Source organism: Ranitomeya imitator, chromosome 4 (genome assembly GCF_032444005.1).
Source record: "Ranitomeya imitator isolate aRanImi1 chromosome 4, aRanImi1.pri, whole genome shotgun sequence".
Lineage (NCBI taxonomy): Eukaryota > Metazoa > Chordata > Amphibia > Anura > Dendrobatidae > Ranitomeya > Ranitomeya imitator.
Window position 1 is genome coordinate 721,601,877 of NC_091285.1, and position 72,089 is coordinate 721,673,965.

Consider the following 72,089-nt stretch of genomic DNA (forward strand, 5'->3'; position numbering starts at 1 on the left):
ACTCCTCCCGGCACTCTCACTCTCCCTGGACTCTCACCCTGAGCTCTCTCACTCCTCCCGGCACTCTCACTCTCCCTGGACTCTCACCCTGAGCACTCTCACTCCTCCCGGCACTCTCACTCTCCCTGGGCTCTCTCCCCAGCACTCTCACTCCCCCCCGTCACTCTCACTCCCCCTCAGCTCTCTCACTCTCCCTGGACTCTCACCCTGAGCTCTCTCACTCCTCCCGGCACTCTCACTCTCCCTGGGCTCTCTCCCCAGCACTCTCACTCCTCCGGTCACTCTCACTCCCCCTCAGCTCTCTCACTCTCCCTGAGCTCTCTCACTCCTCCCTGGACTCTCACCCTGAGCTCTCTCACTCCTCCCGGCACTCTCACTCTCCCTGGACTCTCACCCTGAGCTCTCTCACTCCTCCCGGCACTCTCACTCTCCCTGGACTCTCACCCTGAGCTCTCTCACTCCTCCCGGCACTCTCACTCTCCCTGGGCTCTCTCCCCAGCACTCTCACTCCCCCCCGTCACTCTCACTCCCCCTCAGCTCTCTCACTCTCCCTGAGCTCTCTCACTCTCCCTGGACTCTCACCCTGAGCTCTCTCACTCCTCCCGGCACTCTCACTCTCCCTGGGCTCTCTCCCCAGCACTCTCACTCCCCTGGTCACTCTCACTCTCCCCAGCACTCTCACTCCTCCGGTCACTCTCACTCCCCCTCAGCTCTCTCACTCTCCCTGAGCTCTCTCACTCCTCCCTGGACTCTCACCCTGAGCTCTCTCACTCCTCCCGGCACTCTCACTCTCCCTGGACTCTCACCCTGAGCTCTCTCACTCCTCCCGGCACTCTCACTCTCCCTGGACTCTCACCCTGAGCTCTCTCACTCCTCCCGGCACTCTCACTCTCCCTGGACTCTCACCCTGAGCTCTCTCACTCCTCCCGGCACTCTCACTCTCCCTGGGCTCTCTCCCCAGCACTCTCACTCCCCTGGTCACTCTCACTCTCCCCAGCACTCTCACTCCTCCGGTCACTCTCACTCCCCCTCAGCTCTCTCACTCTCCCTGAGCTCTCTCACTCCTCCCTGGACTCTCACCCTGAGCTCTCTCACTCCTCCCGGCACTCTCACTCTCCCTGGACTCTCACCCTGAGCTCTCTCACTCCTCCCGGCACTCTCACTCTCCCTGGACTCTCACCCTGAGCTCTCTCACTCCTCCCGGCACTCTCACTCTCCCTGGGCTCTCTCCCCAGCACTCTCACTCCCCTGGTCACTCTCACTCTCCCGAGCACTCTCACTCCTCCGGTCACTCTCACTCCCCCTCAGCTCTCTCACTCTCCCTGAGCTCTCTCACTCCTCCCTGGACTCTCACCCTGAGCTCTCTCACTCCTCCCGGCACTCTCACTCTCCCTGGACTCTCTCCCCGGTACTCTCACTGTCCCTGGACTCTCTCTCCGGCACTGTCACTCTCCCTGGACTCTCTCCCCGGCACTCTCACTCTCCCCAGCACTCTCACTCCTCCCGGCACTCTCACTCTCCCTGGACTCTCTCCCCGGTACTCTCACTGTCCCTGGACTCTCTCTCCGGCACTCTCACTCCTCCCGGCACTCTCACTCTCCCTGGACTCTCTCCCCGGCACTCTCACTCTCCCTGGACTCTCTCCCCGGTACTCTCACTGTCCCTGGACTCTCTCTCCGGCACTGTCACTCTCCCTGGACTCTCTCCCCGGCACTCTCACTCTCCCCAGCACTCTCACTCCTCCCGGTACTCTCACTGTCCCTGGACTCTCTCTCCGGCACTCTCACTCTCCCTGGACTCTCTCCCCAGCACTCTCACTCCTCCCGGCACTCTCACTCTCCCTGGACTCTCTCCCCGGCACTCTCACTCCTCCCGGCACTCTCACTCTCCCTGGACTCTCTCCCCGGCACTCTCACTCTCCCTGGACTCTCTCCCCGGCACTCTCACTCTCCCTGGACTCTCTCCCCGGCACTCTCACTCCTCCCGGCACTCTCACTCTCCCTGGACTCTCTCCCCGGCACTCTCACTCTCCCTGGACTCTCTCCCCGGCACTCTCACTCTCCCTGGACTCTCTCCCCGGCACTCTCACTCTCCCTGCGCTCCCTCCTCCCTCCCCGCTCTCGTGTCAGAGCTGGTGGCTCAGTGATTGGCTGCAGCGCTATTGATAACACCACTGCAGCCTGTCATCAAGTACCAGAGGTGAAGAGCTCCCGCTGGACCCGGGGAGGGTGAGGAAACTTCCCCGTGTACCGGTCACCAGTGGGCGTCTATGAAGTAATGAATTCCTCCTGCAGTAGCCAGCAGTGGCCACTGGGGGGAGCGCTGGTATAAGAGATCAGTGCGCTCCCTGCGGACCCCACACCCTGCTGCGGTCTCTTCCCCTCCCTCCATTATGTCTCCGTGGCCGCCGCCTCCTTGCAGCCGTCTCTTCCCCTCCCTCCATGTGTCAGCTGTCTGCTCCTACCTGCTGTCTCGCTCCGTCAGGGGCCTCGCCCTGCGCTCTCTCCGACACCTCCCCCAACAAGGCAAAAATAGAGACGCCGGGGGAGACCGTCAGTGAGAAAGAGACCGTCAGTGAGAAAGAGACCGTCAGTGAGAAAGAGACCGTCAGCAGGGGAGACCGTCAGTGAGAAAGAGACCGTCAGTGAGAGAGACCGTCAGCAGGGGAGACCGTCAGTGAGAAAGACCGTCAGGAAGAGAGAGACCGTCAGGAAGAGAGACCGTCAGTGAGAAAGAGACCGTCAGGAAGAGAGAGACCATCAGCGGGGAAGACCGTCAGCGAGAAAGAGACCGGCAGCAAGAGACACCGTCAGTGACAGAGACCATCAGCGAGAGAGACCCCAAGAGCTGCAGCCTGGGGGAGGCCCACAAGGTAGGAACCTGAGGCTACTTTCACACTTCCGTCTTTTGTCCTCCGTCGCAATCCGTCGGTTTGGGCAAAAAACGGATCCAGCAAATGTGCCCGCAGGAAGCGTTTTTTGTCCATAAACTTGTATTAGCGATGGCTGGGCACATGTCGCGTCCGTCGTGCAACGGATCCGTCGTGTTTTGGCAGACGCGACGCACAAAAAAAAGTTCAACGTAACGTTTTTTGTGCGTCGCGTCCACCATTTTCGACCGCGCATGTGCGGCCGAAACTCCGCCCCCTCCTCCCCGGACTGCAGAATGGGCAGCGAATGCGCTGAAAAACTGCATCCGCTGCCCACGTCGTGCAGTAAGGCTACATTCACATTAGCGTTGTGCGGTGCTGCGTCGGGCGCAGCCGCGGCGACGCATGAGTCATGCGCCCCTATATTTAACATGGGGGGCGCATGGACATGCGTTGTATTGCGTTTTGTGACACATGCGTCATTTTGGCGCAAGCGGGGCGCGCCAAACATCATGCAAAAATTAACGCATGCGTCACAAAAAGCTGCGTTTTCCGTGCGTTGCGTCGCCGACGCTGCCCCGCACAACGCAAATGTAAACTTAGCCTAATTTCACAACGTGCGTTGGTACGTCGGCCCGACACATAGCAATGGACCTGTTCCGACAAGTGTGAAAGTAGCCTAACTCTGTGCTTACATCCCAACTTTACTCAAGTTTTATCCCATAACTATCCCCCACATTCTGTAATGTACGAGACCCCCTATAATTTACGCGGCCCGTGTTGCTCCCCGTCTAGCGTCCGCAGCCCCCGTGTTACTCCCCTATATTCTGTAATGTACGCGGCCCCCGTGTTACTCCCCTATATTCTTTAATGTACGCGGCCCCCATGTTGCTCCCTGTCTAGCGTCCGCCGCCCCCGTGTTGCTCCCCGTCTAGCGTCCGCCGCCCCCGTGTTGCTCCCCGTCTAGCGTCCGCCGCCCCCGTGTTGCTCCCCGTCTAGCGTCCGCCGCCCCCGTGTTGCTCCCCGTCTAGTGTCCGCCGGCCCCGTGTTGCTCTCTGTCTAGTGTCCGCGGCCCCCGTGTTGCTCTCTGTCTAGTGTCCGCGGCCCCCGTTGTTAGGACCCAGTTGCCTCCTAATTTACCCTGCCCAATTCTCTCAGGTATCATTTCTCCTGCTCTGTCCTCTGTGTTCTCTCTCGCTCGCCCCAGTGACCCCACTTCTCCTCAGTCATTGTGCGTTTCCTCCCGTCATCTCTTATTTCCTGATAACCTCATCTCATTGTTATCAGACAGCTGACGCTCACCCTCTCCATGTTGTTGATAGCCCTTTTCGCTGTCTCGATTTTCACGGGGTTACCGCGACAGTGTGGAGCCAGAAGACCACAGAGTTTGATTGCTCCTACTCCAGCGCTGAGAAGAAGCACTTCACCTTCTTTTTAAATGTTTATTTCTTCTGGCAGAACAGGGGTTAATCAGCCATGTTGGAAATCCCTGTGCTCACTGCTGTGCTCGGTTAGAAACTCCTTTCCCCTTTCTAATCTGGGCTCTGGTACTAATCCTTGTCAGAGCTAGCATTTGCTGCATGGCTAAGGGAGGGAGAGGAGCACATAGGAGGAGAGTTCAAGGAGTTCTCAGTGACTGTTGCTTGGTTTGTATGTGTGGTATTTGCCTATCCTTCCCTGTTTTGCTTTCTTCCCCTACCTTCACACCCTGCTGCATTCCTCTGTTACATGTGAGTGAATATTTTGTATACCTGGAGTTTTCTGTTAACCCTTGTGTTGCTCTGTTTGTCGGGTTGGTGCACTACGGTGTGGAGAGAACAGACAGAGGGCTAACTTAGGAGGTAAGGCAAGGGAGGAGGCCCCAGCATCTTCACCTTTTGGAAGTATCCCGGGGAGTCGGACGAGCTAGGGTGCCCCCTAGTGTTAGGGACAGGGAAGGAGCCCCAGGTCACTCGACAGTTGTCGTCGTGACATCGATGTTGTTGATGGCTCCCTCTCCCTTTTAAATGTTGTCAATGGCTCCCGCTAACTCTCACTATGTTGTCGACCGCTCAAGATCTTTCCGTCACTGACTGTTACCGCTCTCTCAATGTCATCGTCCGTTCCCTCTCTCAATGTCGTCGTCCGTTCCCGCTCTCAATGTTGTTGACAGCTCCTGCTCTTCTCAGTGTCATCAATAGCTCTCACTTTCTGTTGTCGATGGCTCCTGCTTCCTCTCTAAATCTTGCTGACAACTCAAGCTTTCTCACTCAATGCCATCGTCAAATCCCATGCCCCCTCTCGATGCCTTCTGCAGCTCGCGCTCCCTCTCTTGATGTCGCCAACAGCTCCAGCTATCTCTCTCAATTTCATCGATGGATCTTGCTTCCTCTCTCAATGTCATTGACCATTCCTGCTCCTTGTCTCGATGTCGTCAACTTCTCCCACTCGCTCTCCCAATGTCGACAATGGCAATCGCTCACTCTCAATGTTGTCTACAGCTCCCACTGTCTTCATGGCATGGACGACTCCAGCTCCTGCTCCCTCTCTCGATGATTTCGATAGCTCTCTCTCATAATTTCATTAACTGCTTCCACTCTCTGTTGATGTCATTGACTGTTCCTGCTCCATCTCTCAATGAAGTTGATGGCTCTTGCTCCTTTCCTCAATGTCATCAACGGCTCCCACTCCCTTCTCGATATCATTGACAGCTCCCTCTCCATCTTTCAAATGACATCAACAGCTCCCGTTCTCTTGATGTCGTTGACAGCTCCCGCTACCTCTCTCAATGTCATTAACAGCTCCCATTGTCTTGATGGCATCGGAAACTCCTGCTCCCTCTCTACATGGCATCGACATTTCTCTCCCTCTCTTGATATTTTCGTTAGCTCCCACTCCCTCTCTCTTGATGGCATCAACAGCTTCCGTTCTTTCTCAATGTTGTTGCTGGCTCCAACTTGTTCTCACTCGATGTTGTCAATGGCACCTGACCCCTCTCTCGTTGTTGACGGCTCCCACTCCGTCTCGTTGTTGACAGCTCAAGCTCTCGATGTTGTCGGTAGCTCCTGTTCCCTCACTCAATGTTGTCAACAGAACTTGCTTGCTTTCTCAGTCATTTATGGCTTCTGCTCCTTCTCTCAATATCACCATCTGCTCCCTTAATGTCATCGATGCCTCCTGCTCCCCCTCGTGCTGGCTCCCGCTCCTTTTTTTTTTCCTCTCACATTTCAGTACCTCTGGGACAGTCTCCATGTCTCCTTTGTGTGGGCCGCCACGTTACCCTCCCACTCGCGTCATTCTGCTCTTTACGTGTAATGAACCATACCTGAGTGGGATGACAGCCCACAGCCGGACAGTGTCATGGCGGCAGTGGATCCAGCGCTTCTGGAGATCAGCGGTGTCAGGCTACTGATCATCTCAGGCGAGCGGCTGACTGAACAGGCTGCACCCAGAGAAACCTCGCTGAACTGGTTGGGCATGAGCTTGGAAAGAGAACGGATGATGGGTGACCACTCGAATGGAAGGACAGGACATGGCCCTTGTTGCTCCTGACCTGGCCAGGGGTGGGTTAAGTGAGGTCCATTCTGCTCCCAGATAATTTATGTTCAGGACAATGTCCGGCGCCTGGGGTCTACTGGAAAACTACAACTCCCAACATGCCTTAACCACCGAGAGCCACAGCTGGATCAGAGGCCTGGTGTGACAATCATGGCCGCCTCTTGCCCCAGGGTCATCACCTCTTTTCTCTTCATCCTGCAGGTCACCGGATGCATCACAGACACCAGGACTAACCATGGCGGCTCCAGGTAACGCACCGTTGCTGACCGAGGGTCTCGTCATCAGGAGGTCAGTGACTCAGGGTCTGTCTCTTCTCACCCAGGTTACCCTTCACCCGCTGCCGGATACCCGAGCCCTCCATATCCATCCGCTCCATATCCCACCAGCCCCTCAGCTCCACCACCACCTCCAACTCCTGGTTTCCATGACTACCCCGGACCGGGCTGCAGCATCCCCCCTCAGCACCACATGCACCCCGCTCCACACCCGCAGCCGGACCCTCCCCCGGGGGGCTCTCCGTATATGCCAGTGAGCAGCGGCAGCACCCCCGCTGCACTGGAGTACCTCAGCCAGGTACCACCACCCACCTCCTGCTCCGGCCACTTACTGTTAGAGACCACCGCAGCCTTCCTCCTGGAGGGAGAGCTCTGTCACTGTTATTATGGGGGCACTGTGGATGTCGCTGTTATGGGGGGCACTGTGGATGTCACTGTTATTATGGGGGCACTGTGGATGTCACTGTTATTATGGGGGCACTGTGGATGTCACTGTTATTATGGGGGCACTGTGGATGTCACTGTTATTATGGGGGGCACTGTGGATGTCGCTGTTATTATGGGGGCACTGTGGATATCACTGTTATTATGGGGGCACTGTGGATATCACTGTTATTATGGGGGGCACTGTGGATGTCACTGTTATTATGGGGGCACTGTGGATGTCACTGTTATTATGGGGGGCACTGTGGATGTCGCTGTTATTATGGGGGCACTGTGGATATCACTGTTATTATGGGGGCACTGTGGATATCACTGTTATTATGGGGGGCACTGTGGATATCGCTGTTATTATGGGGAGCACTGTGGATATCACTGTTATTATGGGGACACTGTGGATATCACTGTTATTATGGGGGCACTGTGGATATCACTGTTATTATGGGGACACTGTGGATGTCGCTGTTATTATGGGGACACTGTGGATATCACTGTTATTATGGGGACACTGTGGATATCACTGTTATTATGGGGACACTGTGGATATCGCTGTTATTATGGGGACACTGTGGATATCGCTGTTATTATGGGGGGCACTGTGGATATCGCTGTTATTATGGGGGCACTGTGGATGTCGCTGCCGCGCGCCGTGTCGCTCTCCGCCGTGCTGAGTGTTTTCATCCCCGTGATGTTTGTGGTTTTCTCTTCCTTTTCGCTCTCAGATTTCACTGTTTCTCTGTTTATTATGCTGCGGGGGAGGGGAGCGCTCTACACTGAGGGTTGAGCGTCTGTGAACGGATGGAACAATCACTTCCCATCCTCCAGGCCACTGGATGATGAGAGTTGTCATGATCAGAGACAAACTCTGCCATACTGAAAACTGCTAGAACTATTCTATGATGTCCCAATCAGAGTTGTCATAGGGACTCGTCCTAGCACCGGCGGACGCTGAAGACACGTTCTGGTCACTGACCCGTCTGTCGTATGATCTGTATGTATATTATCTGCTGATCATTCTCCAATCTTCTCTGTCTGCAGATAGACCAAATATTAATCCACCAGAAGACAGAACTACTGGAAGGTACGTGACGGGGCGGGGGAGAGAGGAATGGAGGCGAGGGAGAGCAGGGACAAAGAAAGCAAGAGTGGAGGCGGGGAGAAAGAACAGCCGGGACGGAGAGAAAGTGGGAGTCGAGGCGGGGAGAAAGGTGGGAGAAAGAGGAGTTGGGAGTGGTGGCGGGGAGAAAAAAAGCAGGGGCAGAGGCGGGGAGAGGAGAAAGACGAGACCTGGGGTGAGGAACTAGAGGAAAGCAGGGGCAGAGACCGGAGGCGGGGAGAGGAGACCTGGGGTGAGGAACTAGAGGAAAGCAGGGGCAGAGACCAGAGGTGGGGAGAGGAGAAAGAAGAGACCTGGGGTGAGGAACTAGAGGAAAGTAGGGGCAGAGACCGGAGGCGGGGAGAGGAGACCTGGGGTGAGGAACTAGAGGAAAGCAGGGGCAGAGACCGGAGGTGGGGAGAGGAGAAAGAGGAGACCTGGGGTGAGGAACTAGAGGAAAGCAGGGGCAGAGACCGGAGGTGGGGAGAGGAGAAAGAGGAGACCTGGAGTGAGGAACTAGAGGAAAGCAGGGGCAGAGACCGGAGGTGGGGAGAGGAGAAAGAGGAGACCTGGAGTGAGGAACTAGAGGAAAGCAGGGGCAGAGACCAGAGGTGGGGAGAGGAGAAAGAAGAGACCTGGGGTGAGGAACTAGAGGAAAGTAGGGGCAGAGACCGGAGGCGGGGAGAGGAGACCTGGGGTGAGGAACTAGAGGAAAGCAGGGGCAGAGACCGGAGGTGGGGAGAGGAGAAAGAGGAGACCTGGAGTGAGGAACTAGAGGAAAGCAGGGGCAGAGACCGGAGGTGGGGAGAGGAGAAAGAGGAGACCTGGGGTGAGGAACTAGAGGAAAGCAGGGGCAGAGACCAGAGGCGGGGAGAGGAGAAAGAGGAGACCTGGGGTGAGGAACTAGAGGAAAGCAGGGGCAGAGACCAGAGGCGGGGAGAGGAGAAAGAGGAGACCTGGGGTGAGGAACTAGAGGAAAGCAGGGGCAGAGACCGGAGGTGGGGAGAGGAGAAAGAGGAGACCTGGAGTGAGGAACTAGAGGAAAGCAGGGGCAGAGACCGGAGGTGGGGAGAGGAGAAAGATGAGACCTGGGGTGAGGAGCTAGAGGAAAGCAGGGGCAGAGACCAGAGGCGGGGAGAGGAGAAAGAGGAGACCTGGGGTGAGGAACTAGAGGAAAGCAGGGGCAGCGAGGAAGAGCAGGGACGGAGACTTAAGAGAAAATGGGATGTGACGGCGTGGAGAAAAAGGGGAGCGGCAAAAAGACTGAGTGGGGTACAGGGAGCATACACCTCAATCCTCCGATCTAGGGCACTATATGGAGAAAAGTCTTGTGCCACATGTATTCAGCACCAAATTCTGGCTTCTCCTTCATGACCCCACCCCCAGTTTATAATATTCAACCTCACCCCCAGTGTATGATATCCTGCCCCAACCCCTAGTGTATAACATGGAGCCACATTGCCACCCCGCTCCTAGTGTAAGATATCCGGTCCCAACGCCCCACCCCTAGTGTATAATATCCTGCCCCATCCTCATTGTATAATATCCAGCCCACGACGCTCCACCCCTAGTGTATAAAATCTGGTCCCAAGGCCCCACCTTCAGCGTGTCGTAGAGAAAAATGTTAAAATCCATAAAGACTGTCAGACTAATGATACCTGGGCTAGTGAGAGCTGACACTTCAACCTCCATTGATGCCCTGCAGTGACCAGGTAATTACAACACAAGATCTGCTCTGAAAACCAGACACCAAGGCTAGGATTTGTATATTCAGAGGGAGAGCAGTACACTTTCACTTGTAAGTTTTCAGAGTTTATAGAAGTGCTACAAATTCTGCAACCTTACAAGGGCAGGTCATAGGTTATTTGCAATGTGTTTCCAACCCGAGTACCAAGGACTGAGTGCCAACTGGAATTGATGTTTATAGAAAGGAAAATCATGACTGGAAACATGACAATATCTACCGCCTCGGACCTCCAGGGGCCAAGATATCCTGACAGTTGGGAAACCTAGCACATCCCTTTACCAGCTCCCCATATGAGCTCGCCAAGGGAAGGTTCATAGCGTAACCTTGAACTAATCAAAACCAGAGTTTGGGTAACTGTCATTGTTCGTATTTGGAAAACCCAGTTCTCTATGAGAGAGAGCGTCCATTTTCCTAATCGGGTCGCTGCCCTCCATAAAGATAGGAGCCATTCCTGCAACATCCGTTTTAGTATTTCTCTTTAGTTATTCCTTTTTACTGCATGTAATTGTATATATCGTATTGTTTTATTCCCATTTTCTAAGATCTTTGTATAATTTTATAAACACTGTCTACTTTTCCGATTTAAATTTATGAAATGTAATGGCTCTGCTCCTCTTGCTCTGTAAACCGCACTCCTGAAGCCATACGCGGCCTGTATAATCGATTGGTGGTGGCAGCTAGTAGTTCCTTTCGTTATTGCAGAGCTGGCAGTGACCGTACTGGGGTATATACATATATTTCATGTGTCGGGATTGTATATACCATACGCTCACTGGGAGTTCCCCAATAACCAGCGGCCTAACCCATCACTCGTTAGTCAATTGCGTAAGTGCCTTGACAACAAGGGGACAGTGGTGGGATCTGCGTGATTTCCCCCCCCCCCCTGATATTCTCCATGACACAATGTATAATATGGCCCCACCCCCAGTGTATAACATCCGGCCTCATTGTCCCATCCCCCGGTGTATAACATTCGGCCTATAACATCCGGCCTCATTGTCCCACCCCCAGTGTATAACATCCGGCCTCATTGTCCCACCCCCAGTGTATAACATCCGGCCTCATTGTCCCACCCCCAGTGTATAACATCCGGCCTCATCGTCCCACCCCCAGTGTATAACATCCGGCCTCATTGTCCCACCCCCAGTGTATAACATCCGGCCTCATTGTTGGTAAAATATTTGAAGGGTTTCTGAGGGATGTTATTCTGGATTATCTCAATGAGAATAACTGTTTAACTCCATATCAGCATGGGTTTATGAGAAATCGCTCCTGTCAAACCAATCTAATCAGTTTTTATGAAGAGGTAAGCTATAGACTGGACCACGGTGAGTCATTGGACGTGGTATATCTCGATTTTTCCAAAGCGTTTGATACCGTGCCGCACAAGAGGTTGGTACACAAAATGAGAATGCTTGGTCTGGGGGAAAATGTGTGTAAATGGGTTAGTAACTGGCTTAGTGATAGAAAGCAGAGGGTGGTTATAAATGGTATAGTCTCTAACTGGGTCGCTGTGACCAGTGGGGTACCGCAGGGGTCAGTATTGGGACCTGTTCTCTTCAACATATTCATTAATGATCTGGTAGAAGGTTTACACAGTAAAATATCGATATTTGCAGATGATACAAAACTATGTAAAGCAGTTAATACAAGAGAAGATAGTATTCTGCTACAGATGGATCTGGATAAGTTGGAAACTTGGGCTGAAAGGTGGCAGATGAGGTTTAACAATGATAAATGTAAGGTTATACACATGGGAAGAAGGAATCAATATCACCATTACACACTGAACGGGAAACCACTGGGTAAATCTGACAGGGAGAAGGACTTGGGGATCCTAGTTAATGATAAACTTACCTGGAGCAGCCAGTGCCAGGCAGCAGCTGCCAAGGCAAACAGGATCATGGGGTGCATTAAAAGAGGTCTGGATACACATGATGAGAGCATTATACTGCCTCTGTACAAATCCCTAGTTAGACCGCACATGGAGTACTGTGTCCAGTTTTGGGCACCGGTGCTCAGGAAGGATATAATGGAACTAGAGAGAGTACAAAGGAGGGCAACAAAATTAATAAAGGGGATGGGAGAACTACAATACCCAGATAGATTAGCGAAATTAGGATTATTTAGTCTAGAAAAAAGACGACTGAGGGGCGATCTAATAACCATGTATAAGTATATAAGGGGACAATACAAATATCTCGCTGAGGATCTGTTTATACCAAGGAAGGTGACGGGCACAAGGGGGCATTCTTTGCGTCTGGAGGAGAGAAGGTTATTCCACCAACATAGAAGAGGATTCTTTACTGTTAGGGCAGTGAGAATCTGGAATTGCTTGCCTGAGGAGGTGGTGATGGCGAACTCAGTCGAGGGGTTCAAGAGAGGCCTGGATGTCTTCCTGGAGCAGAACAATATTGTATCATACAATTATTAGGTTCTGTAGAAGGACGTAGATCTGGGTATTTATTATGATGGAATATAGGCTGAACTGGATGGACAAATGTCTTTTTTCGGCCTTACTAACTATGTTACTATGTTACTATGTTACTATTGTCCCACCCCCAGTGTATAACATCCGGCCTCATTGTCCCACCCCCTGGTGTATAACATCCGGCCTCATTGTCCCATCCTCAGTGTATAAAGTCCGGCCTCATTGTCCCACCCCCTGGTGTATAACATCCGGCCTCATTGTCCCACCCCCTGGTGTATAACATCCGGCCTCATTGTCCCACCCCCAGTGTATAACATCCGGCCTCATTGTCCCACCCCCCTGGTGTATAACATCCGGCCTCATTGTCCCATCCTCCCCGTGCATAACATCCGGCCTCATTGTCCCACCCCCAGTGTATAACATCCGGCCTCATTGTCCCATCCTCAGTGTATAACATCCGGCCTCATTGTCCCACCCCCTGGTGTATAACATCCGGCCTCATTGTCCCACCCCCCTGGTGTATAACATCCGGCCTCATTGTCTCATCCTCCCCGTGCATAACATCCGGCCTCATTGTCCCACCCCCAGTGTATAACATCCGGCCTCATTGTCTCATCCTCAGTGTATAACATCCGGCCTCATTGTCCCATCCTCAGTGTATAACATCCAGCCTCATTGTCCCACCCCCCTGGTGTATAACATCCGGCCTCATTGTCCCACCCCCCTGGTGTATAACATCCGGCCTCATTGTCCCACCCCCTGGTGTATAACATCCGGCCTCATTGTCCCACCCCCAGTGTATAACATCCGGCCTCATTGTCCCACTCCCAGTGTATAACATCCGGCCTCATTGTCCCATCCTCCCCGTGTATAACATCCGGCCTCATTGTCCCACCCCCCTGGTGTATAACATCCGGCCTCATTGTCCCACACCCAGTGTATAACATCCGGCCTCATTGTCCCATCCTCAGTGTATAACATCCGGCCTCATTGTCCCACCCCCTGGTGTATAACATCCGGCCTCATTGTCCCACCCCCCTGGTGTATAACATCCGGCCTCATTGTCTCATCCTCCCCGTGCATAACATCCGGCCTCATTGTCCCACCCCCAGTGTATAACATCCGGCCTCATTGTCCCACCCCCAGTGTATAACATCCGGCCTCATTGTCCCACCCCCTGGTGTATAACATCCGGCCTCATTGTCCCACCCCCTGGTGTATAACATCCGGCCTCATTGTCTCATCCTCCCCGTGCATAACATCCGGCCTCATTGTCCCACCCCCAGTGTATAACATCCGGCCTCATTGTCCCACCCCCAGTGTATAACATCCGGCCTCATTGTCCCATCCTCAGTGTATAACATCCGGCCTCATTGTCCCACCCCCCTGGTGTATAACATCCGGCCTCATTGTCTCATCCTCCCCGTGCATAACATCCGGCCTCATTGTCCCACCCCCAGTGTATAACATCCGGCCTCATTGTCTCATCCTCAGTGTATAACATCCGGCCTCATTGTCCCATCCTCAGTGTATAACATCCGGCCTCATTGTCCCACCCCCCTGGTGTATAACATCCGGCCTCATTGTCTCATCCTCCCCGTGCATAACATCCGGCCTCATTGTCCCACCCCCAGTGTATAACATCCGGCCTCATTGTCTCATCCTCAGTGTATAACATCCGGCCTCATTGTCCCATCCTCAGTGTATAACATCCGGCCTCATTGTCCCACCCCCCTGGTGTATAACATCCGGCCTCATTGTCTCATCCTCCCCGTGCATAACATCCGGCCTCATTGTCCCACCCCCAGTGTATAACATCCGGCCTCATTGTCCCACCCCCAGTGTATAACATCCGGCCTCATTGTCTCATCCTCAGTGTATAACATCCGGCCTCATTGTCCCATCCTCAGTGTATAACATCCGGCCTCATTGTGCCACCCCCCTGGTGTATAACATCCGGCCTCATTGTCCCACCCCCCTGGTGTATAACATCCGGCCTCATTGTCCCACCCCCTGGTGTATAACATCCGGCCTCATTGTCCCACCCCCAGTGTATAACATCCGGCCTCATTGTCCCACTCCCAGTGTATAACATCTGGCCTCATTGTCCCACCCCCAGTGTATAACATCCGGCCTCATTGTCCCACTCCCAGTGTATAACATCCGGCCTCATTGTCCCACCCCCAGTGTATAACATCCGTCACCTTTGCCCCCAGTTTGTAATATCCAGAGATTGTGAGCCCGGCCTCTCCCCAGCGCCAGGGTCTGGAGGGGGCACATACTTTCCTCCATATAGTGTCCTCGTACCTGATGCCCGATGTGTCCTGCAGTGACGTCTTCCCTCTTCTCTCACAGCGGTCACGGGTTTTGAGACGTGCAACCAGTATGAGTTACGAAATAGTATGGGTCAGCGGATCTTCACTGCGCAGGAGAGGAGCACAGTGTGCGCCCGATGGTGTTGCGGGTCACTCCGCCCGCTGACCCTGCAAGTGTGCGACTACACTGGACGGGAGGTCATCCACTTCATCCGCCCCCTGAAATGCACCAGCTGCTGCTTCCCCTGCTGTTTACAGGAGGTACGCTCCGCACTGCACCGCCATCCGGTAGCACTCTGCTGTTCCCACCGCTCTCCATCACTCTGAATGCTCTGCTCATCTGTCCGCAGCTCGAGGTTCAGAGCCCCCCAGGGCACACTATTGGGTACATTGTGCAGAGCTGGCATCCGTTCGTCCCTAAGTATTGTCTCCTCAATGAGAGCCGGCAGCCGTTGCTGAAAGTGGTCGGGCCATGTCTGATGTCCAGCTGTTGTGGAGATGTGAATTTCCAGGTGAGGATCAGGGCGTCGGTGGTCTCCTCCACCTCCTCTGTGGTCCTCCGTCACGATCTAATTCTCACCTGATCTTCCTTCTACATGTTGTCCATGTCTTCTTTACCCTTCTTCCTCCATGTCCATCAGTGTCCTCTCACTCTTCTTTCAGAGTCTTCATTCTCCATGCTGTTCAGTGCTCTCAATCTTTTCCTCCTCCTCCTCCATGGTCTTCTGCAGATCATGGAAGAGGCAGAGAAGGAAGACCTCCATCTTGACTTCTCCCTTCATGCAGTACCATGCTCTCCATGTTGTCTTCTTCTTCATGTAATCTTTTCTTCATCTTTACTGCACCTTGAAGGTTGTAGCCTTCTCCTCTCCTCACCAAACCTTTCAACCCCAGCTGTTGTGCCCAGCTCATCATGGCCATCCTACGTCTCGCCCTCACTGTCCGTCTTGCCTCACGCTCATCATGGCCATCCTACTTCTCACCCTCACTGTCCGTCTTGCCTCACGCTCATCATGGCCATCCTACTTCTCACCCTCACTGTCCGTCTTGCCTCACGCTCATCATGGCCATCCTACTTCTCACCCTCACTGTTCGTCTTGCCTCCCGCTCATCATGGCCATCCTACTTCTCACCCTCACTGTCCGTCTTGCCTCCCGTTCATCATGGCCATCCTACTTCTCACCCTTACTGTTCGTCTTGCCTCCCGCTCATCATGGCCATCCTACTTCTCACCCTCACTGTCCGTCTTGCCTCCCGCTCATCATGGCCATCCTACTTCTCACCCTCACTGTCCGTCTTGCCTCCCGCTCATCATGGCCATCCTACTTCTCGCCCTCACTGTTCGTCTTGCCTCCCGCTCATCATGGCCATCCTACTTCTCACCCTCACTGTCCGTCTTGCCTCCCGCTCATCATGGCCATCCTACTTCTCACCCTCACTGTCCGTCTTGCCTCCCGCTCATCATGGCCATCCTACTTCTCACCCTTACTGTTCGTCTTGCCTCCCGCTCATCATGGCCATCCTACTTCTCACCCTCACTGTCCGTCTTGCCTCCCGCTCATCATGGCCATCCTACTTCTCACCCTCACTGTCCGTCTTGCCTCCCGCTCATCATGGCCATCCTACTTCTCACCCTCACTGTCCGTCTTGCCTCCCGCTCATCATGGCCATCCTACTTCTCTCCCTCACTGTCCGTCTTGCCTCCCGCTCATCATGGCCATCCTACTTCTCGCCCTCACTGTCCATCTTGCCTCCCGCTCATCATGGCCATCCTACTTCTCACCCTCACTGTCCGTCTTGCCTCCCGCTCATCATGGCCATCCTACTTCTCACCCTCACTGTCCGTCTTGCCTCCCGCTCATCATGGCCATCCTACTTCTCACCCTCACTGTCCGTCTTGCCTCCCGCTCATCATGGCCATCCTACTTCTCACCCTCACTGTCCGTCTTGCCTCCCGCTCATCATGGCCATCCTACTTCTCTCCCTCACTGTCCGTCTTGCCTCCCGCTCATCATGGCCATCCTACTTCTCGCCCTCACTGTCCATCTTGCCTCCCGCTCATCATGGCCATCCTACTTCTCACCCTCACTGTCCGTCTTGCCTCCCACACGTCATCTCATCCATTGATGCCATTTCATCCCCCCACTCTTTCTCTAGGTTAAACCACTAAATGAGTCTCGCAGTGTGGGCCGGATCAGTAAGCAGTGGAGTGGGCTACCTAAGGAAATATTCACAGATGCCGATAACTTTGGAATCCAGTTCCCCAAAGATCTGGATGTGAAGATGAAGGCCGTGCTCATTGGAGCCTGCTTCCTACTGGTAAGACATTCTGTATGGGGCATGTCCACCAGAGGGATGGGTGCATGGGGTCCACGGGTTACTACATAGCTGGCCTGGCTGCCGAGAGAATGAAGAAAAATGCTAATGTAGGGAGGGCTACTGTGAGACTTGATCATGTAAGGAGGCCTACTGTGAGACCTCATCATGTGAGGAGGCCTACTGTGAGACCTCATCATGTAAGGAGGCCTGCTGCGAGACCTCATCATGTAAGGAGGCCTGCTGCGAGACCTCATCATGTAAGGAGGCCTACTGTGAGACCTCATCATGTGAGGAGGCCTACTGAGACACCTCATCATGTGAGGAGGCCTACTGTGAGACCTCATCATGTAAGGAGGCCTGCTGCGAGACCTCATCATGTAAGGAGGCCTGCTGCGAGACCTCATCATGTAAGGAGGCCTACTGTGAGACCTCATCATGTGAGGAGGCCTACTGAGACACCTCATCATGTGAGGAGGCCTACTGTGAGACCTCATCATGTAAGGAGGCCTACTGCGAGACCTCATCATGTAAGGAGGCCTGCTGCGAGACCTCATCCTGTAAGGAGGCCTGCTGCGAGACCTCATCCTGTAAGGAGGCCTGCTGCGAGACCTCATCATGTAAGGAGGCCTGCTGCGAGACCTCATCATGTAAGGAGGCCTGCTGCGAGACCTCATCATGTAAGGAGGCCTGCTGCGAGACCTCATCATGTAAGGAGGCCTGCTGCGAGACCTCATCATGTAAGGAGGCCTGCTGCGAGACCTCATCATGTAAGGAGGCCTGCTGCGAGACCTCATCATGTGAGGAGGCCTGCTGCGCCATCAGTGGTGTATATCTGAGGAGAGGCAGAAGTGCTCAGACTCCGAAAAATAAATATACTCTTCATTCCTAAGGGAAATCCAGCAGCAGAAGTTAAAGGAGATCAGATCTCCATAAATTCCCTACAGGTGAAACCTGAATAGAGAGATAGAGAGAGATAGATAGATAGATGATTATTATTACATAGATCACATATATATCTCTCATCTGCAGGTTTTTCTCAATATCTGACCTGAAATCAGTATAAACCTTTACCCGTTTTAGGTCAGTTAGGATTACCAGAATTATTAATATCTGCCAAATGCCGGAATAATGAGAGAATGTTTTAAGGCATTTATATCATACAACTACTGATACTGGTATATACAGTCATGGCCAAAAGTATTGACACCCCTGCAATTCTGTCAGATAATACTCAGTTTCTTCCTGAAAATGATTGCAAACACAAATTCTTTGTTATTATTATCTTCATTTAATTTGTCTTAAATGAAAAAACACAAAAAGAATTGTCCTAAAGCCAAATTGGATATAATTCCACACCAAACAAAAAAAAGGGGGTGGACAAAAGTATTGGCACCGTTCGAAAAATCATGTGATGCTTCTGTAATTAGTGTAATTAACAGCACCTGTAACTTACCTGTGGCACCTAACAGGTGTTGGCAATAACTAAATCACACTTGCAGCCAGTTGACATGGATTAAAGTTGACTCAACCTCTGTCCTGTGTCCTTGTGTGACCACATTGAGCATGGAGAAAAGAAAGAAGACCAAAGAACTGTCTGAGGACTTGAGAAACCAAATTGTGAGGAAGCATGAGCAATCTCCAAAGACCTGAATATTCCTGTGTCTACCGTGCGCAGTGTCATCAAGAAGTTTAAAGCCCATGGCACTGTGGCTAACCTCCCTAGATGTGGACGGAAAAGAAAAATTGACAAGAGATTTCAACGCAAGATTGTGCGGATGTTGGATAAAGAACCTCGACTAACATCCAAACAAGTTCAAGCTGGCCTGCAGTCCGAGGGTACAACAGTGTCAACCCGTACTATCCGTCGGCATCTGAATGAAAAGGGGCTGTATGGTAGGAGACCCAGGAAGACCCCACTTCTTACCCCGAGACATAAAAAAGCCAGGCTGGAGTTTGCCAAACTTACCTGAAAAAGCCTAAAACGTTTTGGAAGAATGTTCTGTGGTCAGATGACACAAAAGTAGAGCTTTTTGGGCAAAGGCATCAACATAGAGTTTACAGGAGAAAAAAAGAGGCATTCAAAGAAAAGAACACGGTCCCTACAGTCAAACATGGCGGAGGTTCCCTGATGTTTTGGGGTTGCTTTGTTGCCTCTGGCACTGGACTGCTTGACCGTGTGCATGGCATTATGAAGTCTGAAGACTACCAACAAATTTTGCAGCATAATATAGGGCCCAGTGTGAGAAAGATGGGTCTCCCTCAGAGGTCATGGGTCTTCCAGCAGGACAATGACCCAAAACACACTTCAAAAAGCACTAGAAAATGGTTTGAGAGAAAGCACTGGAGACTTCTAAGGTGGCCAGCAATGAGTCCAGACCTGAGTCCCATTGATCACCTGTGGAGAGATCTAAAAATGGCAGTTTGGAGAAGGCGCCCTTCAAATATCAGGACCTGGAGCAGTTTGCCAAAGAAGAATGGTCTACAATTCCAGCAGAGCATTGTAAGAAACTCATTGATGGTCACCGGAAGCGGTTGGTCGCAGTTATTTTGGATAAAGGTTGTGCAACCAAGTATTAGGCTGAGGGTGCCAATACTTTTGTCTGGCCCATTTTTGGAGTTTTATGTGAAATGATCAATGTTTTGCTTTTTGCTTCATTCTCTTTTGTGTTTTTTCATTTAAGACAAATTAAATGAAGATAATAATACTAAACAATTTGTGATTGCAATCATTTTCAGGAAGAAACTGAGTATTATCTGACAAAATTGCAGGGGTGTCAATACTTTTTGGCCATGACTGTATCATAATAAAAATAATTTATTTACATAGCGCCAACATATTCCGCAGCGCTTTACAAATTATAGAGGGGACTTGTACAGACAATAGACATTACAGCATAACAGAAATACAGTTCAAAACAGATACCAGGAGGAATGAGGGCCCTGCTCACCAGATACAGGAGGAATGAGGGTCCTGCTCACCAGATACAGGAGGAGCGAGGGCCCCGATCACCAGATACAGGAGGAATGAGGGCCCCGATCACCAGATACAGGAGGAGCGAGGGCCCCGATCACCAGATACAGGAGGAATGAGGGCCCCGATCACCAGATACATGAGGAATGAGGGCCCCGATCACCAGATACAGGAGGAATGAGGGCCCCGATCACCAGATACAGGAGGAATGAGGGCCCCGATCACCAGATACAGGAGGAATGAGGGCCCCGCTCACCAGATACAGGAGGAATGAGGGTCCCGATCACCAGATACAGGAGGAGTGAGGGCCCCGATCACCAGATACAGGAGGAATGAGGACCCCGATCACCAGATACAGGAGGAATGAGGACCCCGATCACCAGATACAGGAGGAATGAGGGCCCCGACCACCAGATACAGGAGGAATGAGGACCCCGATCACCAGATACAGGAGGAATGAGGGCCCCGACCACCAGATACAGGAGGAATGAGGGCCCCGATCACCAGATACAGGAGGAATGAGGGCCCCGATCACCAGATACAGGAGGAATGAGGGTCCCGATCACCAGATACAGGAGGAATGAGGGCCCCGATCACCAGATACAGGAGGAATGAGGGCCCCGATCACCAGATACAGGAGGAATGAGGGTCCCGATCACCAGATACAGGAGGAATGAGGGCCCCGATCACCAGATACAGGAGGAATGAGGGCCCCGATCACCAGATACAGGAGGAATGAGGGTCCCGATCACCAGATACAGGAGGAATGAGGGCCCCGATCACCAGATACAGGAGGAATGAGGACCCCGATCACCAGATACAGGAGGAATGAGGGCCCCGACCACCAGATACAGGAGGAATGAGGGCCCTGCTAACCAGATACAGGAGGAATGAGGGCCCCGACCACCAGATACAGGAGGAATGAGGACCCCGATCACCAGATACAGGAGGAATGAGGACCCCGATCACCAGATACAGGAGGAATGAGGGCCCCGACCACCAGATACAGGAGGAATGAGGACCCCGATCACCAGATACAGGAGGAATGAGGGCCCCGACCACCAGATACAGGAGGAATGAGGGCCCCGATCACCAGATACAGGAGGAATGAGGGCCCCGATCACCAGATACAAGAGGAATGAGGGCCCCGACCACCAAATACAGGAGGAGTGAGGACCCCGATCACCAGATACAGGAGGAATGAGGACCCCGATCACCAGATACAGGAGGAATGAGGGCCCCGATCACCAGATACAAGAGGAATGAGGGCCCCGACCACCAAATACAAGAGGAGTGAGGACCCCGATCACCAGATACAGGAGGAATGAGGGCCCCGATCACCAGATACAGGAGGAATGAGGGCCCCGATCACCAGATACAGGAGGAATGAGGGCCCCGATCACCAGATACAGGAGGAATGAGGGCCCCGACCACCAGATACAGGAGGAATGAGGGCCCCGCTCACCAGATACAGGAGGAATGAGGGCCCCGATCACCAGATACAGGAGGAATGAGGACCCCGATCACCAGATACAGGAGGAATGAGGGCCCCGATCACCAGATACAGGAGGAATGAGGGCCCCGATCACCAGATACAGGAGGAGTGAGGGCCCCGACCACCAGATACAGGAGGAATGAGGACCCCGATCACCAGATACAGGAGGAATGAGGACCCCGACCACCAGATACAGGAGGAGTGAGGGCCCTGCTGCTCGCAAGCTACAAACTATGAGGAAAAGGAGAGACACGAGAGGTGGATGGTGATCATTATCAGCAGGTGTGTAATATACCCCGTATCCATCCTCCATACTATATATATAATTGCCTAAGGGTTTTTCCGTCTGTCTGTCTGTCTGTCTGTCTGTCCTGGAAATCCCGGCTCTCTGATTGGTCGAGGCCGTCAGGCCTCAACCAATCAGAGACCGGCACAGCATCGACGTAGAAATCCCGCGTCTCTGATTGGTCGAGGCCAGGATTGGCCTCGACCAATCAGCAACGGGCACAGCGACGATGATGTCATAATGGTTGCCATGGCGACGATGTCATAAAGGTTGCCTCAATCAATCAGCGACGGGCACAGTCTGCCGCAAATTCTGCAATCATCATTGTCCATATACTACGGGGACATGCATATTCTAGAATACCCGATGCGTTAGAATCGGGCCACAATCTAGTACTATATATACTGTATATATCATTATCAGTAGGTGTGTAATATACCCCGTATCCATCACTCTATACTATATATACTGTATATATCATTATCAGCAGCTGTGTAATATACCCCGGATCATCACTCTATACTATATATACTGTATATATCATTATCAGTAGGTGTGTAATATACCCTGTATCCATCCTCCATACTATATATACTGTATATATCATTATCGGCAGGTGTGTAATATACCCCGTATCCATCACTCTATACTATATATACTGTATATATCATTATCAGCAGCTGTGCAATATACCCCATCTCCATCCTCCATACTATATATACTGTATATATCATTATCAGCAGCTGTGTAATATGCCCCGTATCCATCACTCTATACTATATATACTGTATAAATCATTATCAGCAGCTGTGTAATATACCCCGTATCCATCACTGCATACTATATATACTGTATATATCATTATCAGCAGCTGTGTAATATACCCCATATCCATCACTCTATACTATATATACTGTATAAATCATTATCAGCAGCTGTGTAATATACCCCGTATCCATCACTGCATACTATATATACTGTATATATCATTATCAGCAGCTGTGTAATATGCCCCGTATCCATCACTCTATACTATATATACTGTATAAATCATTATCAGCAGCTGTGTAATATACCCCATATCCATCACTCTATACTATATATACTGTATATATCATTATCAGCAGATGTGTAATATACCCCATATCCATTACTCTATACTATATATACTGTATATATCATTATCAGCAGGTGTGTAATATACCCCGTATCCATCACTGCATACTATATATACTGTATATATCATTATCAGCAGGTGTGTAATATACCCCGTATCCATCACTCTATACTATATATACACTGTATATATCATTATCAGCAGCTGTGTAATATTCCCCGTATCCATCCTCCATACTATATATACTGTATATATCATTATCAGCAGGTGTGTAATATACCCCGTATCCATCACTGCATACGATATATACTGTATATATCATTATCAGCAGGTGTGTAATATACCCCGTATCCATTACTCTATACTATATATACTGTATATATCATTATCAGCAGGTGTGTAATATACCCCGTATCCATCCTCCATACTATATATACTGTATATATCATTATCAGCAGGTGTGTAATATACCCCGTATCCATCACTGCATACTATATATACTGTATAAATCATTATCAGCAGCTGTGTAATATACCCCGTATCCATCACTCTATACTATATATACTGTATATATCATTATCAGCAGCTGTGTAATATACCCCGTATCCATCACTGCATACTATATATACTGTATATATCATTATCAGCAGGTGTGTAATATACCCCGTATCCATCACTCTATACTATATATACACTGTATATATCATTATCAGCAGTTGTGTAATATACCCCATATCCATCACTCTATACTATATATACTGTATAAATCATTATCAGCAGCTGTGTAATATACCCCGTATCCATCACTGCATACTATATATACTGTATATATCATTATCAGCAGCTGTGTAATATGCCCCGTATCCATCACTCTATACTATATATACTGTATAAATCATTATCAGCAGCTGTGTAATATACCCCATATCCATCACTCCATACTATATATACTGTATATATCATTATCAGCAGATGTGTAATATACCCCATATCCATTACTCTATACTATATATACTGTATATATCATTATCAGCAGGTGTGTAATATACCCCGTATCCATCACTGCATACTATATATACTGTATATATCATTATCAGCAGGTGTGTAATATACCCCGTATCCATCACTCTATACTATATATACACTGTATATATCATTATCAGCAGCTGTGTAATATTCCCCGTATCCATCCTCCATACTATATATACTGTATATATCATTATCAGCAGGTGTGTAATATACCCCGTATCCATCACTCTATACTATATATACACTGTATATATCATTATCAGCAGCTGTGTAATATACCCCGTATCCATCCTCCATACTATATATACTGTATATATCATTATCAGCAGGTGTGTAATATACCCCGTATCCATCACTGCATACTATATATACTGTATAAATCATTATCAGCAGCTGTGTAATATACCCCGTATCCATCACTCTATACTATATATACTGTATATATCATTATCAGCAGCTGTGTAATATACCCCGTATCCATCACTGCATACTATATATACTGTATATATCATTATCAGCAGGTGTGTAATATACCCCGTATCCATCACTCTATACTATATATACACTGTATATATCATTATCAGCAGCTTTGTAATATGCCCCGTATCCATCCTCCATACTATATATACTGTATATATCATTATCAGCAGGTGTGTAATATACCCCGTATCCATCACTCTATACTATATATACTGTATATATCATTATCAGCAGCTGTGTAATATACCCCGTATCCATCACTGCATACTATATATACTGTATATATCATTATCAGCAGGTGTGTAATATACCCCGTATCCATCCTCCATACTATATATACTGTATATATCATTATCAGCAGGTGTGTAATATACCCCGTATCCATCACTCTATACTATATATACTGTATAAATCATTATCAGCAGGTGTGTAATATACCCCGTATCCATCACTCTATACTATATATACTGTATATATCATTATCAGCAGGTGTGTAATATACCCCGTATCCATCCTCCATACTATATATACTGTATATATCATTATCAGCAGCTGTGCAATATACCCCGTATCCATCCTCCATACTATATATACTGTATATATCATTATCAGCAGGTGTGTAATATACCCCGTATCCATCACTCTATACTATATATACTGTATATATCATTATCAGCAGGTGTGTAATATACCCCGTATCCATCCTCCATACTATATATACTGTATATATCATTATCAGCAGGTGTGTAATATACCCCGTATCCATCACTCTATACTATATATACTGTATAAATCATTATCAGCAGGTGTGTAATATACCCCGTATCCATCACTCTATACTATATATACTGTATATATCATTATCAGCAGGTGTGTAATATACCCCGTATCCATCACTCTATACTATATATACTGTATAAATCATTATCAGCAGGTGTGTAATATACCCCGTATCCATCCTCCATACTATATATACTGTATATATCATCAGCAGCTGTGTAATATGCCCCGTATCCATCACGCTATACTATATATACTGTATATATCATTATCAGCAGGTGTGTAATATACCCCGTATCCATCACTGCATACTATATATACTGTATATATCATTATCAGCAGGTGTGTAATATGCCCCGTACCCATCACTCTATACTATATATACTGTATATATCATTATCAGCAGCTGTGTAATATACCCCGTATCCATCCTCCATACTATATATACTGTATATATCATTATCAGCAGCTGTGTAATATACCCCGTATCCATCACTCTATACTATATATACTGTATATATCATTATCAGCAGCTGTGTAATATACCCCGTATCCATCCTCCATACTATATATACTGTATATATCATTATCAGCAGGTGTGTAATATACCCCGTATCCATCCTCCATACTATATATACTGTATATATCATTATCAGCAGCTGTGTAATATACCCCGTATCCATCACTCCATACTATATATACTGTATATATCATTATCAGCAGCTGTGTAATATGCCCCGTATCCATCACTGCATACTATATATACTGTATCTATCATTATCAGCAGGTGTGTAATATACCTCGTATCCATCACTCCATACTATATATACTGTATATATCATTATCAGCAGCTGTGTAATATACCCCGTATCCATCACTGCATACTATATATACTGTATATATCATTATCAGCAGCTGTGTAATATACCCCGTATCCATCACTCTATACTATATATACTGTATATATCATTATCAGCATGTGTGTAATATACCCCGTATCCATCCTCCATACTATATATACTGTATATATCATTATCAGCAGCTGTGTAATATACCCCGTATCCATCACGCTATACTATATATACTGTATATATCATTATCAGCAGCTGTGTAATATACCATGTATCTGGATCGCCCCCAGACACAGGGCCGCGGGTACTCGGTCCTGTGGTTGTCACGGTGGCTAGACCCGGTCCGTGACCCTTCTAAGGGGCGTCCAATAAAAGGTGATAGTGCGTAGTGCAGAACACGAGGAATAACAAGGACACAGGGTTGCAGTCTCTTTACCTTTTTACTGAAGCTTTCGGGATCCACAATCCAGAGCACTGCTAACAGGGCTGGCTGAGACCGGCCGGTCCGATGGCACATCCAGAGTTCCCTTTGCAGGTGGAAATCAGTGTCTACCTTCTAGCGCCTGTGTGTTGTAGTCCTTCCCTGCTGAGCACCACAGGATAGTCCTCACAACTGTCGTATCTGTCCTCTCTCTTCTCTCCGTCCCCCAGTATGATATGGCTAGGACGCACCCGTATGACAGGTAGGCCTGGAGTTATTCTGGGACCCTAGCGATGCCCCTCTCCCACGATTGCCTCCTATGTCCATTCAGGTGATGTAAGTTAGACAGCCAACTTGTAGTTAACTGTCTTGCCGCTGTTTGAAGTAATGCGTAGAGTCTGTTACTTCCTCGGTGCTCCGGCCACCAGCTACGCGCCTCAGAAGGATATTGCCGTTCTCGGGCACGACTCCTACTGGCTCTATCTCCTTTGTACTCTGATCCCGTTTCTCACTGCTCCACAGTATCCTTCTCTTCGTGCCCTTTCTTAGATGCCGCCGCAAGGTAGTGCAGGCGCGGCTCTGTAACATAGTAACATAGTTAGTAAGGCCGAAAAAAGACATTTGTCCATCCAGTTCAGCCTATATTCCATCATAATAAATCCCCAGATCTACGTCCTTCTACAGAACCTAATAATTGTATGATACAATATTGTTCTGCTCCAGGAAGACATCAAGGCCTCTCTTGAACCCCTCGACTGAGTTCGCCATCACCACCTCCTCAGGCAAGCAATTCCAGATTCTCACTGCCCTAACAGTAAAGAATCCTCTTCTATGTTGGTGGAAAAACCTTCTCTCCTCCAGACGCAAAGAATGCCCCCTTGTGCCCGTCACCTTCCTTGGTATAAACAGATCCTCAGCGAGATATTTGTATTGTCCCCTTATATACTTATACATGGTTATTAGATCGCCCCTTAGTCGTCTTTTTTCTAGACTAAATAATCCTAATTTCGCTAATCTATCTGGGTATTGTAGTTCTCCCATCCCCTTTATTAATTTTGTTGCCCTCCTTTGTACTCTCTCTAGTTCCATTATATCCTTCCTGAGCACCGGTGCCCAAAACTGGACACAGTACTCCATGTGCAGTCTAACTAGGGATTTGTACAGAGGCAGTATAATGCTCTCATCATGTGTATCCAGACCTCTTTTAATGCACCCCATGATCCTGTTTGCCTTGGCAGCTGCTGCCTGGCACTGGCTGCTCCAGGTAAGTTTATCATTAACTAGGATCCCCAAGTCCTTCTCCCTGTCAGATTTACCCAGTGGTTTCCCGTTCAGTGTGTAATGGTGATATTGATTCCCTCTTCCCATGTGTATAACCTTACATTTATCATTGTTAAACCTCATCTGCCACCTTTCAGCCCAAGTTTCCAACTTATCCAGATCCATCTGTAGCAGAATACTATCTTCTCTTGTATTAACTGCTTTACATAGTTTTGTATCATCTGCAAATATCGATATTTTACTGTGTAAACCTTCTACCAGATCATTAATGAATATGTTGAAGAGAACAGGTCCCAATACTGACCCCTGCGGTACCCCACTGGTCACAGCGACCCAGTTAGAGACTATACCATTTATAACCACCCTCTGCTTTCTATCACTAAGCCAGTTACTAACCCATTTACACACATTTTCCCCCAGACCAAGCATTCTCATTTTGTGTACCAACCTCTTGTGCGGCACGGTATCAAACGCTTTGGAAAAATCGAGATATACCACGTCCAATGACTCACCGTGGTCCAGCCTATAGCTTACCTCTTCATAAAAACTGATTAGATTGGTTTGACAGGAGCGATTTCTCATAAACCCATGCTGATATGGAGTTAAACAGTTATTCTCATTGAGATAATCCAGAATAACATCCCTCAGAAACCCTTCAAATATTTTACCAACAATAGAGGTTAGACTTACTGGCCTATAATTTCCAGGTTCACTTTTAGAGCCCTTTTTGAATATTGGCACCACATTTGCTATGCGCCAGTCCTGCGGAACAGACCCTGTCGCTATAGAGTCACTAAAAATAAGAAATAATGGTTTATCTATTACATTACTTAGTTCTCTTAGTACTCGTGGGTGTATGCCATCCGGACCCGGCAGTCCTTTCTGCTAGGTACCTGCCAGGAACCCACCCCTGACAGGTCCTCCCTGGAGCTCTCCCAGGCTACTTTCTGTTCTAACTTCCTATCCGCCCCCTAGTTTTACCAGTGTGAGGAGTGACCTAGTAAATAGTGCCTTTTGCTCCCCCTAGTGGCCGGAGTGTGAAGTGTAATGTGTGCTTGTGATACCTGGTCAGATGAACTCCTTTAGTGCAGTCAGACATAACATCACTCCCCTTAGTGGCAGAGCGACATTACTGCAACGACCAGGACTCTGGGGCGCTGCATATCCATCACTGCATACTATATATACTGTATATATCATCAGCAGGTGTGTAATATACCCCGTATCCATCACTGCATGCTATATATACTGTATATATCATCAGCAGGTGTGTAATATACCGTATCCATCACTCCATACTATATATACTGTATATATCATCAGCAGGTGTGTAATATACGGTATCCATCACTGCATACTATATATACTGTATATATCATTATCAGCAGGTGTGTAATATACCCCGTATCCATCACTGCATACTATATATATACTGTATATATCATTATCAGCAGGTGTGTAATATACCCCGTATCCATCACTGCATGCTATATATACTGTATATATCATCAGCAGGTGTGTAATATACCGTATCCATCACTGCATACTATATATACTGTATATATCATTATCAGCAGGTGTGTAATATACCCCGTATCCATCACTGCATACTATATATACTGTATATATCATTATCAGCAGGTGTGTAATATACCCCGTATCCATCACTTCATACTATATATACTGTATATATCATTATCAGCAGGTGTGTAATATACCCCGTATCCATCACTGCATGCTATACTGTATATATCATCAGCAGGTGTGTAATATACCCCGTATCCATCACTCCATACTATATATACTGTATATATCATCAGCAGGTGTGTAATATGCCCCGTATCCATCACTGCATACTATATATACTGTATATATCAGCAGGTGTGTAATATACCGTATCCATCACTCCATACTATATATACTGTATATATCATTATCAGCAGGTGTGTAATATGCCCCGTATCCATCACTGCATACTATATATACTGTATATATCAGCAGGTGTGTAATATACCGTATCCATCACTGCATACTATATATACTGTATATATCATTATCGGCAGGTGTGTAATATACCCCGTATCCATCACTCCATGCTATATATACTGTGTATATCATTATCGGCAGGTGTGTAATATAACACGTATCCATCACTACATACTATATATACTGTATATATCATTATCGGCAGGTGTGTACTATACCATGTATCCATCACTGCATACTATATATACTGTATATATCATTATCGGCAGGTGTGTAATATAACACGTATCCATCACTCCATACTATATCTGTAATATAACCCTGGGAGCGTCACTCTGTCCGAAGCCTTTATAGACTGCGCAGGCGCAAGCGCCGGCGCAGTCTGGCCCCCACAGAGTGACGCTCCCAGGAGATCGCGGTATGCGTACGCACTGAACGCATACCGCGATCTCCACCGGAGAGTCAGGGACCGCCAGGAGGGTAAGTATATTCACCTTTCCCCGTTCCAGCGCTGCGTGCGGCTCCGTCTCCCGGCTCCTCTGCTGTGACAGCGCCGGCGCCGCTCTCTGACTTACCAGTCACAGGCAGAGGAGCCGGAGTGTGTCTTCAAGAAAATGGCGCCGGAAAGCGCGGACTGCGCAGGCGCCGATTCCTGCTGCTGGAATCGGCGCCTGCGCTTTCCGGCGCCATTTTCTTGAAGACACACTCTGGCTCCACTGCAAGTGTGTCTTCAAGAAAATGGCGCCGGAAAGCGCGGACTGCGCAGGCGCCGATTCCAGCAGCAGGAGGACGAAGAAAATGGGCGGAAAGGAATGGCGTAAGTAACAAATTGCTGTGGCATGAAGCTGTGGCACTTCATGCCACAGCAATTTGTTATTTACGCCACCTGATTTCTTTCTGCCGCCATTTTCTTGGTCTTGCTGCCGGAATCGGCGCCTGCGCAGTCCGCGCTTTCCGGCGCCATTTTCTTGAAGACACGCTGCCGGCGCCATTTTCTTGAAGACACACTGCTGGTGTGTCTTCAAGAAAATGGCGCTGGAAAGCGCGGACTGCGCAGGCGCCGATTCCGCCAGCAGGAGGACCAAGAAAATGGCGGCGGAAAGGAATCAGGTGGCGTAAATAACAAATTGCTGTGGCATGAGGCCGTGGCACTTCATGCCACAGCTATTTGTTACTTACGCCACCTGATACGGGGCATATACTATGGAGCATCTTATGGAGCAGCGTATGGGGCATATGGATGGGAGCAGCAAATTAAAGAACTGTGCCGCAGGATGGGAGCAGCACATGACAGAACGGGGGTGCAGGATGGGAGCAGCACATGACAGGATGGGAGCAGCAAATGACAGAACGGGGGTGCAGGATGGCAGCAGCACATGACAGGATGGGAGCAGCAAATGACAGAACGGGGGCGCAGGATGGGAGCAGCACATGACAGAACGGGGGCGCAGGATGGGAGCAGCATATGACAGAATGGAGGCGCAGGATGGGAGCAGCACATGACAGAACGGGGGCGCAGGATGGGAGCAGCACATGACAGAAAATGGGCGCAGGATGGGAGCAGCACATGACAGAACGGGGGCGCAGGATGGGAGCAGCACATGACAGAACGGGGGCGCAGGATGGGAGCAGCATATGACAGAATGGAGGCGCAGGATGGGAGCAGCACATGACAGAACGGGGGCGCAGGATGGGAGCAGCACATGACAGAAAATGGGCGCAGGATGGGAGCAGCACATGACAGAACGGGGGCGCAGGATGGGAGCAGCACATGACAGAACGGGGGTGCAGGATGGCAGCAGCACATGACAGGATGGGAGCAGCAAATGACAGAACGGGGGCGCAGGATGGGAGCAGCACATGACAGAACGGAGGCGCAGGATGGGAGCAGCACATGACAGAACGGGGGCGCAGGATGGGAGCAGCACATGACAGAAAATGGGCGCAGGATGGGAGCAGCACATGACAGAACGGGGGCGCAGGATGGGAGCAGCACATGACAGGATGGGGACGCAGGATGGAGCAGCACATACCAGGATGGAGACCATATACCAATATAAATGCTCGCCACCCGGGCGTAGAACGTGTTCAATAGCTAGTATACTGTATATCATTATTGGCAGGTGTGTAATATACCCCGTATCCATCACTCCATATCATTTGTCATGTGGCTAGTAGTGTTGGGTTCTACTGGTCCGTGCTTGTTGTGACCGCGGCACACGACCATATCTTTGTTTGACTTTCGGTGGATCTGCCTTTGACGCCATCTTTTCTGTTCTCTCTTCAGGATTACGCGTTCTTTGAGAGGTCAAGAAGTAAGAAGGAGCGCCACACGGTGATCAGCTAACGCCGGCCGGTGCTGCCGCCATCTTTGTATCCGCAGTTTACACCCTGTCCCCTCCCCCACTCATGTACTCCGACGTTTACACTTCTCTGTATGAGCTGCCGTATTTTCTATTATATTATATATACTGATAATAAAGGTCATTACTCTGCAATTGCCATGGTAACAGCATATTGATTGATTGGAGGGTCTTGCAGCATCCGCCCCCTATAGAATGTGGACATGGTGATGATGGGGGGGAGTGTAGGGACCGAATGATGGGGGGGGGGGGGGAGTGAAGGGGCCGAATGATGGGGGGGGAGTGAAGGGACCGAATGATGGGGGGAGTGAAGGGACCGAATGATGGGGGGGGGGGGGAGTGAAGGGACCGAATGATGGGGGGAGTGAAGGGACCGAATGATGGGGGAAGTGAAGAAAGGAGCCGAATGATGGGGGGGGGGGGGGGAGTGAAGGGACCAAATGATGGGGGGGAGTGAAGGGACCGAATGATGGGGGGGAGTGAAGGGACCGAATGATGGGGGGGGGGGAGTGAAGGGGCCGAATGATGGGGGGGAGTGAAGGGACCGAATGATGGGGGGGGGGGAGTGAAGGGACCGAATGATGGGGGGAGTGTAGGGACCGAATGATGCGGGGGGGGGAGTGAAGGGACCGAATGTTGGGGGAAGTGAAGAGACCAAATGATTGGGGGGGGGGGACAGTGGAGGGGCCGAATGATGGGGGGGGGGGAGTGAAGGGGCCGAATGATGGGGTGGGAGAGTGAAGGGGCCTGATGGGGGGAGTGAAGGGACCGTATGATGGGGGGGGGGGGGCAGAGTGAAGGGGCCGAATGATGGGGGGGAGTGAAGAGGCCGAATGATGGGGGGGAGTGAAGGGGCCGAATGATGGGGGAGTGAAGGGGCAGAATGTTTGTCTCTCGCTGTCTTTGTCTATTTCTGTCTCTCTCTTTCTTTATTATTATTATTATTATTATTTCTCTTTGTCTCTGTCTCACTGTTTCTCTCTGTTTCTGTCTATTTCTGTCTGTCTCTCACAGTTTGTCTCTCTTTCTGTCTCTCGCTGTACTTTCCTCTTCCCCAGTATTATCGGCAGTTTCTCTTCCTCCTCCATGGAGGTGAGGTCTGGGAGGAGATCAGACAGTCTCTTGAGGTCAGTGTCCCTCACTGCGGAGTATTTGGGGCACCTCAGCAGGAAGTCTGCATCATCCTCCACGGCCTCCTGGGGGCGGTGCTGGCAGAGTTTACTCTCTCGGGGCTTGTAGTTCTGTCAGTGCCTCCCGGATTCGATGAGTAGGCTGTGGGCACTCAGTCGGTACCGGCTCAGGATCTGTCGCTTTTTGGGGTTTTCTAGTTTCTCTAGATATGGGGCAGTTTGTACTCCCTCTGTAGGTTCTGGTATATTGTCAGTTTCTGGGATTTGTTTATTATACATTTTTATAGTGCCATTTATTCCATGGCGCTTTACATGTGAAAAGGGGGCAAATATAGACAAATACATTAAACATGAGCAAAAACAAGGCACACAGGTACAGAAGGAGGGAGGACCCTGCCCGCGAGGGCTCAGTCTGCAGGGGATGGGTGAGGATACAGTAGGAGAGGATAGAGCTGGTCGTGCGGCGGTTCAGTAGGTTGAGGATCACTGCAGGCTGTATGTCATGATCTGTACTTTTTTCCCTGTCCTGTATTTTGTATAATATGTCATGATGTGATGCGACTTCTCTTTCGTTGTATTTACTGTACATTTTGCAATGTCATGGGGTGTATGTAACTAACCTGTCTCCTTCCCCCAATACTTGCAGCCCTGAGCTATAATGTAATTAAGCTTTGTCCACATCACTAGTGGAGGAATAGCCATTCTTCCTCACAGCAGGTGGCTAGTCAAATGTACATATTACATAGACTGCCTGGAGCCCACCAGTCTAGAATCTTCTGCTGGACCCAACCATTGAATAGAAGGTGTGACCCCTAACCCCCTTCATGGGCGGGTCCCAGGAGCTCAGACAATCCATTCTTATTTTGAGATCAGATGTGAGTTGATCCTTGAAGGAGAAGGAGTGGGGATTCTTAGCTGAGGCAAGACCCCATGTCCATCTGTGACTGCGGAAGCGAACGGGGCGAGACTTGAGCTGAGGACAGATCTCGTCGCTCGTGAGATTGTTTTGGGATCCATTGGACTAATTATGGACTATTGCTTTGTTACCTGGCACAAGGATTATCGGGAGGTGCCCCCGAACCTGTTCCGTTGGACTAATTGTGGACTCTGTAGATCTACCTGCATGTGTTGTTCCAGCGTTCTTGATAATAAATCTGTGGAATCATCCCTCGGCCTGTTGTCCCTTCTTGCTCTGCCGTACACCCCGTCACACTGTAGGCTTGTCGGAAGAGGTGGGTCTTCAGGTTCCTTTTGAAGGGTTCCGTGGTAGGGGAGAGCCTGATGTGTTGGGGTAGAGAATTCCAGAGTATGGGGGAAGCACGGGAGAAATCTTGGATGCAGTTGTGGGAAGAAGAGATGAGAGAGGAGTAGAGAAGGAGATCTTGTGAGGATCGAAGGTTGCGTGTAGGTAAGTAGCGGGAGACCATGTCGCAGATGTATGGAGGAGACAAGCTGTGGATGGCTCTGTATGTCACTGTAAGGGTTTTGAACTGTAGTCTCTGGGTGATAGGAAGCCAGTGAAGGGCTTGGCATAGGGGAGAGGCTGCGGAATAGCGGGGAGACAGGTAGATAAGTCAGGCAGCAGAGTGTAGGAAGGATTGGTGGTGCCAGAGTGCTAGAGGGGAGTCCAGAGAGTAGGAGGTTGCAGTAGTCAAGGCGGGAGATGATAAAGGCATGCACTAGTGTTTTTGTGGTGTTTCGGTCAAGGAATGTGCAGATCCTGGAAATATTTTTGAGTTTGAGACGGCAGGAGGAGGCAAGGGCTTGGATATGTGGCTTGAAAGTGAGGGCAGAGTCGAGGATCACCCCGAGGCATCGGGCGTACGGGACTGAGGAAAGTGAGCAGCCATTGACATTGATGGATAGGTCTGGTGGAGGGGTAGAGTGAGATGGGGGAAAGATGATGAATTCTGTTTTGTCCATGTTCAGTTTTAGAAAGTGAGCAGAAAAGGCCCGAGATAGCAGACAGACAGTGAGGGATTTTGGTAAGTAAGGAGGTGAGGTCAGGTCCGGATAGGTAGATCTGCGTGTCATCGGCGTAGACATGATACTGCATACTGTGGGATTGTATGATCTGTCCCAGGCCAAAGGTGTAGATGGAGAAGAGTAGGGGTCCTAGAACTGAGCCTTGAGGGACACCGACAGACAAGGGGCGAGGTGAGGAGGTGGTGTGGGGGAGGGAGACACTGAACGTTTGGTCTGTCAGATATGACGAGATCCAGGATAGGGCCAAATCTGTGATGCCGAGAGATGAGAGAATCTGTAGCAGAAGGGAGTGGTCCACAGTGTCGAAGGCAGAAGACAGGTCCAGGAGAAGGAGGACAGAGTAGTGTCGTCGCTTGATTGTCGTTCCTCCAGATGCTGAGATATTCCTCTTTGACTTTGTGTACCATCTTCTGGATTTCACCTTTTGTCAGGCCATGTAGGTTGATGGCTTGGTCAGACTGGCTGTGGGTACTTTTTGTTGGGAGGCTTCCTGATGTAGGAAGGCTTTGTGGTGGTAGGAGCTGGGACTGCTAACTAACTAACCACCCCTAACCACTCCTTTCTATATGCAATTATAAAACTATGTATGTACAATAAATCGTCGGTATTGATGGAATGTTATTGTCACAATGTTGTGCAGTCTCATTCTTGAGCGCTCAAAATACTCAGTCTTATTGGGAATGTCCGCAGCACACACAGGGATAGATTTATCCAAACCAAATTTCCATAACATCTGGCGCCCAACGTGGTGCGTGGATGAAACACACGGGGACCCTGCTGACCGGAGAGACTGAGGTGTTGGCACGGCCTTAGTTCACGGGACAGAGACTGCGCAGCTCCATAAGTAAGGTAAAAAAATGTTATCATCTGACCTGAAAGTCCCCTGTGCCCAGTCCGTGTCTATACCTCTTGCCGGTCAGGTGTGGTCACCATCGCATTCCCAGGTAGTGTAAAAAGTCCAAGCCCATATCCAAAACCCTGGGATCATGGTGTCTGCTGTGTGCTGTGTATGTGTTCCATGTTTGTGTAGGATCCGGGAGACAGCTGGATGGAACAGTGATTGGATTGTTTGTGGTGGCTGGGTAACAGACGGCAGGAGGTCAAATCGCTTGATAAGCTATCACAGATTCCTGTGCAGCAGGAGGGACAGGTGGTCCCGGGACAGGTAGTCCCATGTTCTAGGCTCGGATGGTGATCTGCCACAGATTCCCATAGCCGGCGGCCAGTCAGGACGACCGGACCGGAGGGTGGTAGAATTCCCGCTTGTTGTGCTCCTCACTCAGGCGGCCCGGGCATATGTGTGCCCAGTGCGATTGGCAGTAGTCTGTTTCCCAGAGCAGTTAGCACCTGCCACAGACAAAATAAAAAGGGCATCTCCCGGACGTCTGTTTCTGTTTGGTTCGAGTCACGTATTGCTGCTTTAAGAGCATACAATTGTAAAGGAAAGTTTTTTTTCTTTTCCGAACTTCCTTTTTTTTGCTGCTACAAAGATATATCTATTATAAATCACACTGTCACCTCTGTTTTTGCAAGATTCCCTGTTTCTACATTCTGATAGTGCTAAAATGTAGCCATTTTTGAAGAAGTGAAACTAAGTGGTATCTATCATTTTTGCTGTGAGCTACTTGTTTTAGATACGTGCTTTTGGTATCTTTCGATATAGCAGCATAAGAAAAGGGGAAGTGTGTGTCTGACTGAGCACAGAGGGGAAAAATATATATAATGTTTTAACTTTTTACTCTTTTGAAGGGTTTCCTTCTGTCTTTTTCATTTGAAAGTTTTTTAAGTTTTTTTTTTTTTTTAAGTTTTCCAAAGTTTTCCTTCTTTCTACTTTTTTAAAGTTTTTTTTCTTTCTGTATCAAGGTTTTTTGGATGGTTTGCTTTTCTTTTGGTTTCGCCTTCTTGCACCAACTTTTTGATGTGTTGCACCCTTTTCCTTTTTGAAGTGTTCCTTTCTTTTATTTTTTGTGTTTTTATATACCCATCTATTTGAAGGTTTTTTTTGTTGTCCTTTTTATTTTTATTTTTGCAGTGGGAAATTAGGTGGCCAGGCAACAGGAGGGTCTTTTACTTCCTGATGAGAAAACGGCCACCCAGAGAGTGGCAAAACACGAAGGTGTTAAGTATGTGAAGAATTTTAGAAGGTATGAAGTATGTGAAATCCATAAGAATGGCAGAATTCAAGCTGCGGAATGGCATGATGTAGAAAGGAAAATAAGGGAAGTTAGCTGATGTTAAATTGCTGAATACGAATACATGGTATAAAGTAGCAGCAGAGCTTACATCGTTTAGGAGGTACAGAAAGATATGTGAGCAAACCAGGAAGTGATTTTTTTTGTGTGTATAAAATGGGGAAAGGTATTAAGCCATGAGCACCTCCCCATATATTGGGCATGTGCAGTCTGCTCTCAGCAGATTTCATGGTATAGGGAGTTTTTTTTGCACAGTATGTGGTGAGCCCTGCCCAACCCAACAGGGAGATGGCACTGTGGCTCTGATAATGCTGTCTCGTGCTGCATCAAAGAAGAAGGAATTCTCTTCTTGTCTTTCTCCATCTTTCTCCTCTCTATCCTCCTTTTTTCTCGCCACTCTTTCTCTCCTCCTCTCTCACTCTACTTTCCTCTCCTCGTTCTCGACACTTTTCTCTCTCTCTCTCTCTCTCCTCCACACATCTTTCCTCTACTCCTCCTTCTTCTCCACACCTCTTTCCTCCTTCACTCACCCTTTTTCTCTCCTCCTTCTTCACTCCCCCACCACACCTATCTCCTCCTGCTCTTCCTTCTCCACATCCATCTCCACGCCTCTCTTCTCTCTCCTCCACACCTCCCATCTTCTCCCTCTGTTCCTTTTCCCTCACTCCTCACCTCCTCCTCCTATACACCTTTCATCAACCCCTCCTTCATCTTCTTCTCTGCCTCATACATCTCCTCCTGTTTCAGACTCTTCTTCTTCTGTGTTCCGGCTGGGCCAATGCCCAATTCAAACAATGCGGTGCTTACAGCAGAAGGCACCCCTTCTATGTCCCTGGCACAGTCCAGCCATTGCCAGTTGTGATATTGGGGGAAGAAGGTGAAAATCCCCCTACACACAATGCAATAGGCAACCCCCAGACACATCAGGCAGCAGACAGCTCAGCCCTGGGTGCAGAGGGGGAGGACTGACATCATCTGCTGATAATGTACAACTTCAGCACTGGTCAGAGCTGCCTACATTCACATTAACATAAAACTATAAGCCACAGCTTCAGCAAGGGGGGAGACATCCTCAAGCAAAAAGGCAACTTCTAAGTCCAAAATCAGCCAGTGTATGACCCCAGCACACGCTATCACAACTATTCCTCTGATGAAAATGAAGAGGGATCATCATACATGCTGCCTAGTACTAGGAAAAGAAGCCCACAGGCAACAAGAATGCAGGGGCAGGTAGAGGCACCACCATTACACTATGTGCGCTTCACCCCAAGTCAGGTGACCAGCATTTTCAACAACCTTCCAGACCCAGGGATGCATCCCATGCCATTCTACAGAAGAATGCAGCAGGACCAGCGCACATGGAATGATCTCTGGGCCATAAATGGAAATAAAAGCGGGTGATGCCCTCTGGCCAATCATAAAGGAACAATTCAAACTTCCAGCAGAATTAGATGTACATGCTTGGGAGTCAGGGCCACAGCTAACTGAACAGCTCAGAGAGTGGGCCAAAGGGAGATTGGCAGGACAAGCCCTCAGCTTACATGACATGAGCCAAGACAAGACAGAGTCTGTAAAGACGTTTCATGGCAGAGTAATGCAAGTATTCCAAGACTTGGGCTTCACCATTCATAACCAGATACACAGGCAAATGTTGGCACAGGCCTTTGTGCATGGACTGAGACAGCCAATCAGGAAACCACTGATAGTGGCTTGGCCCGAGAACATGTCAATAGCAGTGGACTGACCCCGCAAAACGGGTTATGTGCACCTAGGAGACTTTATTGCCGATTGTCGCCAAAACTGCTGCCATCATAGCGCCACAAAGAGCGCGAAGAAGGAAACGGGTGCCGCGCTGCTGAGAACACTGGAAGGGGAGCCAGAGGTGAAGACGCTTCAAAGTGCCGAGCGACACACCGGACGAACCGCTGCAGACTCTGGAGAGGAGACACCAACCTCCACAAGGTTAGCAAAGGGGAGAAGCTATGTCAAACCAGGGGGAAGAAGTGGTGGCAGATGCAGCCGCAGCCCCTATAATGCCCCAAGACCTCGGGTTGGATGTAGCCGCCGGTCTCATGGCACCCCCGGGCCTCGCCACGGACGCACCTGCAGGCCCCATCTTACCACCAGGCCCCGTAGGGCCCACAGCTTCAATCAGCAGGCCGGACCCCGCTGCCGCTACAGTGCCCATCATGCCATTGTCCACAGTAGCCAAAGGGATTGAGTCCCAACCAGGAGTGCAGAGGACAGCCCCTCTCATGGTGACCACTGACCTGGAAGTGCAACCACTAGTGTTGAGCATTCCAATACTGCAAGTATCGGAATTCCGATACAGAGTTCCGATATTTTTGTGATATCGGAATCGGAATGTGCGGTGCGTATGGTTCCCAGGGTCTGGAGGAGAGGAAACTCTCCTTCAGGCCCTGGGATCCATATTAATGTAAAAAATAAAGAATAAAAATAAAAAATATGGCTATACTCACCCCTCCGAAGAACCCTGGCTGTCACCGCTGCAAGCGTCCGCCTCCGTTCCTGAGAATGTAGTGAGTGAAGGACCTTCGATGACGTCGCGGTCACGTGACCGGTCACCTGACCACGACATCATCGAAGGTCCTTTAATCTCTGCATTCTCAGGAACAGGGTAGGGGAGAATGGAGGGTATGGCGGGGAGAGAGGGAATAGGGGGAAAAACTAGGGGGGGGAGGAGATTGAACAATTTTAACATGAAATGGTACTCAACATTGAGTCTTAACCAAAAACAAATACAGTTTGTGATAATACATCCAGTCGCGAGATCCGATATTTTGCCGGTATCGGCCGATACCATCCGATACCGATACTTTCAAATATCGGAAGGTATCGCTCAACACTAGCAACCACCCTACAAAGAAAGAAGTGTCAAGTGTTGCAACTGTGGCAAGTTTGGCCATTTCCAGAACCAGTGCAGAGCATCCATGCAACCCAAGAGTTGGTCCAGAGAAACAGGTCAAGGAAGAAGTACAGAAGGCGGTGAAGTACCCCATCCATAGGACAGGGGCAAGCAAGCCAGGTCCGCAAGACACTACGCTCCTGACATGTAAAACCCCATCTGCAGGACCAATACCTCAAATTACTCTGAAAGTGGATGGCGTTGTCAGATCTTTTCTTCTGCACACCGGTGCAGCCAGAAGTGTGATGAGACCTGTGGAACTCCCGATCCCACCTGCCTACCAGAATCCTCTGTGTCTCGCATGGGCATTGATGGTCAAGTCAGACATTCTCAGCTTACAAAGCCTCTGAGCGTGTGCACTCAGCCAGGACACTCTATCCTGTCCCAGTTTGTGGTGACAGGGACAGGCCACTTAATCAGCTGGAAGCGGACCTACTGCAGAAGCTGAAGGCAACCGCAGTGTTCCAGGAAGATGGGACTGTGACACTTTCTTCATCCCTGACCCAAGAAGAATCATGCTGGCGGCCCTACAAGAACCTCAAACAACCGACGGAGGCCTACCCAATGAGGTACTGGATGTAGTACCAGAAAGTCTATGGTCTAAGGGACCCCAGGACGTGGGAAAACATCAAGTTGCACCAGTACGGATGTAACTCAAGCCAGGTACCCCGTACCCTCGTAAGGTCCAGCATCCCCTGTCCATCGCCTAGAGTCAAGCTGTCTCTGACCAACTGAAGAGCTACCTGGAAAGAGGAATCATTGTTCCTTGCACATTGCCTTGCAATACCCCGCTTTTCCCGGTCAAGAAAAAGACTGTAAAAGGAGAGCCAGCCAAGTTCTGAATGGTACATGACCTGAGAGATGTGAATGACGCCACAGTGTATGAAACTCCAATTGTGCCGAATCCGCACACTCTGCTCTCAAATGTGCCTGCCACAGCAAAAGTGTTCACAGTGACCGACCTGGCTAATGTTTTCTTCAGTGTTCCCCTTTACCCGGATGACCAGTACCTGTTTGCCTTAACGCCCCAGGGGGACATCACACATGGACAGTGATGCCACAGCGGGCCCAGAACAGCCCTTCACAGTTCAGCAAAGCAATGTCCACAGTCACCGCTTACCGGGTCACAGAACATGCAGAAGTAACCCCGCTACAATACGTGGACAATCTACTCCTTTGTGCATGTGTAAAGCCCATTCTTTGTCTCTCCTACTCTACCTGGCAGAGCAGCACTGCAAGGTCTCAAAGAACCAAGTCCAGTGGTGTCTGAAGCAAGTTACGTTCCAGAAACACTGTATTGCTCACCAGACGAAACATCTGACAGATAACTGGAAGACCACAGTGGAGAAGATGGTTCCTCCAACAACTCCAAAGGCGCTATAGGCCTTCCTTGGTCTAGTTTCGTATTGCAGAGCCTGGATCCCTGATGCCTCAGTCCTAATGCAGCCTCTGGATGATTGCATCAACATAACCCCGTTCCTCCTGACAGATGCAGCCTTCAGCTCTTTCAAGAAGTTAAAAGGCTCTGTAGTCTCCGTGCCAGCACTAGGCCTACCTGACTACAAGAAGCCATTCTGTCTCTACCTGATGGAAAAAGAATGCCTTGCTACTGGAGTCCTGACGCAGCTTCAGGGGGGAAAGCAGAGACCTTTAGGCTACTTTTCAGCTCATCTGGATCCAGTTGCAAGGGAAGCCCCTCCTGCATGAGAGCAGCATCATTCTTGGATATCCATTGGAAATCCTGGCTCCGCATGACATCTGTGCAATCCTCAACCAAACCCAGCCAAAACATCTCTCCACCGCCAGGCATCTTCGCCTCCAGTGCTCTCTACTCCTGCCCGATAATGTCACCATCTCCAGATGCACAGTCCTCAACCCGTCCACTCTACTCCCACTCCCAAAGGGGGATACAGATATGGACCCTCAGATCAAAAGTCTGATCAAAATCTGCATGATACCTTGCTACGGATGGATGACCATGATTGCTTCAGCATCATGCAACAGGAAACAGCAGGACTACCCAAGGTGGCAGAAGAGCCACTGACCAAACCAGAGTTGATCCTCTATGTGGATGGCTCCAGATTTGCAGATGATGAAGGAAGATTCCACACGGGATGTGTAGTGACCAGCAATCAAGAGATCCTGTGGTTCAGAAGTCTGCCGCATAGTCTGTCAGCCCAGGAAGCAGAACTGATAGCGCTGACTAAGGCCTGCCAGATTGCAGAAGGCAAAACTGCAAACATATACACCAATTCAAGGTACTCGCATGGCATAGCACACGACTTTGGACCCGTCTGGACTGCAAGAGACTTCATCACAGCAAGCGGAACAACCGTGAAGCATCATGGAGCCATCAAGGACCTGCTGGACGCACTCCAACTTCCAAAAGTGTTGGCAGTACTAAAAGTCAAAGCACATGGAAAATTGAACACAGTAGAGGCACAGGGCAACAACATGGCGGATATGGCAGCCAAAGAAGCAGCCAAAGGAAGACAATATGGAGAAGTGGAAGAGGTCGTAGAGCCGGACGGCTACTACATGACGACTGAAGACAAGAAACCTGACCAGATGACGTCCTGGGATCTGCTCAAAAAGCTGCAGGTGCAAGCCACAAAAGGACAAGAAGGAATGCTGGATGCGGAAGGGAGCAACACATGAAGAAGGAAGGGTGTACTCCATAGACTACAAACCCTGTTTACCCCGAAGCATGTACCCTATGGTGGTTCAATGGGCACATGGACCCACACACAGATCAAAGACACAGATGAATGATCTGATTGGTGCTTACTGGTTCGTTCCAGGGATCTCCACCCTAACAGCCAAATTCACTAGCCGCTGTCTGACCTGCAGCAAATGCAACCCTGGAAGAATGGAGAAAGTTCCCACACATCATCTTGCCAGACCACTGTACCCCTTTTAGAGGATCCAGATAGACCACATCCAAATGCCGCCAAGTGGGGGATTCAAATATGCCCCTGTGGTTGTGGACGTGTTCTCAGGATGGCCAGAAGTTTTTCCCAGTGAGGAACCAGTCAGCAAAGAGGTCCAGAAAAGCTGTCACCATATGAAATTTTGTTTGGGTCTAGCCCCAGGTTAAGGGGCATTCTTTGCCTCAGCAGCTGACTATGCAATATGATACTTTATTTGCTTATGTAATTGAACTCACCAAGAAACTTGCTAACATCCATTCTCGAGTTTTTTCTTCATTGCCAGATCCAGATTCAGTGTCCGGTACGCACTCCTTGAAGCCAGGAGACTGGATGTTGGTGAAAAAAAAAATTTGTAAGGAGAACACCACTCGATCCCATATTTGATGGTCCTGTCCAAGTGCCGCTGATGACACCAACCTCTGTGAAGCTGGAGGGAAGACCCACTTGGATCCATACATCGCATTGCGAGAAACTCCCCTACCGGAGGATGACACCCAAGCCAGAAAGATGTTGTGGATGCCCTGCCTGACCGAATAGATGACCTACCTGATAAAGAATACACTACACATGCTATTGACTAAGAGACTGATTGCAACGAACCCCCGTTAGGGACAGATCTCCTGACCGCCCATTGGCGAAAAGTATGTACGGAGTGGGGAGTAGGCGCTAGGCTTGCGTCAGTTCACTGGCAGCACAACAGTTGCAGCGCTTTGGGACAGGAGGCTAGGATTAGGGCAAGTGATATCTAAGGGGGGCTTGTGATAGAAATATGTACTGTATATCATGTTGATCTCACTTGCATGTATACTCCTCTATAATCATATATACACTATAATCAATTGCTTAAAATGGCTGACATAAACTGATAAGCCAGACTGATAAGCCAGACAGACTTTATGGGGTTTTCCAGGCAAAAGCAGAACGCCAGATGTATTAAGTGCTGATGAGATGTCTCAACTTTGTCCTAGATGCAGACAGCTCAATTTTAGTTGCTTAATCAGCATTCATATGTGCATTAATCACAATATTAGTAACATAGTAACATAGTTAGTAAGGCCGAAAAAAGACATTTGTCCATCCAGTTCAGCCTATATTCCATCATAATAAATACCCAGATCTACGTCCTTCTACAGAACCTAATAATTGTATGATACAATATTATTCTGCTCCAGGAAGACATCCAGGCCTCTCTTGAACCCCTCGACTGAGTTCGCCATCACCACCTCCTCAGGCAAGCAATTCCAGATTCTCACTGCCCTAACAGTAAAGAATCCTCTTCTATGTTGGTGGAAAAACCTTCTCTCCTCCAGACGCAAAGAATGCCCCCTTGTGCCCGTCACCTTCCTTGGCATAAACAGATCCTCAGCGAGATATTTGTATTGTCCCCTTATATACTTATACATGGTTATTAGATCGCCCCTCAGTCGTCTTTTTTCTAGACTAAATAATCCTAATTTCGCTAATCTATCTGGGTATTGTAGTTCTCCCATCCCCTTTATTAATTTTGTTGCCCTCCTTTGTACTCTCTCTAGTTCCATTATATCCTTCCTGAGCACCGGTGCCCAAAACTGGACACAGTACTCCATGTGCGGTCTAACTAGGGATTTGTACAGAGGCAGTATAATGCTCTCATCATGTGTATCCAGACCTCTTTTAATGCACCCCATGATCCTGTTTGCCTTGGCAGCTGCTGCCTGGCACTGGCTGCTCCAGGTAAGTTTATCATTAACTAGGATCCCCAAGTCCTTCTCCCTGTCAGATTTACCCAGTGGTTTCCCGTTCAGTGTGTAATGGTGATATTGATTCCCTCTTCCCATGTGTATAACCTTACATTTATCATTGTTAAACCTCATCTGCCACCTTTCAGCCCAAGTTTCCAACTTATCCAGATCCATCTGTAGCAGAATACTATCTTCTCTTGTATTAACTGCTTTACATAGTTTTGTATCATCTGCAAATATCGATATTTTACTGTGTAAACCTTCTACCAGATCATTAATGAATATGTTGAAGAGAACAGGTCCCAATACTGACCCCTGCGGTACCCCACTGGTCACAGCGACCCAGTTAGAGACTATACCATTTATAACCACCCTCTGCTTTCTATCACTAAGCCAGTTACTAACCCATTTACACACATTTTCCCCCAGACCAAGCATTCTCATTTTGTGTACCAACCTCTTGTGCGGCACGGTATCAAACGCTTTGGAAAAATCGAGATATACCACGTCCAATGACTCACCGTAGTCCAGTCTATAGCTTACCTCTTCATAAAAACTGATTAGATTGGTTTGACAGGAGCGATTTCTCATAAACCCATGCTGATATGGAGTTAAACAGTTATTCTCATTGAGATAATCCAGAATAACATCCCTCAGAAACCCTTCAAATATTCTACCAACAATAGAGGTTAGACTTACTGGCCTATAATTTCCAGGTTCACTTTTAGAGCCCTTTTTGAATATTGGCACCACATGTGCTATGCGCCAGTCCTGCGGAACAGACCCTGTCGCTATAGAGTCACTAAAAATAAGAAATAATGGTTTATCTATTACATTACTTAGTTCTCTTAGTACTCGTGGGTGTATGCCATCCGGACCCGGAGATTTATCTATTTTAATCTTATTTAGCCGGTTTCGCACCTCTTCTTGGGTTAGATTGGTGACCCTTAATCACCATATAAGTATATAAGGGGACAATACAAATATCTCGCTGAGGATCTGTTTATACCAAGGAAGGTGACGGGCACAAGGGGGCATTCTTTGCGTCTGGAGGAGAGAAGGTTTTTCCACCAACATAGAAGAGGATTCTTTACTGTTAGGGCAGTGAGAATCTGGAATTGCTTGCCTGAGGAGGTGGTGATGGCGAACTCAGTCGAGGGGTTCAAGAGAGGCCTGGATGTCTTCCTGGAGCAGAACAATATTGTATCATACAATTATTAGGTTCTGTAGAAGGACGTAGATCTGGGTATTTATTATGATGGAATATAGGCTGAGCTGGATGGACAAATGTCTTTTTTCGGCCTTACTAACTATGTTACTATGTTACTATGTATGTTAATATAGGGTTTTCATTGTTTCTTGGGATTTCACCTAGCATTTCATTTTCCACCGTGAATACCGTGGAGAAGAAGGTGTTTAATATGTTAGCTTTTTCCTCGTCATCTACAACCATTCTTTCCTCACTATTTTTTAAGGGGCCTACATTTTCAGTTTTTATTCTTTTACTATTGATATAGTTGAAGAACAGTTTGGGATTAGTTTTACTCTCCTTAGCAATGTGCTTCTCTGTTTCCTTTTTGGCAGCTTTAATTAGTTTTTTAGATAAAGTATTTTTCTCCCTATAGTTTTTTAGAGCTTCAATGGTGCCATCCTGCTTTAGTAGTGCAAATGCTTTCTTTTTACTGTTAATTGCCTGTCTTACTTCTTTGTTTAGCCACATTGGGTTTTTCCTATTTCTAGTCCTTTTATTCCCACAAGGTATAAACCGCTTACACTGCCTATTTAGGATGTTCTTAAACATTTCCCATTTATTATCTGTATTCTTATTTCTGAGGATATTGTCCCAGTCTACCAGATTAAGGGCATCTCTAAGCTGGTCAAACTTTGCCTTCCTAAAGTTCAATGTTATATTCCATATATATTTAGATAACCAATAACAGAGGAGCTAGACAATATGGTAATTAACTAACCACCCCTAACCACTCCTTTCTATATGCAATTATAAAACTATGTATGTACAATAAATCGCTGGTATTGATGGAATGTTATTGTCACAATGTTGTGCAGTCTCATTCTTGAGCGCTCAAAATACTCAGTCTTATTGGGAATGGCTGCAGCACACACAGGGATAGATTTATCCAAACCAAATTTCCATCGCATAGGGGTTATGAGGCCTTGGTTCCAGTTTTTGGGGAAGCAGCCGGCCTGCAGTACGATATTAAATAGTTTTGTTATTGCTGTCTGGAGGGCTGTATTTCAGCATTTCGGGGAGGATCCCATCTGGACCGCTGGCTTTTTTACCTTTTATCTGTGTGATCCTTTCTGTTATTTCTGTCAGTGTGATTGGTGTATCCAGGGGATTTTAGAAATCTTTGAACTTTTCCTCTATGTCTTTCAGTTTTTTCACAAGCTTTTTGTGCCGGGTTCAGGTCTTCACTTGAGATGTCATTGTAGAGGTCCTTGAAGTACTGGAGCCAGATGTTGCCGCTCTGGATGTGGAGGCTGTTACTTTTCTGGTTGGATCCAAGGTGATTCCACAGTTCCCAAAATTTGTTGTCTTCAAGGGCATCTTGGAGTTGGAGGAGTTTGGTAGAGATGTGGTTTTGCTTTTTCTTTCTGAGGATGGCTTTGTAATTTCATTGTACGATGTGGTAGGCTTCTCTCATAGTGGGGTTGTTGGGGTCTCTGTGTTTTTTATTTGAGACCATTCTTAAGGGCGCCAATATTTGTAGGGTCCATATCTGTGATGGCATAGTCTCTCTCTCTGTTTCTCTCTCTCTCTGTTTCTCTCTGTCATGAATATACACGCACAAAGAGCTCTGCTGCATCTTCCTGCCTTTGTAAGTGACATGCCGCTCATTCACATGCTGTGGGCTTTCTTAACCCTATCTTCACTCTGCATAGGAAACTCTTCGTCTCACTACACACTCTGTGCAACTTGATACCAATGTGCAGCAGCCCCCACTGAGTAGTTTATGGCCTTAAGCTGGCTAAAGGCAGCTGTGCTCTTTTGTTCATGTAAAAACGTAATAGTAGGGCATAACTTGACCCCAATTAGTTATGGAGATATAAAGATTACATATTCCGGATGTCCACCGAGAGATCTATACCCCACTGAAATCTCTAGGATTAAAACCCAACGAAATTCAAGGAATGGATTTCTCCGTAAGCAGGTCATGTATCCACTTAGTGTTTATACTTAAATGAACCCGCATGTCACGCTGAGCATAATGATATTTGTGTTGTTCTTCTACAAGGTTCATACGGTGAGATATGCCTAAAGATGATTTTCATATCTTTAAGAAAGGGGAGTATTCAGCCACCCAATGAGGAATCCACAAGGGAAGTGCCTTGGTTTTGGGCACAAGTCTAAGATAGTGAGACCTCATTTTGTACGAGTTTTTTGTCCAGGGAACTAGCGGAGATACCTCTGTGATGCATTGGGACATATGCCCTCCTCCCCACCGGCATGGTCAGCCATGATATGAAAGAACTGTAAGTTTATTTTCAACTTTAATCCCTTTTATTTTTGTAATTGTCTGTACATGCAATACTCGTCTCATTTTATAATATCTTTTTATACTTTTGTAAACACTGCCTACCTTTTGGAGTAAAATATATAAAATTACTAACTTCGTTTCTCCTTGCTCTATAACTTACTTTCACGTCCTCTGAAGTAAATTACACTACTAATTGGGTTGGCTCATGACTCGCTATTAATTAAGAAATAGGTGCTGGTGGCAAGCGAACTTTCCTGCGCTGGAGGGCAACGCTGGCTGTGATGGAATGGGGTTTTTATAGCGCATTGCTCGGCTGCGGCTGGGAATAATTATATCACCCTCACTGCAGTGTGCCCCACAGCGAGTAACATAGTAACATAGTAACATAGTTAGTAAGGCCGAAAAAAGACATTTGTCCATCCAGTTCAGCCTATATTCCATCATAATAAATACCCAGATCTACGTCCTTCTACAGAACCTAATAATTGTATAATACAATATTGTTCTGCTCCAGGAAGACATCCAGGCCTCTCTTGAACCCCTCGACTGAGTTCGCCATCTGAGTACATAGCAGGCAACCTTTCTGGTGACTAATTATCCTAGGTGCAGTTCCCTGACTGACCTGAGGGTAAGGAGGGCGCCAGAGAGCTGCGAGTTCCAAACCGGAACTGGGAAGTGGGACATAAATAAATCCCCTTCAGAAAAGAACCAGGGGCAGCCAAACAACCCTGGCTCATGACATATTGGTATCAGCGGTGGGGATGACAAAAATATCCCCCCTGTGATTTGTGACACTGTTTCTTTATCTCTCTCTCTCTCTCTCTCTTTCTCTCTCTCTCTGTTTCTCTCTCTTTCTCTGTTTCTTTGTTGCGAGTGCTATGTGATTTATTTATATTTTTTTTTCGCATCCATTGACTTGCATTGGCAAGTCTCGGCCGATATACGCAGCAAATCGGAGCATGCTGCGATTTCACTCACACATAGAATATGCCCGAGAAAAAAAACGGTGATGGCAGCTGCCCCATAGATTAACAGCGGTCCAAGAGCTATGTGATTTTTTTTTTTCCTCGCATAGCACTCGTCTGTATTCCTCGCTAGTGTGACTCCGGCCTTAATAATGAACTTGCAGCTCTTTGGTGCCCCCTTACCCTGCTGGCCAATAAGGGTATTGACAGAGGATAAGAAAGTGAGCGCAGCTGCTCTAATTGATGTTGAATATTGTGGCACGTGATGTGACGGGATGTGTATACAGTGGGGCAAAAAAGTATTTAGTCAGTCAGCAATAGTGCAAGTTCCACCACTTAAAAAGATGAGAGGCGTCTGTAATTTACATCATAGGTAGACCTCAACTATGGGAGACAAACTGAGAAATAAAAATCCAGAAAATCACATTGTCTGTTTTTATATCATTTTATTTGCGTATTATGGTGGAAAATAAGTAACATAGTAACATAGTAACATAGTTAGTAAGGCCGAAAAAAGACATTTGTCCATCCAGTTCAGCCTATATTCCATCATAATAAATACCCAGATCTACGTCCTTCTACAGAACCTAATAATTGTATGATACAATATTGTTCTGCTCCAGGAAGACATCCAGGCCTCTCTTGAACCCCTCGACTGAGTTCGCCATCACCACCTCCTCAGGCAAGCAATTCCAGATTCTCACTGCCCTAACAGTAAAGAATCCTCTTCTATGTTGGTGGAAAAACCTTCTCTCCTCCAGACGCAAAGAATGCCCCCTTGTGCCCGTCACCTTCCTTGGTATAAACAGATCCTCAGCGAGATATTTGTATTGTCCCCTTATATACTTATACATGGTTATTAGATCGCCCCTCAGTCGTCTTTTTTCTAGACTAAATAATCCTAATTTCGCTAATCTATCTGGGTATTGTAGTTCTCCCATCCCCTTTATTAATTTTGTTGCCCTCCTTTGTACTCTCTCTAGTTCCATTATATCCTTCCTGAGCACCGGTGCCCAAAACTGGACACAGTACTCCATGTGCGGTCTAACTAGGGATTTGTACAGAGGCAGTATAATGCTCTCATCATGTGTATCCAGACCTCTTTTAATGCACCCCATGATCCTGTTTGCCTTGGCAGCTGCTGCCTGGCACTGGCTGCTCCAGGTAAGTTTATCATTAACTAGGATCCCCAAGTCCTTCTCCCTGTCAAATTTACCCAGTGGTTTCCCGTTCAGTGTGTAATGGTGATATTGATTCCCTCTTCCCATGTGTATAACCTTACATTTATCATTGTTAAACCTCATCTGCCACCTTTCAGCCCAAGTTTCCAACTTATCCAGATCCATCTGTAGCAGAATACTATCTTCTCTTGTATTAACTGCTTTACATAGTTTTGTATCATCTGCAAATATCGATATTTTACTGTGTAAACCTTCTACCAGATCATTAATGAATATGTTGAAGAGAACAGGTCCCAATACTGACCCCTGCGGTACCCCACTGGTCACAGCGACCCAGTTAGAGACTATACCATTTATAACCACCCTCTGCTTTCTATCACTAAGCCAGTTACTAACCCATTTACACACATTTTCCCCCAGACCAAGCATTCTCATTTTGTGTACCAACCTCTTGTGCGGCACGGTATCAAACGCTTTGGAAAAATCGAGATGACCAAGTATTTGGTCAGAAACAAACAATCAAGATTTCTGGCTCTCACAGACCTGTAACTTCTTCTTTAAGAGTCTCCTCTTTCCTCCACTCATTATCTGTAGTAATGGCACCTGTTTAAACTTGTTATCAGTATAAAAAGACACCTATGCACACCCTCAAACAGTCTGACTCCAAACTCCACTATGGTGAAGACCAAAGAGCTGTCAAAGGACACCAGAAACAAAATTGTAGCCCTGCACCAGGCTGGGAAGACTGAATCTGCAATAGCCAACCAGCTTGGAGTGAAGAAATCAACAGTGGGAGCAATAATTAGAAAATGGAAGACATACAAGACCACTGATAATCTCCCTCGATCTGGGGCTCCACGTAAAATCCCACCCCGTGGGGTCAGAATGATCACAAGAACGGTGAGCAAAAATCCCAGAACCACGCGGGGGGACCTAGTGAATGAGCTGCAGAGAGCTGGGACCAATGTAACAAGGCCTACCATAAGTAACACACGACGCCACCATGGACTCAGATCCTGCAGTGCCAGACGTGTCCCACTGCTTAAGCCAGTACATGTCCGGGCCCGTCTGAAGTTTGCTAGAGAGCATTTGGATGATCCAGAGGAGTTTTGGGAGAATGTCCTATGGTCTGATGAAACCAAACTGGAACTGTTTGGTAGAAACACAACTTGTCGTGTTTGGAGGAAAAAGAATACTGAGTTGCATCCATCAAACACCATACCTACTGTAAAGCATGGTGGTGGAAACATCATGCTTTGGGGCTGTTTCTCTGCAAAGGGGCCAGGACGACTGATCCGGGTACATGAAAGAATGAATGGGGCCATGTATCGTGAGATTTTGAGTGCAAACCTCCTTCCATCAGCAAGGGCATTGAAGATGAAACGTGGCTGGGTCTTTCAACATGACAATGATCCAAAGCACACCGCCAGGGCAACGAAGGAGTGGCTTCGTAAGAAGCATTTCAAGGTCCAGGAGTGGCCTAGCCAGTCTCCAGATCTCAACCCTATAGAAAACCTTTGGAGGGAGTTGAAAGTCCGTGTTGCAAAGCGAAAAGCCAAAAACATCACTGCTCTAGAGGAGATCTGCATGGAGGAATGGGCCAACATACCAACAACAGTGTGTGGCAACCTTGTGAAGACTTACAGAAAACGTTTGACCTCTGTCATTGCCAACAAAGGATATATTACAAAGTATTGAGATGAAATTTTGTTTCTGACCAAATACTTATTTTCCGCCATAATATGCAAATAAAATGTTAAAAAAAACAGACAATGTGATTTTCTGGATTTTTTTTTCTCAGTTTGTCTCCCATAGTTGAGGTCTACCTATGATGTAAATTACAGACGCCTCTCATCTTTTTAAGTGGTGGAACTTGCACTATTGCTGACTGACTAAATACTTTTTTGCCCCACTGTATATAAATAATTGCTTCTCACCAAAACCAAGCCAACAGAAAGGGGCCCTGCCGTACCCTGCAAAAAAATGATAAAAAGTGCAATAAAAAATGAAAAAATTAATGCATATAGTAAATTAAATTAGTTATTGGTTACTATTTTGGCCAAAATGGATAAGCTTGCAACCCAACGCCAAGGGTCCTCATTAGCTTGCGAGACCTACGCGAATATCAAAAACAGCTAACATGGAGAAACTAAAAAAAAAACACATCATGAAAAGCAGACTCACCAAAACCTTGTCAAATTATAAATGCAATAGCAGGGTGCAGCAGGCCCCCAATAATAAAGGCTGGAGCAGCACAGGTGCAGGCTACTGATGAGAACAACCACCCACTCAACTAAATAATAGAAGGGTTGGCTGCCTAGTAGCAAAAATGCACACAGGTAAGGCTTGCATAAGACACTATAGTGCCTGGTTTTTCTCCACACCAGCCACCATCAAGTCCCCAACACCACATAAATAAGAAAACTACTGCCACCACCAACCTCTTATAGGTGGATCGGACACCCGTTTGGTAGCATGAATTTGCATGGAGTACATGGCGGAACGCTTACAAAGCAAAAAGAACAAAGCTAGCAAATTTATAAGTTTACTCCAGAAAAAAATCAACAGTGTTTACATCAGATACAAATGATATTACAAAAGAGACAAAATACAAATATGTACAAACAGTTATAAAGTAAAAGGGATGAAAATACGAAACTTACTAAATCTCAGTCACAGGTATGACGTGTCGATAATGGGGAGGAGAAGCCCTAAAAAAAGATCCAGTACCACAGCATGGTGTCTAGCTGTCTCTCCGACTCTGAATGCCAAAGATGGACGTTCTTCTTTTATGCTTTGGCCATAAAGCTAAGACTTCCCACTTTGCTGACCTCACATATGGGCTGTTTTCAGGGAGGTACACATAGCTAGGAAAGTTACCAATAATTCATTTTCTTCATATCTTTGGCCTGGAAGCTCACAATTCAATGATATTGGCATTATTTTTTCCCCTGTGAATTTACCATTCTTTAGTGTCCAAACACGGTATGTCTGTGATTTGCTGGTGGGCAGAAATTAATTTCCCATGTGTGACTCCAAGTGCCGAGATCCTGGAAATCTAATTTTCATGTTTCTGGGATTAATGTATCTTATTGAATTTGAGTTTCAGTATTTTACTTGTAAGGCCTCTTTCACACTTCCGTCTTTTTGAAGACATTGCAATGCGTCGTTCTGTGCAAAAAATGCATCCTGCAAAGTTGCCCGCAGGATGCGTTTTTTGCACATAGACTTGTATTACTGACACTTCGTGACGTATGGACATATTGACTGAAGGGATGGGGTAAAAATTCACAGAGGGGGGAGATGGGCTGCATGAAAGATTTTGGTCCTACGGAAACGAATGCTGGGAGTAGAAGTAGGCCAGCTCTGGTTGTATCCCGAACATAGGAAAATATTTATATTTTCCTGACACCTCCCCTTTTAGACTGCGCTACGGAGGCAGGACCTCTCTGTACTCTGTACTCTGTGCATCTGCGAGCTCTCCCCGCCGGGATAACCCGTCTGCATTGCCATGCTCACTGCCTTTTCTGTGTTGAACGTAAAGTACTGCTGGAGGGCGAGGCTCCCGCATAGCAACCTTCTATTGGTACCGGACATGGTGTGCAGCCAACTCAGGGGGTTGTGGTCAGTCACGACTGTGAAGGTGCGCCTGTACAAGTTAGGCTGCAAGGGTTGCAGGGCCCATACCATGGCCAGGCACTCCTTTATAGTAGAATAGGCCACTTCCCTCAGCAGGAGCTTCTAGCTTAGGTACAACATGGGGTGCTCTTGATTCCCCAAGTCGACCTGGCTACGCACAGCACTGAGGCCAAACTCACTGGCGTCTGTCTGTACTAAGAACAGCCGACTGCAATTGACCGCCCCTTAGCACAGGGGAGCTGCTCAGGGCAGTCTTCAAAGCTCAAAAGGCCACCTCACAGTCATTTGTCCAATTGACTGTATTGGATAGGTTCCTCTTGGTGAGGTCCATCAAGAGTTTTGCAAGGCTACTATAGTTTTGTACAAAGAGCCTATAGTACCCTGCAGTGCCCAAGAAGAACATCACCGGTTTCTTTCTCTGGGTTGAGCCAGGATGCAATAGCGCCCACTTTCCCAGGCTCTGGCTTCAGAGTACCCCGCTTACCCGGTGTCCCAGGTAATGGACCTCACTCATGCCCATCTGACATTTTACCGGCTTGATGGTCAAGCCTGCTTGGTGAATGCGCCTGAGCACCTGCTGCAGATGCTCAAGGTTTTCCTCCCAGGTGGGACTGAAGACGGCAATGTCATCCAGGTACGCCACCGCGTACCTCTCCAGTCCCTGGAGCAGGTTGTTGACCATCCGCTGGAATGTGGCGGGAGCATTCTTCATGCCAAAAGGCATGACCGTGGACTTGTACAGTCCAAAGGGTGTGATAAAGGCGGACTTCTCCTGTGCCTCAGGGCTCAGGGGAATCTGCCAATATCCCCGACTCAGATCCATAATGGATATTTAGCTTTCGCTAGCTAACCGCTCAAGCAGCTCATCGATGTGTAGCATTGGGCTGTGCATCGGAGGCCGTTATGGCATTGAGCCACCTGTAGTCGACACAGAATCGGGTGGTCCGATCCTTCTTTGGAAACAGGACTACAAATGAGGCCCAAGTGCTCTTAGACCATTAAACCACCCCCAACTTGAGCATCTCATCGATCTCCTGGCGCATAACCTGCTGCACCTCGTCCGAGATCCGATAGGATGTCCGGCGGATTCGGGTATGATCCCTGTCACGGTTCACACCGTGCTGCCAACAATATGTCAAGGATCCCAACAATGTCATGGATCCCGGGGAGGATATCTTTATCGTCCCCACTACTCACTCACCAATTTGTCACGAACCAGGGTTGTTTGCTTGCCTCCTGTTCCTTCTAAAGGGGATTTATCTATATCCCACTTCCCAGTTCCGGTTTGAAAATTGCAGCTCTCTGGCGCCCCTTTACCCTCAGGTCAAATTAGGTACTGCACCTAGGGTAATTAGTCGCCAGAAAGGCTGCTTGCTATGTACTGGCTATTGGGCACGTTGCAGCGAGGGCAATATAACTACTCCCACGCAGGCGGGAACAATAATTATCGATGACGCCGTCGCTACAAAGATTCCCAATCGCACAGAACAAAGTATGCTGCCACCAGCTCCGATTCCACCAAAGGTTAACAGGTCCGGAGCCAACCCAAATCAGTAATTCACTTCAGAGGACCCACCGTTTGTTCATAGAGCAGGAAGAGACAGCTAGTAAATTATATATTTTACTCCATAAAAGTTAGGCAGTGTTTACAAAGTAGAAAAGATATTACAAAGAAGACAAAATCATGTGTACATTGGAAATTACAAAATAAAATAGGATGAACATTGAAAGAAAGCACTTTCAGGTTGGTCAGATCATTTCATATCAGCATGGCGGCCGTGTGCTCAGAAGATACATCCAGATGCATGAGCACAGCTTTGCAGAGCTGTTGTTAGCTCGCTTCCTGGACCAACTCTGAAAAACTAGCTACCAACTCAGAGGGGGAGAAGATATGCCCTCTGTCAGGAATCCCCTGACCGCTGCCACCAATTTGTCACGATTCACACCGTGACAGTCACCCCTATGTCACGGGTCGGGGTGACTTTAGGCCAACAGACGGCTATCACATGTGCAGGGGGGCTTATCTTAGTTATCCCTCCACTTTACAATATGATGAAAAAACACACACAAGGCTATTGACCTCTTAGTTTACAGCAGGGGCTTATTCTAGGTATCCCACTGCTCGTCAATATACCACAAACTGCAGGGATTTATGTATATCCCGCTTACAGTTTCACTTAACACTTGCAGCTCTCTGGCGCCCCCCTTACTCTCAGGTCAGATGAGGTACTGCACCTGGGGTAATTAGTCGCCAGAAAGGCTGCCTGCTATGTACTGGCTATTGGGCACGCTGCAGCGACGCGATAAACTACTCCCGCTCAGGCAGGAACAATAATTATCAATGCCGCAGTCGCTACAACATCACCCCAAAAGCCTGCACGGTATCACTGCCACCAGCTTCGATTAAAACAGGTCCGAAGCTAACCCAACACAGTAGCGTTTTTCCCTTCTGAAGACTTAGGGTACGGTTTTTAGAGCATGGAGAATGAACTAATATTAAATATTATATCCCATAAAAATTAGGCAGTGCTTTATCAAAAATATTTTATAAAGATGTTACAAATGAGACAATTGCAAATATATACAAGGGTAATTATAAAATAAACAGGGATTAAATGAGAAAAGGTTACACTCACATGTTCTCAGTTCATTGCATGGCAGGCAACCATACGTCCCAGTTCATTGCATGGCAGGCAACCATACGTCCCAGTTCATTGGACGTGCTCAGCGTTCTCCAAGGAAAAAAAAAGGCAAGAAGAAAGAGTTGGGGATGTGGGCAGACAGTTATAGCTAAGCCTGTAACATCCCAGAAAGGGGTTGGATCACCTCGTCCCTCCTACCTCTTCAGTTAACTCATTTTATCCTAATCTATATCTAATTTCGATAACTCCGCTACAAAACATGTCATAGTCATAACAAACCCATCATTCATCTCGGATTAACGTGAGCATTCTAATGAGATCAAATATGTCCTATCTGTGATACATATTTACAGAGAAAACCCTACTTCTTTACCAGATGGTTAGAAGCCCGTGTTTCGAGGGATGGGTAGGTCCACCGAGGGAGAATAAGAATATATATTTTCGTTCAAAAGCTCGGGATCTGTGATCTGTGATCGGGATCTGTGGAAGCGCATGTAGCGCGAAACAGCTGTCATCCTCCAGACATCATGTTCTCCCTGTCCATGTCCATGTCCAAATAAAGACTTTTTACAGCATCGGGTTTGGTGAGTGCTAACCACTTTTTTTCTTTTGCTTTTGAACTATATATCTTTTTGGTTGAGCACCCCTTATGCCCATGCATTGAGTAGGAGGTATAGGGGCTGGTACAGCATATTGTAGCACGCCGATAGGTGATCGCGAATGACAGCAGTGCGGGTATACTTTTTTTCTTCTTTTTTTGGACTTGATATATATTTTCGTGTTCGTAACGTAAACGGTCGGCCTAATATCTTACAAAAACAAAACAAAGAACTTTCATGGATCCTAGAAGTTTCTAGTTCACTTATAGCTGGACAAGAGCTTACATGGCAGGAAATGCCGGTCGTAAATACCTTGGCTCTCCTAAAACCCCCACACTCTCTGAGAAGGAAAGCTAAACTCTGAAGTAATGCGAAGGGGGGGGGGGGGTTTGAGCCCAGGGTCTGCCATGTGTTTTTGGAACCATGGTCAGAAGTGCCAAAAATCCCTCAGGTATGGTGCTAACAGGCAGAGAAACTACTACTTATTTTATACAGTTTCCTCACACCCTCTGTTGTGACATCACTGAGTGGGCTGAGTAATTATATGCACTCTTTTCCCAATTATTTATGCTTTTGGAGGCCCCCAGATAAAGCCTTTCCTGGGCAAGGGGAGGGGAAAACAAGTGGCTTCATGGGATTGGTCGCCTGCAACTCCACGCCCTGCTCACACATTAGTATCAAGTTGCATAGTGTCTCTGCTATAGGGCTTTGTTTGTGGTATGAGCTAATGCAGGGGGGAGAAAGGGGGGTCGAAGCTGCAGTGTATGTGTAGAACGCCATGTAACCTGAAACTAAACTCACAATATGACATTTTTGGCCTTATCATGACAATCCCCAGTGTCCACTTCATGGACAGCTACCTCAGTCCTTCCAGGCATCTTGATAAACACGGCCTGGAAAGATTTTAACATTGCTCGCAACTGAGACTGCTGGCAGGCGGATATCAAGGAGCTTATTTCCACATCCTCTATGCCCCGGCCTTCACTTGAGCTAGCATGTCCAGGAGGGCATCTCCCTCCCCGTCCTGGGACAGGTTGCTAACCGGTAGGACGCAGGCTCCACCTTCTTGATGAGCCTTTATCATATTAACGTAGAAGGCCTTTCACCTACCCCGAGCGTTGGCAAGAGTGATCACGTAGGTGACTGGGTTGATCTGTTGGTGTATAACGTACGTGCCTTCCCAGGCCACCTGAAGCTTGTCTTTTGGTACGGGGACCAGCACCCACACCTTCTGACCCACCTGGTAGGTCTGTTCTCGAGTGTTCTGGTCATACCAATGCTTCTGGTCAGCCTGGACCTGCGCCATGTTGTCATGCACCAATTGCGTCAAGGTCTGCATCTTGTCATGGAAGCACATGACATACTCCACGATGGACACTCCTAGAGGGCTCTGCTCTTCTTCCCAGGATTCCCTTACCAAACCAATGGGTCCCCAAACTCGCCTGCCATACAGGAGCTCGAAGTGGGAGAACCCCGTCAAGACCTGTGGAAACTCGGTAAGCAAATAGCAGGTGTGGGAGATACCGCTCCCAGTTGCGACCCTGGGACTCAACCAGTATTTTACCATCTGTTTGAGGGTACTTTTTGAAGCGCTCACAAAAACCATTGGTTTGGGGGTGATATGCACTCAATACCAGATGCTGCACCTGCATTTTCTTATAGAAAGCCTCCATTAGGCGAAACATGAATTGAGTCCCCTGGTTGGTAAGCATCTCTCTGGGAAATCCTACTCGAGAAAAGATGGCCAACAGGGCATCCGCCGCCTTTTCCGTCCTAATTGAGGACAGAGCCACTGATGAAACACTTCCCAGAGCTGCTGGGTATGGCCAGTGGTCCCACAATGTCCACAGCAATCCTCTGGAAAGGCTCCTCTATCACTGGCAAAGCGATCAGGGGAGCTTTGGGAGCCGGCCCTGACTTCCCCACTATTTGACAGGTGATACAGGAGCGACAGTAGCTTGTCTCATCTGTCCCCATTTTGGACCAATAGAAGTGGTGAGACTGCTGGGCCTTAGTTTTGCTGACCCCCAACTGTCCAGTGAGTGGAATCTCATGGACAATCCATAACAACTCATCCCTCATCCCGCTACCACTCCTGTTGGGGTTTACAGGGAACAGTCTCCCGGTACAACCTCCCTTGCTCCCAGAATACCCTCTTCTTATTACTCTTAGAGGTGGGTGTCTCAGCAAGGTTCCTCAATGTCTCCAGGTTAGCATCTGAGTGCAGAGCTGTGTGGAACTCCTGGCTGGAGGTAGCCAGAAGTGATGTTAAGGTCCCATCCTCGACCCTCTAGGACCTGCTCTGGGCCCGTGACGGGTTCATTATTCCTCTGGCTGAAGAGGGTCCAGAAGGCAAGGCGTTACTTGCGTACTGGCCACTCTGTCTGCAGGCGACAGCAACTATATAGACCATCTCCCCGGGAATAACACAGTCCCATCAGCCTGCTCGTCTATGGGTACTACTTCCCCATCCTCCCCTATTACCTCAGGAGCAGTGCTAATTATGGGGCAGTTACCATCAGCCAGTTCACCTTCCTTTGTGACCCTGGTCGGCTGCACGGCATCACCTGCTTCATGGATCCCGTGCCTCTCCCCATCCCCCTTAGCACTGAGGCTTGCTCCTGTTAGGGGATCCTCAGCAATAACACCCCACAGTATGACATGGCTGAGTCCTCTTGTACCTCCAGACACATCTTCAGGTAAAGTATTGACATTCACACCATTATCATTAACATTACCATCAAAATCAGATCGGGGAGGGGTGTCTGGGACATAACAAGCAAACATCTTCCCCAAATCAGTTCCCAACAAATCGTTTGTGGGTAGATTTTTGAACACCCCCACTTCCTTCAACCCACTCCCGGCACCCCAATCTTTAAAAACCTGGGCCATCGGCAAGGGACAGCGTATGCCCCAAATCCCGGTGACAGTCAGGATTTTCCTGTGGATAATCTCTTTAGGGGATACCAGTTTGAGTAGGATGAGGGTTCGTTCGGCCCTGGTGTCCTTGAAGCCTACAGTGACCATGGTGACAGACTGCAGATTTTCACAGGCCCTCCCAACCGGCCCACCCACAAAAAGAATTGCTGCATTAAACCCTGAGGCCTTGGATGGGGGGCTCTTCTTCTGCTTTTCCGGACAAGTGGCGCTGAGGTGTACAGTCTAACTGCAGAAATAACACTTTCGGGGATCAGATGTAGACAAGGCGTTTGCAAAGGGGACAGAACCTCCAGAGGGTCGGCTGGCAGGGGCAGAGATGGTGGTCACTGGCTTACCTCCTTTCCAGCCGGCAATGACCGGCTTACACATCTCTGGTTTACGATTGGCCTCGTAGGTGTCGGCAATTCATCCGCTTCTTTTGACTCCCGATCCATCACGAACTGTCGGACCTCAGCTGGACAAAGATGAAGGAACTGATCTTTCACCATCATGTCCTTTAGCTGCTCAAAGGTGGTCACTGACAGTCGTTGGACCCACTGCTCAAATTGGGTTCTGAGCCCATGCACCGTATCGCCGTAAATGTTGTGTGATCCACGCTGGAGGATCCGGAACTTTTTACGGTAGACCTTAGGAGTCAGCTTGTACTTTTTAATCAGGGCCTGCTTGATGGCCTCATAGTCTCCATCTTGGAGAGGGAGGGAGAGAAGCTAGTTAAATATCGGGCCCATTGGTCCTCAGGCAGCTGGTAATGTCTGCAGGCTTTTTCAAACCCCAGAAGAAATATATCCAAGTCCCCATCCTTTTCCATCACTGGAAAGTACTATGGCAGGGGTTTAAAGAAGGTTGTTGAATTATTAGACTCTCAGTTCCGTGGGGTAGATGGGGCTATACTACGTTGGGCCAACTGCAGCTCATGGTCTCTGCTCGTTGCTTGGCCGCCTCCCATTCAGCTTTTGGTCTCTCGCTGGGCTTGGGCCTGCCGCTCAGCTCACTTGGCCTCTCGCTCTTCCCGTTTGGCCTGGGCCTGTCGGTCTCAGTGTTGCTGAATCAGCTGTAGACATCCCTCACCATTGTATGCATGCAGTTGATCCAAGGCCATCTGCAGGAGTAGGTCCACACCACTTTGGTTGCACCTCCGCGGCAGTACCACCTGCACTTGGGCTGGCTTCTGCATCATCAGGGTTCTGGTGACCGACTGGCTCTGCGGCTCAATGCAACAGTTCAGCAATCATTGGTGCCTGGATTTGCCCATTGAGTCAATCTGTCTCATTGTACAGAGGGCAATAAGAGTGTCCTTGGTCTGCTGCTTATACCAGGGCTCTCCCATCGTAGCCATAATTGCCAAATAAAAGATAGGACAGGAAAACGAAGAGCGGTAGGATATAACTGCTACACATACATGTCTCACATCTAGTAAACACTGAGTTCGATCTTCAAAACTTCTTGCGCAGGGTCATTGCAAGAACTGTGCAAGTTTTTAGTGACAGAAATGATTGCTCAAACCAGATCATTAATGCTCTATTATCGCTCCGCTCTGCCAGCAGTATGTCATGTAAACGCTTCCCTTATAATCATGAACTTGCAGCTCTCTGGCGCCCCCTTACCCTGCTGACCAGTAAGGCTATTGACAGAGGATAAGAAAGTGAGTGCAGCTGCTCTAATTTATGTAGATTATTGCAGCATGTCATGGGATGTATATATACCACTGGTTCCTGAAGGGAACAAATACTATATACCCGGATCCAACTACCATCAAGTCCCCAGCACCACATAAATACGAAAACTACTGCCACCACCAACCTCTTATAGGTGGATCGGACACCCGTTTAGTTACGTGAATATGCATGGAGTAAGTTAGTAAGTTATAAGTTTATTCCAGAAAAAATTGGCAGTGTTTACAAAAGATACAAATCATATTATGAAAGAGGCAAAATACAAATATGTACAGTTATGAAAAAAAAGGGATAAAAATACGAAACTTACTAAATCTTAGTCATAGGTACAGTTGTGGACAAAGACCCAAAACACACTTCAAAAAGTCCAGACCTGAATCCCATAGAACACCTGTGGAAAGATTTAAAAATGGCAGTTTGGAGAAGGCACCCTTCAAATATCAGGGACCTGGAGCAGTTTGCCAAAGAAGAATGGTCTAAAATTCCAGCAGAGCATTGTAAGAAACTCATTGATGGTTACCGGAAGCGGTTGGTCGCAGTTATTTTGGCTAAAGGTTGTGCAACCAAGTATTAGGCTGAGGGTGCCAATACTTTTGTGTGGCCCATTTTTGGAGTTTTGAGTGAAATGATCAATATTTTACTTTTTCCTTCATTCTCTTTTGTGTTTTTTAATTTAAGACAAATTAAATGAAGATAATAATACCAAAGAATTTGTGATTGCAATCATTTTCAGGAAGAAACTGAGCATTATCCGACAGAATTGCAGGGGTGTCAATACTTTTGGCCACAACTGTATAACGTGTCGATAAATGGGAGGAGAGATCCCAAAGAAATGATCCAGTACTACAGCATGGTGTTTATGCTGCGGCCATAAAACTAAGAACTCCCACTTTGCTGTCCTCACATATGGGCTGTTTTCTGGGAGGTATACATGTAGCTAGGAAGGTTACCAATAATTCATTTTCTTAAGATCTTTGGCCTGGAAGATCACAGGCCAAAGATATTGGCAATATTTTTTCCCTTGCAAACGTACCGCTCTTTGGAGTCCAAACACGGTATGTCTGTGATTTGCTGGTGGGCAGAAATTAATTTCCCAAGTTTCTGATGGCCCTAAATGCCGCAAAACCCTACCATGCTTAACCACAAGTGCCCAGATCCTGGAAATATAATTTTCATGTTTCTGGGATTAATTTATTTTATTGAATTTGAGTTTGAGTAGTTTGCTTGTAAGACAAAGGGATCTTGAAGGGGGGGGGGAGAACACATTCAGCTCTGCTAGCTGACAGCAATAAAAAGTCACATTCCACATGGACCATTTGCCTGAAGGGATGGGGTAAAAATTCACAGAGGGGGGAGAGGGGCTGCATGAAAGATTTTGGTCCTACAGAAACGAATGCTGGGAGTAGAAGTAGGCCAGCTCTGGTTGTATCCCGAACAATGGAAAAAAATTCATATTTGCCTGACACAATGCAGTTCCACTCCTCCTGTCCTGGATGTATACACTGCACAGTACCGCTCCTCCTGTCCTGTATATATACACTGCACAGTACCACTCCTCCTGTCCTGTATATATACACTGCACAGTACCGCTCCTCCTGTCCTGTATATATACACTGCACAGTACCACTCCTCCTGTCCTGTATATATACACTGCACAGTACCACTCCTCCTGTATATATACACTGCACAGTACCACTCCTCCTGTATATATACACTGCACAGCACCGCTCCTCCTGTATATATACACTGCACAGTACCGCTCCTCCTGTATATATACACTGCACAGTACCACTCCTCCTGTCCTGTATATATACACTGCACAGTACCACTTCTGCTGTATAAATACACTGCACAGTACCACTCCTCCTGTATATATACACTGCACAGTACCACTCCTCCTGTCCTGGATGTATACACTGCACAGTACCGCTCCTCCTGTCCTGTATATATACACTGCACAGTACCGCTCCTCCTGTCCTGTATATATACACTGCACAGTACCACTCCTCCTGTCCTGTATATATACACTGCACAGTACCACTCCTCCTGTATATATACACTGCACAGTACCACTCCTCCTGTATATATACACTGCACAGTACCCTCCTCCTGTCCTGTATATATACTGCACAGTACCACTCCTCCTGTATATATACACTGCACAGTACCACTCCTCCTGTATATATACACTGCACAGTACCACTCCTCCTGTATATATACACTGCACAGTACCACTCCTCCTGTATATATACACTGCACAGTACCACTCCTCCTGTCCTGTACATATACACTGCACAGTACCACTCCTCCTGTCCTGTATATATACACTGCACAGTACCACTCCTCCTGTATATATACACTGCACAGTACCACTCCTCCTGTCCTGTATATATACACTGCACAGTACCACTCCTCCTGTATATATACACTGCACAGTACCACTCCTCCTGTATATATACACTGCACAGTACCACTCCTCCTGTATATATACACTGCACAGTACCACTCCTCCTGTATATATACTGCACAGTACCGCTCCTCCTGTCCTGTATATATACACTGCACAGTACCACTCCTCCTGTTGTTACGTACGCTGCGCATACTTACCCGGCTTCTCCCATCCCTTGGCGCACTCGCGATCCTGTCCAGCGCCGCTCTGCTTCCTCCTTCTCCTGCTCACGGCGTCCGGTCCCTCTGCGCATGCGCGGTCGCGTCTCCTCCATCGCAGAGCCTTCTGGGAGGTCGCGACCCGGTGGCTCCGCCCCAACATGGCGGCGCCCATCGGGTATTTCTTCCCGGCGTCTCCCTAGGTAAGACGCCTTTGCTTTGTAGGTGCACTGCCTGTTGTCAGTGTCCCTATGCCCTAGGCTCCCCTGCTCCAGAGTCTTCTCTCAGCCCAGTCTTTACTTTGTCTTAGTGTCCGTGTTCCTGCTGTGTCCTGCCTGTCCGTGTTCCTGCTGTATCCTGCCAGTCCGTGTTCCTGCTGTATCCTGCCAGTCCGTGTTCCTGCTGTATCCTGCCAGCCCGTGTTCCTGCTGTGTTCTGCCAGTCCGTGATTCCCGCTGAGTCCTACCGGTCCGTGTTCCTGCTGTGTCCTGCCTGTCCGTGTTCCTGCTGTATCCTGCCTGTCCGTGTTCCTGCTGTATCCTGCCAGTCCGTGTTCCTGCTGTATCCTGCCAGTCCGTGTTCCTGCTGTATCCTGCCAGTCCGTGTTCCTGCTGTATCCTGCCAGTCCGTGTTCCTGCTGTATCCTGCCAGCCCGTGTTCCTGCTGTGTTCTGCCAGTCCGTGATTCCCGCTGAGTCCTACCGGTCCGTGTTCCTGCTGAGTCCTGCCAGTCCGTGTTCCTGCTGTGTTCTGCCATTCCGTGTTCCAGTCATTTTCAGTTAAGTCTTGTTTTCCTATTATTCCCTGCCATCCCCGTAGCCTGTGGTTTCCTTCTTTGTCTTGGGTCGCCCCTTTGGCTCTAGCTGTCGTGTCTCCATTCCCCCGAGGTCCTGCTCCTAACACTCCCTGTATAGGGGGTGATTCCATCTGGTCCGCTCGACCCCGGGGGCTCTAGAGTCACGACCCAGAGGGTCCACTCTCGGATTTCTTCCCGAGTACTTACAGTAAGCAAAGGCCATGGACCCCGCTGGGGCCTCTGCTGCGCAGAAAGAGCTACTCTTTTTGCGAGAGAATCAGTCCCGCATGATGTCTTTCATGAAAGCTATGGATTCCCGTTTGTCCACGCTCCAGTCCTCCGATCCTGGCAACGCCGCTCTACTTGTTGGCTTACAGCAAGAGTTAGCGCAGCAGCGTGACACCCAGGCCCATATACTTAGTTATATGTCTTCTATTGACGATCGGCTGCTCTCCATCCAGACAGCCGCTTCTACGTCTGCTCCTGCGTCCCATCCTCCACCCCGCTTGGCTAAACCGCCTCGGTACAATGGGGATCCTAAATCCTGCCGAGGATTTCTAAACCAATGCCGTCTTCACTTTGAGCTTCTGCCTCAGCATTACCCGACGGATCGGTCCAAAATTGCGTTTTTGATTTCCCATCTGGAGGGTGACGCCTTGGCATGGGTTAATCCACTCTGGGAGCGAGACGATCCCCTAGTCTCCCGGTTGTCTGAATTTTTGGAGACTTTCCGTCTTGTCTTTGACGAACCTGGACGTCTGGCCTCTACAACTGAAGCTCTATTTTCTCTCCATCAGGGGTCGTTATCCGTAGGCCAGTACGCTATTCAGTTCCGCACACTCTCCTCTGACTTAGGTTGGAACAATGAGGCGTTGGTGGGTGCTTTTTGGCGGGGTCTCTCTGGGCGCATAAAAGATGAGTTAGCCGGTCGGGACACCCCTACTGTTTTGGAGGAATTAATTTCCTTAGCTACCCGTATTGACCTTCGGTTCCAAGAACGCGCCCGTGAGCGGAGGTCTCTCCGTCCTTCTTCTGCCACCCGTAAGCCACTCAGTCCTCAGCCTAGAACCTCCTCTCAGGCATCCGCACCGGAACCTATGCAGGTGGACCGTCTTAAGATGTCTGAACAACGTCGTAAAGAGAGGCGCACTCAGGGGTTATGCTTTTACTGCGGGAGTGCTGCTCATTTATTACGCTCTTGCCCTGAGCGTCCGGAAAACTCCTCCGCCTAGGTCAGGTAAGAGAGGCCTCCCTAGGTGTGTGTGATCCCTCTCAACCCCTTACTTTGTCCGTTCTTTTGCACATTGCGGGCAAAGGCATTTCTCTGGATGCGTATGTGGATTCGGGCGCAGCAGGGAATTTTATTAGGTTGGAGGAGGTTTTGAAATTCTCCGTTCCAGTCAAAACCTTAGAGGCTCCTGTGATTCTTGCATCTGTGGATGGTAAACCGTTACAGGAGACCATTACTCAAGTAACACTTGAGGTGGAACTTCAGGTTGGGGCTCTACACAAGGAGAGAATCGCATTTTATGTTTTAGCGGGTCTGTCTCATCCTATACTCTTAGGTCTTCCTTGGTTACGGAACCACGAGCCCATTTTAGATTGGCGCAATGGTAATATCTTGCGCTGGGGTGAGTTTTGTCGGGAACGTTGTCTGCTGCCGGTGCGTCCTGTGGGATCTTCTTCTAATTCTTCTCCTTCCTCTTCTTTTCCTGCCTTACCCTGTGTCTACAGCGCTTATTCTGATGTCTTCAACAAGAAGGAGGCTGAGGGTCTTCCGCCTCACCGGCTCTATGATTGTCCCATAGATCTCGTGCCTGGAACAAACCCGCCCAGGGGCAGGATCTATCCTCTCTCTCCTGCCGAGACTCAAGCTATGTCTGAGTACATTCAAGAAAATCTTGCTAAAGGATTCATTCGCAAGTCTTCTTCTCCGGCCGGAGCAGGGTTTTTTTTCGTGAAGAAGAAAGACGGTTCTCTTCGTCCCTGCATTGATTATCGAGGCCTAAACAATATCACGGTGAAGAACAAATATCCTCTACCACTCATTCCGGAACTCTTCGACCGTCTTCGGGGTGCGCAAATTTTTACCAAATTAGATCTACGTGGCGCATATAATCTGGTTCGTATTCGTGCAGGCGATGAGTGGAAGACTGCCTTCAATACTCGTGACGGTCACTACGAGTACTTGGTTATGCCGTTTGGTCTCTGCAACGCCCCCGCGGTTTTCCAGGAATTTGTGAATGACGTATTTCGGGATCTTCTCTACTCCTCGGTTGTGGTTTACCTTGACGACATTCTCATCTTTTCTCCGGATCTCTCCACTCACAGGCGAGATGTCCGTCGTGTTCTGCAAAGGCTAAGAGAGAATCATCTGTTCGCTAAGATTGAGAAGTGCGTCTTTGAACAATCTTCTCTTCCCTTCCTGGGATATATTGTCTCAAGGTCTGGCTTAGAGATGGATCCAGAGAAGGTTTCTGCTGTCCTGAATTGGCCTCGTCCTCTTGGAACAAAAGCAATCCAACGATTTCTTGGCTTTGCCAACTACTATAGACAATTTATTCCTCATTTTTCTTCCATGACCAAGCCTATCTCTGCTCTAGTTCGCAAGGGAGTCAACTCCAGTCTTTGGACCCCTGAGGCTGAAGAGTCCTTTCTGTCTCTTAAACAAAGCTTTGCTACGGCCCCTGTGCTTCATCGTCCTGATGCCAATAGACCGTTTGTCCTTGAGGTCGACGCATCCTCTATTGGAGCTGGTGCTGTACTTTTGCAAAGATCCTCGTCCGGACGTTTGGTGACCTGTGGTTTTTTTTCTAAAACCTTTTCCGCTCCTGAGCGTAACTACTCTATTGGAGATAAAGAACTTTTGGCTATCAAGCTAGCTTTGGAGGAATGGCGTTATCTCCTTGAGGGGGCTCTTCATCCATTCACCATTTACACAGACCACAAGAATCTGGCCTATATCCAGTCTGCCCAAAGACTAAATCCACGACAGGCCAGATGGTCTTTATTCTTCGGACGATTTGAATTTGAACTTCATTTCCGACCCGGAAATAAGAATGTCAAAGCTGATGCTCTTTCAAGATCCTTTCAGCCTCTGGACCTAGAGGATTCTCCGGCTCACATCATTGATCCTGCGAAGATCGTCACTCTTGCTCCTTTAAGAGTGATTTCAACTCCTCCTGGCAAGACTCTTGTGGCTAACCAAGACAAGGAGAGAGTTTTGCGTTGGGGTCACTCCTCCAAAATTGCAGGTCACGTAGGAGTCAAGAAGACACTTTCTCTTATCTCTCGGCATTATTGGTGGCCATCTCTCCGACAAGACGTTACCAAATTCATCGCTTCTTGTCCTTCTTGTGCAAAAAATAAAGTCCCTAGGCAGCTTCCTTCCGGTCTCCTGCATCCTCTGCCTGTGCCTTCCGTCCCTTGGAGTCATATAGCTATGGACTTCATCACTGATCTACCTTGTTCCTCGAATTGCTCTGTCATCTTGGTTGTTGTAGATCGGTTCTCCAAGATGGCTCACTTCATCGCATTGCCTGGTCTGCCTTCCGCTCCTGAGTTGGCAAAGATCTGTCTACACCAAGTCTTCTGTCTTCATGGTTTTCCTCATCATATCGTCTCAGACCGTGGAGTACAATTTACCTCACGTTTTTGGAGAGCTCTCTGCAGTCTATTAAAGGTTAACCTGGACTTTTCTTCCGCCTATCACCCTCAGTCCAACGGACTAGTGGAGCGAGTTAATCAAGTCCTAAATACATATCTGCGACATTTCTCCAATGCACACCAAGATGACTGGGTCTCTCTTCTCCCCTGGGCTGAATTCTCTTACAACAATCTTCCCAGCGAGTCTTCCTCCAAATCTCCCTTTTTTGTAGTCTATGGTCAACATCCGAACATTCCTCTTCCTGTTTCTCTTTCCTCGGGGGTACCGGCAGCGGATTTCTTGTCCCGGGAATTCTCTACGATTTGGAGTGAGACCAAAGTGGCGCTTGAGAGAGCTAGCCTTAATATGAAAAAGTTTGCTGACAAAAGGCGTTTGGATGCTCCGCCATATTCTCTGGGTGATAAAGTTTGGCTTTCCTCTCGCTATATCAAGCTTAAAATTCCCTCTTGCAAACTGGGTCCCCGCTATATTGGTCCTTTTCCTATCTTGAGTCGCATTAATGATGTCTCTTATAAGTTGAAGTTGCCTGCCTCTTTACGCATTCCCAATGCCTTCCATGTGTCTCTTCTCAAGCCTGCAGTCTTTAATCGTTTTCACTCCGCTACCTCTCCCTCTCCTCAGCTCTGTACTTCTGATGGAATCTTTAATGTTAAAGACATTCTTGCCAAAAGGGTAGTTAGGGGTAAAACCTATTTTTTGATTGATTGGGAGGGATTTGGTCCTGAGGAGAGGTCCTGGGAGCCCCAGGAGAACATCAATGCTCCTCTTATCATGAAAAGATTTCTTTCTAGCCTTAAAAAGAGGGGGACTAAGGAGGGGGGTACTGTTACGTACGCTGCGCATACTTACCCGGCTTCTCCCATCCCTCGGCGCACTCGCGATCCTGTCCAGCGCCGCTCTGCTTCCTCCTTCTCCTGCTCACGGCGTCCGGTCCCTCTGCGCATGCGCGGTCGCGTCTCCTCCATCGCAGAGCCTTCTGGGAGGTCGCGACCCGGTGGCTCCGCCCCAACATGGCGGCGCCCATCGGGTATTTCTTCCCGGCGTCTCCCTAGGTAAGACGCCTTTGCTTTGTAGGTGCACTGCCTGTTGTCAGTGTCCCTATGCCCTAGGCTCCCCTGCTCCAGAGTCTTCTCTCAGCCCAGTCTTTACTTTGTCTTAGTGTCCGTGTTCCTGCTGTGTCCTGCCTGTCCGTGTTCCTGCTGTATCCTGCCAGTCCGTGTTCCTGCTGTATCCTGCCAGTCCGTGTTCCTGCTGTATCCTGCCAGCCCGTGTTCCTGCTGTGTTCTGCCAGACCGTGATTCCCGCTGAGTCCTACCGGTCCGTGTTCCTGCTGTGTCCTGCCTGTCCGTGTTCCTGCTGTATGCTGCCTGTCCGTGTTCCTGCTGTATCCTGCCAGTCCGTGTTCCTGCTGTATCCTGCCAGTCCGTGTTCCTGCTGTATCCTGCCAGTCCGTGTTCCTGCTGTATCCTGCCAGTCCGTGTTCCTGCTGTATCCTGCCAGCCCGTGTTCCTGCTGTGTTCTGCCAGTCCGTGATTCCCGCTGAGTCCTACCGGTCCGTGTTCCTGCTGAGTCCTGCCAGTCCGTGTTCCTGCTGTGTTCTGCCATTCCGTGTTCCAGTCATTTTCAGTTAAGTCTTGTTTTCCTATTATTCCCTGCCATCCCCGTAGCCTGTGGTTTCCTTCTTTGTCTTGGGTCGCCCCTTTGGCTCTAGCTGTCGTGTCTCCTTTCCCCCGAGGTCCTGCTCCTAACGCTCCCTGTATAGGGGGTGATTCCATCTGGTCCGCTCGACCCCGGGGGCTCTAGAGTCACGACCCAGAGGGTCCACTCTCGGATTTCTTCCCGAGTACTTACACCTGTCCTGTATATATACTGCACAGTACCACTACTCCTGTATATATACACTGCACAGTACCACTCCTCCTGTACATATACACTGCACAGTACCACTCCTCCTGTATATATACACTGCACAGTACCACTCCTCCTGTCCTGTATATATACACTGCACAGTACCACTCCTCCTGTCCTGTATATATACACTGCACAGTACCACTCCTCCTGTCCTGTATATATACACTGCACAGTACCGCTCCTCCTGTCCTGTATATATACACTGCACAGTACCACTCCTCCTGTCCTGTATATATACACTGCACAGTACCGCTCCTCCTGTATATATACACTGCACAGTACCGCTCCTCCTGTATATATACACTGCACAGCACCAGCGTTAAACTAGAAGAAGAGGGGACGGGAAGAAAAACATTAGACTTGAACAAAGACGATCCAGGAAAACATACTCAGAAGGGAGGTAAGAACATTTCTAAAACAATCCACAGTGAGGAGATTGGAACAAAACAAAATCCTCTAAACTGCATGCTCGCAAACGCCAGAAGCCTGACAAACAAGATGGAAGAACTAGAAGCAGAAATATCTACAGGTAACTTTGACATAGTGGGAATAACCGAGACATGGTTAGATGAAAGCTATGACTGGGCAGTTAACTTACAGGGTTACAGTCTGTTTAGAAAGGATCGTAAAAATCGGAGAGGAGGAGGGGTTTGTCTCTATGTAATGTCTTGTCTAAAGTCCACTTTAAGGGAGGATATTAGCGAAGGAAATGAGGATGTCGAGTCCATATGGGTCGAAATTCATGGAGGGAAAAATGGTAACAAAATTCTCATTGGGGTCTGTTACAAACCCCCAAATATAACAGAAAGCATGGAAAGTCTACTTCTAAAGCAGATAAATGAAGCTGCAACCCATAATGAGGTCCTGGTTATGGGGGACTTTAACTACCCGGATATTAACTGGGAAACAGAAACCTGTGAAACCCATAAAGGCAACAGGTTTCTGCTAATAACCAAGAAAAATTATCTTTCACAATTGGTGCAGAATCCAACCAG

General features: G+C 48.2%; 1 protein-coding gene across 4 annotated transcripts; it reads left to right on the plus strand.

Annotated features, from left to right (window-relative positions):
* Positions 1 to 2,426: 2,426 nt before the first annotated feature.
* Positions 2,427 to 32,225, plus strand: LOC138677454 (phospholipid scramblase 1-like). 4 transcript variants are annotated; one of them, XM_069767608.1, is made up of 10 exons: positions 2,427 to 2,576; positions 2,697 to 2,741; positions 2,826 to 2,872; positions 6,608 to 6,654; positions 6,729 to 6,979; positions 8,161 to 8,203; positions 14,752 to 14,972; positions 15,062 to 15,223; positions 16,869 to 17,030; positions 32,015 to 32,225. In XM_069767608.1, the coding sequence occupies exons 1-10, from the start codon at positions 2,442 to 2,444 to the stop codon at positions 32,072 to 32,074; spliced, it is 1,173 nt and encodes a 390-aa protein (XP_069623709.1). In that variant the 5' UTR covers positions 2,427 to 2,441; the 3' UTR covers positions 32,075 to 32,225. The 4 variants fall into 4 exon arrangements, with proteins under 4 accessions (XP_069623709.1, XP_069623712.1, XP_069623710.1 ...); XM_069767609.1 differs by lacking the exon at positions 2,697 to 2,741 and having other exon boundaries at positions 2,449 to 2,607; XM_069767610.1 differs by lacking the exon at positions 2,697 to 2,741 and having other exon boundaries at positions 2,537 to 2,571.
* Positions 32,226 to 72,089: the final 39,864 nt, after the last annotated feature.

Excerpts from the sequence above, each read along its gene's own strand:
- LOC138677454 (XM_069767608.1), top strand. The coding sequence starts at position 2,442 with ATGTGTCAGCTGTCTGCTCCTACCTGCTGTCTCGCTCCGTCAGGGGCC. Across the intron at positions 2,873-6,607 it reads GCCTGGGGGAGGCCCACAAG|GTCACCGGATGCATCACAGA; the intron begins GTAGGAACCTGA and ends TTCATCCTGCAG. Across the intron at positions 15,224-16,868 it reads GTGGAGATGTGAATTTCCAG|GTTAAACCACTAAATGAGTC; the intron begins GTGAGGATCAGG and ends CTCTTTCTCTAG.